The sequence below is a fragment of the Beta vulgaris genome, chromosome 1 (assembly GCF_026745355.1).
Source record: "Beta vulgaris subsp. vulgaris cultivar EL10 chromosome 1, EL10.2, whole genome shotgun sequence".
Classification (NCBI taxonomy): domain Eukaryota; kingdom Viridiplantae; phylum Streptophyta; class Magnoliopsida; order Caryophyllales; family Amaranthaceae; genus Beta; species Beta vulgaris.
In genome coordinates, this window is record NC_079202.1 from 54,043,245 (window position 1) to 54,113,927 (window position 70,683).

The 70,683-nt window shown below is 34.8% G+C and overlaps 7 protein-coding genes across 8 annotated transcripts; 3 read left to right on the forward strand and 4 right to left on the reverse strand.

The window, feature by feature from the left end:
- Positions 1-24,190: 24,190 nt before the first annotated feature.
- LOC104905291 (uncharacterized) lies at positions 24,191-31,122 on the reverse strand. 2 transcript variants are annotated; one of them, XM_010693780.4, is made up of 14 exons: positions 30,864-31,122; positions 30,623-30,682; positions 30,260-30,468; positions 29,535-29,607; positions 29,349-29,423; positions 29,145-29,255; positions 28,966-29,008; positions 27,699-27,795; positions 26,735-26,837; positions 26,555-26,650; positions 26,443-26,475; positions 25,477-25,573; positions 24,645-24,729; positions 24,191-24,550 (listed from the first exon to the last, which is right to left on the reverse strand). In XM_010693780.4, exons 2-14 carry the CDS (start codon positions 30,671-30,673, stop codon positions 24,424-24,426), a joined length of 1,200 nt encoding a protein of 399 aa, XP_010692082.1. In that variant the 5' UTR covers positions 30,674-30,682; positions 30,864-31,122; the 3' UTR covers positions 24,191-24,423. The 2 variants fall into 2 exon arrangements, with proteins under 2 accessions (XP_010692082.1, XP_010692081.1); XM_010693779.4 differs by having other exon boundaries at positions 30,587-30,682.
- Positions 31,123-36,996: 5,874 nt separating this feature from the next.
- LOC104905290 (homeobox-leucine zipper protein ATHB-4) lies at positions 36,997-39,483 on the forward strand. Its single transcript, XM_010693778.4, has 3 exons — positions 36,997-37,371; positions 37,648-37,727; positions 38,905-39,483. Exons 1-3 carry the CDS (start codon positions 36,997-36,999, stop codon positions 39,260-39,262), a joined length of 813 nt encoding a protein of 270 aa, XP_010692080.3. The 3' UTR covers positions 39,263-39,483.
- Positions 39,484-40,681: 1,198 nt separating this feature from the next.
- Positions 40,682-44,246, reverse strand: LOC104905289 (actin-related protein 2/3 complex subunit 5A). The gene is made up of 4 exons (XM_010693777.4): positions 43,948-44,246; positions 43,768-43,840; positions 43,538-43,638; positions 40,682-41,088 (listed from the first exon to the last, which is right to left on the reverse strand). Exons 1-4 carry the CDS (start codon positions 44,043-44,045, stop codon positions 40,953-40,955), a joined length of 408 nt encoding a protein of 135 aa, XP_010692079.1. The 5' UTR covers positions 44,046-44,246; the 3' UTR covers positions 40,682-40,952.
- A 1,435-nt stretch (positions 44,247-45,681) lies between these two features.
- LOC125495539 (uncharacterized) lies at positions 45,682-50,106 on the forward strand. The gene is made up of 2 exons (XM_048640291.2): positions 45,682-46,433; positions 47,250-50,106. Exons 1-2 carry the CDS (start codon positions 46,343-46,345, stop codon positions 49,853-49,855), a joined length of 2,697 nt encoding a protein of 898 aa, XP_048496248.1. The 5' UTR covers positions 45,682-46,342; the 3' UTR covers positions 49,856-50,106.
- A 268-nt stretch (positions 50,107-50,374) lies between these two features.
- LOC104905287 (uncharacterized) lies at positions 50,375-52,381 on the reverse strand. Its single transcript, XM_010693775.4, has 2 exons — positions 52,025-52,381; positions 50,375-50,754 (listed from the first exon to the last, which is right to left on the reverse strand). The coding sequence occupies exon 1, from the start codon at positions 52,226-52,228 to the stop codon at positions 52,028-52,030; it is 201 nt and encodes a 66-aa protein (XP_010692077.1). The 5' UTR covers positions 52,229-52,381; the 3' UTR covers positions 50,375-50,754; positions 52,025-52,027.
- A 2,620-nt stretch (positions 52,382-55,001) lies between these two features.
- Positions 55,002-60,016, forward strand: LOC104905286 (peptidyl-prolyl cis-trans isomerase FKBP20-2, chloroplastic). Its single transcript, XM_010693774.4, has 7 exons — positions 55,002-55,182; positions 56,626-56,725; positions 56,904-57,118; positions 57,211-57,320; positions 58,796-58,904; positions 58,975-59,051; positions 59,649-60,016. The coding sequence occupies exons 1-7, from the start codon at positions 55,134-55,136 to the stop codon at positions 59,766-59,768; spliced, it is 780 nt and encodes a 259-aa protein (XP_010692076.1). The 5' UTR covers positions 55,002-55,133; the 3' UTR covers positions 59,769-60,016.
- Positions 60,017-61,250: 1,234 nt separating this feature from the next.
- On the reverse strand, positions 61,251-68,648 carry LOC104905285 (cationic amino acid transporter 9, chloroplastic). Its single transcript, XM_010693772.4, has 8 exons — positions 68,169-68,648; positions 63,439-63,848; positions 63,136-63,312; positions 62,824-63,048; positions 62,395-62,571; positions 62,056-62,292; positions 61,706-61,795; positions 61,251-61,595 (listed from the first exon to the last, which is right to left on the reverse strand). The coding sequence occupies exons 1-8, from the start codon at positions 68,431-68,433 to the stop codon at positions 61,446-61,448; spliced, it is 1,731 nt and encodes a 576-aa protein (XP_010692074.1). The 5' UTR covers positions 68,434-68,648; the 3' UTR covers positions 61,251-61,445.
- Between the last annotated feature and the right edge of the window lie 2,035 nt (positions 68,649-70,683).

The following is a 70,683-nucleotide window of genomic DNA, read 5'->3' on the forward strand; positions in this document are numbered from 1 at the left end:
GCTCATTCTATGTTTTGCTCATTTTACTTTTTCTCATTGAACTTTTTTATGCTCATTTTACGTTTTTCTTCTTTTACATTTTTGTTCATTTTACGTTTTTGATAACTTAATGTTTTCTACTCATTTTATGCTTATGCTCATTTTAAGTGGTTCTCATATGAACTTAAGCCTATATATTATATATATATATATATATATATATATATATATATATATTATATATATATATATATATATATATAATATATATATATATATATATATATATATATATAAAAGTTTCATGAAATTTGATCCCTAAATCTTTAGACTAGAAGGCCGGTGAGATACTTCACCACCTTAACCTTTACATAAAACTATATAAATACAACTATAACATAAACATTATATATGTAGGAGTTATACATACCTAGATGAATGTAAGAGATATAATTTTGACCATCATATGATATTTGTATAGGGTATAATAAGACGGTAGTAAGATATTGAAAAACTAGAGTGGTGACATTAAGATAAGGAGGAAAACAGTAAAAAATACCTTAACCTCTACGTAAGAAGAGAATCAAGGAAGAACCCAAGTATGAAGAGGTCTCTCTAGAGTAGACTCTACAAGTCTTCCTCCATAGTCCATATCCTCTCACTCACCAGCTATATATATTCTTCAAAGCTTTAATTTGTGATTAATAATATTTTACCATACGCAATAATGGCTAAAGTTAGTAGAGAGATTGTGTCTCGTGTAATGGTTTCGTTAACACGTCGTGGAAATCAGGAAAAAGGAAGATCAATAAGATCCGTAAACAAGATTGTCAAGTTCATCCTGATTATTCTTATGGTACCAGCAGTGTAAAGAACAACAAGAACAACGACGACGACGACAACAACAACAACAACAACAACAAAGTTATTCATGCATCCACTCCAAGAACAACGCAAAGCAGCGGCGACAGTAGCGGCAATAATCATAATCAAGGTTTCGAGTACTCCCGTTATTGTTCTAGTCTTGCTCCGCTTCAATGAAAATATAAGTCTCGGATACTACAAAACGATTATTAAGTAGTAAAATGTACTAGTCTTGTTTTAATAGTTTTATGTATGTTAAGTTTTTGGTACCCTTCCTCAAAGTAACCATAATCTCCTTAGCTGGCCAGTGAGGCCTAGCCTTAAAGATTTAAAGCAGTTGCTTTGCTAGCCAAGATGACTTCATTTGCCTATTGCTCTTTATGTTCCTTGTGCAACTGTGTGCACTGTCAACAGATTTGACAACGAAACATGCCCTCCTAGTATCCCAAGATCCATACAACCTAAAGGGACATCCTTTCTTGCATCTAACTTCTATCCTCTACTGCCTCTTTTTATTACTACTTGAAAAACTCAAATTCCTACATTGTTGCACAGCAAACATAGCTACTGCTTCTCTAAAGCATTCCCTATTTGGAAATCTCTGCCCCACTGTCCAGGAAAAGTTATTGTAATCAATGTGTCCATGAATCAATAACCCCCTGCCTCTCCTCCTAGGCCCTCTGTCCTCTCCTTCAACATCACTGTTCTCAGGAGTGTGAATATCATCTTCACTGTCCTCATATTCACTCACAAACCCACTCTCACTATGTGGTTGTTTTTCATTTCCCCCTCTTATACTTCCTTCTGCAGTTTCCCTTTGCAACTGTTGTGCAATTTCAAACAGTTTGGTGTTGGTCCCTCTAACTTTACTTCTTGCAATCCTCAGTTCATCATCACTGGTTTCAGGATAATCACCATCAACAACTCTCTCAATTTCATCCTCAGGCCAGGCACCTCCTTATACTCCTCATTCAACAGATCATGTAACTCATCTTCACCTATTTCAGATTCATCTACACACTCAGATGAATCACTTTCATTTGAGCCTTCAGTGTTAGGTTCATACCTAGAGGAGTCATTATTGTCTTCTTCACCAACTAACTCCCTCCATGTAAGAGGACTTTCAAGCCTGTTGTCATACCATTCATAGTAATCATGTAGAAGAGTTTCTTGGTCATCTATGAAAGGTTCTTTGGTGGACTCATTAAAGAAGGGAGTTGGAGCTGAAAGTCTTTGTGAGGGAGCCTGTGATGACAGTGAGGGTTTGGGAGGACAGTCTACAGATGTAGCTGAAGGTCTTTGTGAGGGAGCCTGTGATGACGGTGAGGGTTTGGGAGGACAGTCTACAGATGTAGTTGAAGGTCTTTGTGATGGAACTTGTGATGACAGTGAGGGTTTGGGAGGACAGTCTACAGATGTAGCTGAAGGTCTTTGGGAGGACAGTCTACAGATGTAGCTGAAGGTCTTTGTGAGGGAGCCTGTGATGACAGTGAGGGTTTGAGAGGACAATCTACAATTGTAGCTGAAGGTCTTTGTAAGGGAGGCTTATTTGCAAAAGGGTTCTCAGAGAGTATCTGAACTTCTTGTAGCCTAAGACTAGACCTAGGTGGGGGAAGTACTTATGGCCCTTTTTCTTACCAAAGCATTTTAGTTTTTCTGGCCTTTGTTTTGGAAGGGAGGGTTTACTTGTGGGCAGTTCTGATTTTATTTGCTGAACATGTACAGATGGCTTAAAAGGCTGACTTGAAAAAGACCTAGTTTGTTCAGTCCCATTTAGTTCAGGTCCATTTGGTTCAGCCCCATGTTTTGACATACTGACTTCAGGCCCTTGACTAGGTTCAGTTTGGTCAGGCCCCTCATTGGGTTCAAGTTGGTTAGTGGCCCAGTCTAAAAGGTTCATTGTCCTCCACCATTTGAGGTTCATCAACCCCATGTAATACAAACAGGTCAACACACCTGTTTTTCAATGCTATTTATCCCATCTCTAACACCTCCTTATCTCTGTAAACTATTCTCAAACCATCATCTAGTGTCTTCCCAGGAATAAGGTAAAAAATTTATCAACTAACCTATAAGTACCACATTTTTTGGCCAACTTTTCCAAAAAAAACCAACAGAGCGCGCTCATCAGGATCAACAGGAAAGGTCCTCCCACCTCCACCAATGTATTCGATACCCTTATCAGTGTTTTTAAAAATCCCCCCATGCTAAAATCTTAAGGTCACAATATCCATCACTTGCAAACTATAGTCATGAATGAAACAACAAAAAAAATAATCAACATTTTGCTTTCACGGTTCAATTCATGGAGCATAAAACAAAAAAAAATTGCAAAGCCAAAAATTCAACCTTTACTAACTAAACAGAAAAATTCAACCTTTACCAAACACATTGTTTCTTGTTTCAAATAAATCGTTGTTCAAACTAAACACCATTGCCAAAAATTCAAGCTTTACAAACAAGCAAAGAAGTTCAAGATAATTCACTTACTAGGGTTTCTTCAAAATCGCGAAACTTGTTTGCTTTCCTTCTTCATTCAACTTCAAAATTGCACAGTAATGGCGACGGAGGAGGAAGATGAACAATTCAGGGAGGGAGGTGTTAATTTTAGGGGGGTAAATAATTTAAGGGTCTGTTAATGGCCAACTTGTAAAACTTACTTTCTCATTAAACATTGCGTGGGACCCTGTATAATAGGTTATGACCTATGTTGCCGGTTACAAGTCACACATACCTAATAAAAGTTAGGACCCCCTATAGTTGGGACCTCCACAGGTTAATCTAAAGTTGGTACCTTTTAAAAATTATCGGCCAAAGTTCAGACCTCTCCTGTCAATTTTTCCAATATATATTGTTTGAACTTTGTAAATACGAAGTATTATGTTGTCAAGATATATCACTAACTTTTTTTAAATTGAAGATTCTAATTGATTTCGTGAATTGATTGTGTCAATCTAGTCAAGTTACGTTAATGGTGATTGAATATTCTATTTTTGACTTATTTCATATGGCAAGTTGCATTGATTCTCATTTTTAAATCTAATATAAAAAAACGTTGTTTTAATTTATTAAAGGGTATTATAGTCATTTCAAAAGGGGATACCACACCTCCTCCTTTGACTTATATAATATAGTGTTGTAACTCTAAACCAATCGTGTGGTTGAGATTCATTCTCATTTCTCATGTAAGGAGTATTCTCATGTGATCTTGCCACTCTCTCTCTCTCTCTCTCTCTCTCTCTCTCTCTCTCTCTCTCTATATATATATATATATATATATATATATATATATATATATATATAGGTTTAAGTTCATATGAGAACCACCCTTATGGTGAAAACCGTGAGAACCACTCATTTTTCCTCATTTTACGAAAAATTATGATCATTTCATAACATTTTTGCTCATTTTTTGTTTCACTTATTTTATGGTTTTGCTCATTTAACAATTTTGTGATCATTTATTAACGTTTTTGCTCATTTTACGTTTTGCTCATTTTACGTTTTGCTCATTTTACTTTTTTTTTCGTTGAACTTTTTTATGCACATTTTACGTTTTTCTTCTTTTACATTTTTGTACATTTTGCGTTTTTGATAACTTAATGTTTCTACTCATTTTATGTTTTTGCTCATTTTAGGAAGTTTTTGCTCATTTTAAGTGGTTCTCACGGTTCTCACCATAAGAGGGTTCTCACTAGAACCCAACCCTATATATATATATATATATATATATATATATATAATAAGTTTCATGAAATTTAATCCCCAAAACCATAGATTAGAAGGTGAGATACTTCACCGCCTTAACCTTTACATAAAACTATATAAATACAACTATAACATAAACATTATATATGTAGGAGTTATACTGATACATACCTAGATGAATGTAAGAGATATAATTTTGACCATCATATGGTATTTAGTATAGGGTAGAATAAGACGGTAGTAAGATATTGAAAAACTAGATAGAGTGGTGACATTAAGATATTAAGGAGGAAAACATACAGTAAAGAATACCTTAACCTCTACGTAAGAAGCTAAGAGAATCAATTCAAGGAAGAATCCAAGTATTATATGAAGAGGTCTCGCTTTCTAGAGTAGACTCTACAATAAGTCTTCCTCCATATATATCCTCTCACTCACAGTCACCAGCTATATATATTCAAAGCTTTGTCATTAATTTTACCATACGCATAAATTACGCAATAATGGCTAAAGTTATTAGAGAGATTGTGTCTCGTGTGATGGTTTCGTTAACACGTCGTGGTTCTGATTTAAAGAAATCGGGAAAAAGGAAGAATAAGATTAAGAGTAAACAAGATTCTCAAGTTCATCCTGCTTCTTGTGGTACGAGTGTAGTAAAAAGAAAACAACAACAACAACAACATGAACAACAACAACAAAGTTATTGATCATGCATCCAGCACTCCAAGAACAACGCAAGTCCGCAGCGGCGACAGTAGCGGCAATAATGATAAGCAAGGTTTCGAGTACTCCCGCCGATATTGTTCCAGTCTTGCTCCGCTTCAACAAAAATATAAGTCTCGGATACTGCAAAACGATTATTAAGTAGTAAATTTTAGCTTAGTCTTAGCTTGTTTTAATTAATATTTTTATGTCAAATTAAAGTTACGTTGTATTAGATAGTTAATTTGGAGTTTAATTAGGTTGTAACAGTACTACAGTAGTAGGTTGGGTTTACTTCGAGCTTGCTGGTGTGGGTTTCCTTTTGGTTACCCGCAAAAAGTGTCATTAATTTGAGGCCACCATCTTGAGGGAGCACGGCGTTTTCCCCTCGTATCTTAGAGGGTTTTTTTTGCCTTCTTAAACCCTTCCCATCTTTTTAACTTATCAATCTTTGTAATAGTAATAATAATAATAATAAACAAGTTCTAAGTTTCTTGTTCATCATGCATGCAGTTTCGTTATTTTCTTCAAGTTCTAATGTTCTTGTTCATTAGTTTAATTTTGGGTTATTACTTCTTTTTGTTTGTGTTGTGCATGTACATGTTATGTTTTATGCACATGTTATGTTTTGATGATGAAAATTAATATAATATGTTTTAGTATGAAAGTATGTAACAGTTGCAACAGATGCATGAAGAAAGAAATTGATAAACGAAGACTTTGAAGAAAAGAAGAATCAAGAATGAAGTCCGAGTTTATAGTTTCTTAGAATAGTTACTTTGTAAATGTAATATGCTCAAACTTGGTGATATGCTATGTGTCGAAATATAGATTATATGATATTAGTATAATTATTATTTTCTTAGAGTTAAGGAAATAAATAATTATGTTAATGTTATATGTCTATATAAAAGGAAAATAGTTTTCAAAATAAAGGAAAAGATTTTCATAAAAAATGTTTTAGGAAAGGATTTTATAAAAAACGAGTTTCAGAAAAAGTATTTAATAAAACCGTGTTTTATAAAGTAATTTTGAAAAACAAGTTTTAAAGAATTTTAGAAAATGTTATAACGGATGTGAGAGAGAAACAAATTATGAATGCAAAAAACGATAAAAACAGACAACAGATTTACGTGGTTCACCAATTTGGCTACATCCACGGCAGAGAGAGGGAGAATATTTTATTATATGAGAAGAACAGATTACAGAGAGAAAAGAATGTATTTCGTGATGTAAAACCTAGGTAAAAATAACCTATTTATACAAAACGGTCAAAAACGCGTAAAACGCGTTATGTTAAAACAGCCCGTCCCGCGCCCGCGGGGTATCGCCCGCGCCCGCAGCCTGAGACGATGCATTCTGACGGACCTCCTGTCCGCCCGCGGGATCCACCCTGCGCCCGCGGGTTATCGAGCTGCTCCTCAACAGCGAATTCCCGCGCCCGCGGGATCGAGCCTGCGCCCGCGGGTTTCCGAGCTTGGCTTGAATTCAAGGCATCTTTTACAAATCTCCACCTTGACTTGAATTCTCTCACAATAACCAGAAAACCAGATGCGTTGCTCACAACGCCCAGAATCTCCCAACACCAGATTTGTCCCAACAGACAACCAGACCAGATTAGTCCCTAAGGACTCCAGAATTGCCCCAAGAGGGCAATTAACAATCACGAACATTGAGTAAGTCCAAACAATGTTGAAACTTACTCTGCGGAACCGGCTTGGTGAACATGTCAGCAGGATTATCAGCAGTTCCTACCTTTTTCACCTTAATCTAGTCTCACTCCTTAGGAAATGGTATCTCACATCAATATGTTTAGTCCTCTCATGATGGACTTGATCCTTAGCTAAACATATTGCACTCAGACTGTCACAGTACACAGTAGCCTGATCATGATGCAACCCAAGATCACTAACTAGTCCCTTTAGCCATATTCCCTCTTTAGCAGCTGCTGTCAATGCCATGTACTCTGCTTCAGTAGTAGACAAAGTAACTGTAGCCTGCAAAGTTGCCTTCCAACTAACGACAGAACCACCAAGAGTAAATACATAACCAGTCATTGACCTCCTACTGTCAACATCTCCAGCATAATCAGAATCCGAATAACCAGTGACTAAACACTGGGTATCATTCCCATAAATGAGACCAACATCAGAAGTACCTCTTAGGTACCTAAAAATCCTCTTGACTGCCTGCCAATGCTCCTTACCAGGATCACCCATGAACCTACTAACTACACTGACTGCATGTGCAAGATCCGGCCTAGTGCAAACCATAGCGTACATCAAACTCCCTACTGCACTAGCATAAGGAACCCGACTCATGTACTCCTTCTCCTCAGCAGTTTTGGGTGCAAAAGCCACAGACAAATGATTATTTGAAGCACTTGGAGTGTCTATAGGCTTTGCAGTTGTCATGCCAAACCTTGATAGAATCTTCTGAATATAACCTTTCTGAGCAAGAAAAGTTTCTTCTGACTTCTTTCCCTATAGATCTCCATCCCCAAAATCTTCTTTGCAGCACCCAAATCTTTCATCTCAAACTCAGCACTGAGAAGACCCTTCAACCTCTGAATATCAGACTTAGCCTTAGCAGCTATAAGCATATCATCTACATACAGAACCAGATATATGAAAGAACCATCACTCAACTTGTTATGGTACACACAGCAATCATACTCACTCTGTTGTAGCCCAACTCAATCATGTAGCTGTCAAACCGCTTATACCACTGCCTAGGAGACTGCTTTAGCCCATACAAGGACTTCTTCAATCTGCAAACATAGTCTTCTTTTCCCGGAACTTGGAACCCATCTGGTTGTGTCATATAAATCTCTTCTTCCAACTCCCCATGTAGGAAAGCTGTTTTCACATCTAGTTGCTCAAGTTCAAGATCCTGATGTGCAACCATTGCTAGTAGCACCCTGATGGAAGTATGTCTGACTACTGGTGAGAAAATCTCATTATAATCTACCCCTTCCCTTTGTGTGAACCCTCTTGCAACAACCCGAGCTTTATATTTAACCCCCTCAGTAGGTGAAGACCCTCTTTCTTCTTGAAGACCCATTTGCATGTCACAATCTTCCTTTCCTTAGGACGTTTAACTAACTCCCAAGTCTGATTTTTATCGAGAGACTCCATCTCATCTCCCATTGCAGCAAGCCATAAAGTAGACTCACTTCCAGAAACAGCTTCCTTATAGGTGGATGGCTCATGATTTTCAACCTCCACCTCCTCAGCAACCTGAAGTGCATAGGCCACCATATCTTCAAAACCATACCTCTTTGGAGGCCCCACACCAACTCTTCTAGCTCTATCAAGTGCTATGCTTGGTTGATGAATTTCAGATGGTGGCTCTTCTTCATGTTGATCTTCTCCACCTTGGTGCTGTGATTCACTCTCAGCCTGAGTGACTTGCAGCTCCACCTGTTTATCAACATCTCCACTGACAGACTCCACAGTAGACTTTACAGAAGGGTTAAGCATGGAATTTTCATCAAATATTACATTCCTACTAAGTATGACACGATTTTCAGAAGGTGACCATACTCTATAGCCCTTAACCCCAATCCCAAAACCAACAAATCTACCCTTCTTAGCTCTAGGTTCTAATTTTCCCTCATTTACATGATAATAGACAGTAGAACCAAAAATTCTCAACAAAGAGTAATCTGCAGGCTTACCAGACCACACCTCATAAGGTGTCTTGCAGTCAATACCTGTGTGGGGTCCCCGATTGATCAGATAGCAAGCTGTGCTTACAGCTTCTGCCCAAAACCTCCTAGCCATCCCAGCATTTGAGAGCATGCACCTTGCCCTCTCCAGAAGTGTCTGATTCATGCGTTCTGCAACTCCATTCTGTTGTGGCGTGTTTCTAACAGTATGATGGCGAGCAATCCCTTCATTTTTGCAGAACTCATCGAACTCAGACCAACAGAACTCCAGACCATTATCAGTTCGCAGCCTTTTGATCTTCCTTTCAACTTGATTTTCCACTAAAACCTTCCACTGTTTGAAATTCTTGAAAGCATCACTTTTATGCTTCATCATAATCACCCAAGTCATTCTTGAATAATCATCAATCATAGACACAAAATACCTGTGACCTCCAATAGATGCAACTCGGGAAGGTCCCCAACAATCAGAGTGAATATAATCAAGTGTACCTTTAGTTGTATGAACCGCCTTTGGAAACTTGCTGCGATGAAGCTTCCCAAACACACAGTGTTCACAAAACTCTAGGCTCTGCACCTTGTGCCCACATAGAAGATCCCTTTTGACAGAATTTGCATCCCTCTTTCACCCATGTGCCCAAGTCTCATATGCCACAACTTGGTCAATCCTCCTTGTGAATCTCAGATGATGCAACAGCAGCAGAATCTGTCATAGTAGACCCCTGAAGAATATATAAGGTACCAACTTTAATACCTTTCAGAACCACCTTTGAACCCTTGTAGACACTCATAGCTCCACCTTCACCTTGAAAACTGAACCCCTTACTATCTAGAAGACTCAGAGATATCAGATTCTTTGTCATTAATGGAACATGCCTAACTTCGTTCAAGGTACAGAGTGTACCATCATGAGTCCTCACCCTTATAGAGCCTATCCCAACTACTTTGCAGGCAGCACTGTTAGCCATAGAAACATTGCCTCCATCTATCTGCTTGTAAGTTGAAAACCACTCCCTGCATGGACTAATATGATACGATGCCCCAGAATCAAGAACCCACACATCCCTACAATGTGACTGGCTATTAACTACTAGGGCCAGATCTTCCTCAGAATCACCTCCAGTTTCTGCCAAAGCAGCAGAACCTTCACTTTTATCCTGCTGTTTCTTTTTCTTAGGACACTCATTCTTCCAATGCCCCTTCTCCTTACAGTAATTACAGATATCAGTAGTTTTAGGACCCTTAGAATTCGAATTTTTAAAGTTCGTTTTCTTTTTACCAGATTTCTTTTGTCCCTTCCCTCCAGTAACTACTAATCCAGATGCCTGATTTTCTGTACTAGACCCAGAAGCCTGGTGACGGACTTCTCTAGTATGCAAAGCAGATCTTACTTCTTCTAACGACAGTATCTTTACCAACAATAAATGAATCCACAAAATTCTCATATGACATAGGCAAAGATACCAACAGAATTAAAGCAGCATCCTCATCATCTACTTTAACATCAATATTTCGCAGATCTAGTAAGATGGTATTTAATTTATCTAAATGATCTCTTAAAGACGTACCTTCCTGCATACGCAGGCTGAACAGACGTTGCTTCAAAAGCAACTTGTTGGTTAGAGATTTCGTCATGTACAAGCTCTCTAACTGCAACCACAGACCAGCAGCAGTGTCCTGCTCCGCAACTTCAGTAATTATGTCGTCAGACAGACACAACATAATTGTTGAAGTGCTTTCTCCTCCAGAATTTCCATCTCAGCGGTAACCGAATCCGTTGCCTTCTTGGCCAACGGTGCCCACAACCCCTGTTGCTTCAGTAAAGCCCGCATCTTGATTTGCCACAGACTAAAACTATTCCTCCCAGTAAATTTATCAATTTTGACATTCATCCCAGACATCTTTCTCACACAGATCGACACCAAAGCTCTTGATACCAATTTGTTATAACGGATGAGAGAGAAACAAATTATGAATGCAAAAAACGATAAAAACAGACAACAGATTTACGTGGTTCACCAATTTGGCTACATCCACGGCAGAGAGAGGGAGAATATTTTATTATATGAGAAGAACAGATTACAGAGAGAAAAGAATGTATTTCGTGATGTAAAACCTAGGTAAAAATAACCTATTTATACAAACGGTCAAAAACGCGTAAAACGCGTTATGTTAAAACAGCCCGTCCCGCGCCGCGGGGTATCGCCCGCGCCCGCAGCCTGAGACGATGCATTCTGACGGACCTCCTGTCCGCCCGCGGGATCCACCCTGCGCCCGCGGGTTATCGAGCTGCTCCTCAACAGCGAGTTCCCGCGCCCGCGGGATCGAGCCTGCGCCCGCGGGTTTCCGAGCTTGGCTTGAATTCAAGGCATCTTTTACAGAAAAAGAAATTTTCGAAAAAGCGTGTTTTACTAAAACGTGTTTTGAAAAAGGTTTTAAAACTGAATTTGAATAAAACGTGTTTTGAGAAAATATAAAATCAGATTTTATTTTGGAAAATATCTTTTTGATAAAAGAAAACAAAATTTGAGTTGAAAAGAAAATCTATTATGGAAAACTTATCTTTTTAAGGTTAAAGATAAAGATAGAAAAAGATAAAGATTTGTTTTTCTAAAAGAGAATTAAATCCCTTAATTTAAGGAATCAAAAGAGATCTTTTGAGACCTAGTCGTCCTAACTATGTCCTATAAAAGGGATTCATAATTCACTTTTAGATCTCACGTTTTCAGAGAGAAAAATCGAGTCTATTAAAAGCTGAAAACTATTTCCTCCGGCACTGAGCATAGCACTGAGCGAGTCAGATTTAAGTTACTATTTCACAATTGTAATTGTCCTCTATTTGCTTGACTAAGAAGCACATCATTGAGGATCGTTATTTCTTTTCTTGTAATTTTAACATTATAGAGAGTGTCAACACTTAAAGTTAAGTGTTGGGAGTCATTACTAGGGTTAGTAGTAAGGGGAATCTTATTGTATCAAGAGTTTGATATTTTAGGATTCAAAGAAATAAAAGAGTTTTTGTTTCTCGTGGACGTAGATCTCGGAGGTGAGATTGAACCACGTTATATCTTGTGTTTGCGTGTCAAATCTAATATATTTTAAGTTTATTATTCGCAAAAACTCAAATCAATGATTTACGAGTGTTTGGCACAGTGCCAGGCACTGAGCCACAAAAGGATTTTTGCGAAAAACGATTAGATTTCACCACTCAATTCAACCCCCCCTTCTTGAGTGTTCCCTTGGGTTCCAACAGTTTGTTTTGTGCATGGAATTATATATCTCGCATTTGTCAAAGTGGGTGACTTGAACTCAGCTTGGAGCTAGTTTTTTTTTATGCAATGTTGGAGAGGAATGTGATCTCCTGGACAACTATGCTATCTTTGTAAATTCTAGTAACTATGTTCTATTAAGGAACTTGTATGCATGCCATGGAAAGAAAATGGACAGAAATGAAGGAAATAAAAGGGCTAATGAAAATGAGTGGAATTAAGAAGGAAGCTGGTTGCAGTGTTATTCAAGCGAATGGCATGGTCTTCGAGTTTATTCAGGGGGCATAATGTATCCTAATCAGGAGGATATGCTTTTAGTATTAGGTCAGCTTCATATGCACATGAAGAAAATAGATGAAGAGATCATGTGTGTTGGAACCCAAGGGAACACTCAAGAAGGGGGGTTGAATTGAGTGGTGAAATCTAATCGATTTTCGCAAAAATCCTTTTGTGGCTCAGTGCCTGGCACTGTGCCAAACACTCATAAATCGCTGATTTGAGTTTTTGCGAATAATAAACTAAAAGATATTAGATTTGACACGTAAACACACGATATAACGTGGTTCAATCTCACCTCTGAGATCTACGTCCACAAGAAACAAAACTCTTTATTTCTTTGAATCCTAAAATATCAAACTCTTGATACAATAAGATTCCCCTCACTACTAACCCTAGTAATGACTCCCAACACTTAACTCTAAGTGTTGACACTCTCTATAATGTTAAAGTTACAAAGAAAGAACGATCCTCAATAATGTGCATCTTAGTCAAGCAAATAGAGGACAATTACAATTGTGAAATAGTAACTTAAATCTGACTCGCTCAGTGCTATGCTCAGTGCCGGAGGAAATAGTTTTCAGCTTTTAATAGACTCGATTTTTCTCTCTGAAAACGTGAGATCTAAAAGTGAATTATGATTCCCTTTTATAGGACTTGGTTTGGACAAAAATCTTTTAAAAATATCTTTATCTTTTAATCCTTGATTTAAGGTATAAAACTTTATCTTTTTCTATCTATCTTTTAAACTTAAAAAGATAAGTTTTCCATATTAGACTTTCTTTTCAACTCAAAGTCTGTTTATATTCAAAAAGTATTTTCCAAATCCTTTTAGAAAATCTGAAAACATGTTTTAGTAAAACTCTGTTTTATAAAAATCTTTTATTTGAAAACACGTTTTTTTTATCAAAACCCGATTTTATTAAAATCTTTTCAAAAACTCGTGTTTATCAAATTCTTTTAGAAACTCGGTTTTATAAAATCTTTTTTCTAAAAACTCGTTTTCCTTAATCCTTTTTATTTCTGATTTCGAAAACCTATTTCCCTTTTATATAAATATATAATTTTAATATAATTATTTACTTTCTTAACTCAAAGAAAATAATAATTATACTAACTTTATATTTCTATATTTAGCACATAGCATATCACTAAGTTAGAGCATATTACATTTTAATCCAAAGTAACTATTCTAAGAAATTATAAACTAGAACTTCATTCTTGATTCTTCTTTCCTTCAAAGTCTTCGTTTATCAATTTCTTTCTTCATGCATCTGTTGCAACTGTTACATACTTTCATGTTACAACATATTATATTAATTTTCATCATCAAAACATTACATGTGCATAAACCATAACATGTACATGCACAACAATGTGAAAATTTTGTATTTCCTGAGAAACATGGCATACTTGATTTTTGATATACTCCTAAAATTCTTGGGATCAAAGATTAATAGTAATGATGGATGCTTGTTTGCTTGTAGTTCTGCATATTTCTCAGTTGGACTATAGTATCAAATGATAATGTCATAATTGGTATGACTAACAATAATTAACACATATTTAACATGAAAAATACCCGAGTGATACTTTAATATGAGGTCTGCCACAACTTCAAACTTTAATTATTAGCACAACACATAAACACTAATGGCTAATGCATATAGAATAGATGATGGAAAAGCAAAAGAGAAGATCATAATGATTGTATCATGAATAAATTAAATTAAATATAAAATTAACCTCTAATAATAATTAAAAATATTATTTAAGAGAAAAAATATATTCATTAATCATGACCATATCAAGACTTATCAAACTTCCCCTTTTTTATGATTTGCGACCTCAAATAGTCTAGAAACTCGAACCTTGATTTTTCAATTAGTTTTAGTAGAATTAAGTTCATTGAGAAAAGAATAAGATCTGACATATAGATATATGAAACATATAAAAACACAAATAATTATTTATACAATAAATCTTCTAAGAATAAAATAATTAATTAGTCAGTTGCATAATACCACTGTAATGTCGTTGACAAAACTTTCATTTGATTCTTCATGCATGTAATATCATAATGGTATGCTATAGGTTCAAAACTATATATTTGTATTTTTTTTATCTTTATATAGCTCAATTTTTAAAAGTATGATTTTTTATCACACTGGTTGTAACAGATGAGTTGCCACGATCTTTAAATTTATTATATATTAAGATTTTTCAAACCCTGTTTGCTTGTAACTCTTCAAACAACATCATGCAATAGTCCGTGTCTGAATACATAACCCAGGCTTAAAAAAATGTGTAACTTTCTGCCGTAAAAGGGTCAATTTACTTAAACAAAGCTGACTTGTTTAACGCTAAAAGTTGTCTTTTATATAAAAGTGACCCATTTTGAACTAAAAAGTGACCCATTTGGGCTTGAAAGTAACTTTTTTTTACCAAAAGTAAAATAGTTTGATATAATCTTACTGCACACTGAATGCACATAATAGTAATTGAATATAAAACCTACTAATCCTAATACTTTTATCATCCACCACTTCGTTATAAACCCTCGTTCCTGTATTTTTTTTCCCACTTCTTCTTCCTCTTCCTCTATCTCTTTTCTCATTCTCTATCTTTCCCTTGAAAATTGCCAAAGCAACCTGAGTAACGTAAAAGTTATAGGTTTTTATTATTATGTTCTAATGAACTTATTCTCATAAATTTTCTAAGTTGTAGTACGTACCTATGTTCGATTTTGAAATATTAAGTTAGTGTTAAACTACTAATTAAAAAAAAAGAAGACCTCCTCGTTGTGGAAAGTCTATGGATGTCATGGCAAAGGTGCATGATGTAATAATATATCCTGTTAGCAAGTGCGCTAATTTCCTGGAGAAAAATCAATTGAGTACTTATGGTTGCATCCACATTATGATCGATCTCGGTAATGCCAAAAACCCCACCCATGGTTCTGTAGAAGTGATGATTTAGAAGTTAAAAATAGAAAAGATAAATTCATATTACTTTAGAAAGATAATTCCAAAATATTTTTTTTTATCTATATAAGCATATCCACATACAACTTTCGTAAAGCCTAAAACGTTTAATTTGTGAATAGGAATTCAATTGTAAGGGTTTCAAATACTCTAGGTTTTAGTTTTTTTTTTTTTGTGAAATGGGGGTTTCAAATATTCAACTAATAGGATAATACATCTGCTATTGGCATGTTCTATATTTTTTGATCATATATGATGACATCTTTAAATATTAAAGGGAGATAAAGTTATCCATATGCCCACCCATCATCCGTGGCAAGTACAAAATAAAAAACCATCCCTTTTCCACAACCCACTTCTATATCAGTACCTTTTGATACGCAACCCACCACCTATCTTGTCCTCCAAAAGATTCACTTAATTACATGCCAAAACATCCACCCTGTTTATGTTAATTAATTTTAAGTAAAAGTAACTATATATGTGTACTCTATCACTTTTGAGCAGCGTATATAATGTAGAAGTGTTATTAAAAAAAGTATACGGGTCATATAAATTATTATAAAATTATAAAGTAGAACCTGACACATACAATTGCAGATTATCTATTTAGCAAGTAATTTTGATTATAATATAATATTATAAATATAGATAAAATGTTATTTAACACAAATTTTTTTACAATAATGATAATAATACATTGAATTCATTTCAAATATATTGTTTTATACTTCCTCCGTTTCTTTTAACTTGCAACGATTTTACTTTTACACTATTCATAAACTCTAATTAGTTTATCTTTGGTGATTTATAGTTAACGAAACATATTCATGTGTAATTTTGTTATGCTATGATTTGGTAAGCTCAAACATCTAATTGTATTCAAGAACTTTGGCGAGTAGATTTCGTGCATTCTCAAGTTGCCTTCTTCTTTAGAAATTGAATTTGAACTCATATAGCTTTAATTCTCCCCTGATTCAACTCCGCGCAATTTGCACGAAAAATTTTCTATTTCATAAATTTAAGATTTAAGAATTTTTTTTTCTATAATCATGGTCTAGCTTGTGATTTGATGTTTTTTAATTATATATTAAATATACATTAAAATTGGCTTATGACCCATGTGTTGAGCTGTGATTTAGTTAATGCCATGGTGGATCAATGAACCACAATTTTTTTACAAAACGTTGATTAAAAAGTACAGATAAAGTACTTCACAAAATCAAAATTTTACATTATCCACTTTGAAATATAGATTTTTGTTTATTTAATTAAAGGGAGATAAAATTCTTATTAATCTATTAACAGTTTGGATGACATTAATTAGATAAACTCCTTTTCTTTTAGTTTGAAATTGAAGTATGGATTATGATAACATTAGTTTGGTTTCAACTTTTCATATTTATTAACTTTAATGAACTTGTAATGAGCCTTCCGTTTTAGACTACACTCATGACAATAATCAAAATATACAAAAATTTAATTATATTGTGCCTTATAAATTCACCCTACTTAGATGACTAAAATAACAAATCTAAAATATTACTTCATGTCATTATTGATAGGGTGAGCAATATATAATCTCATGTATAAAGTTTGACGAAAATTAAAAATTATCTCCATGCTATATGTTTTCCATCATCTCTGTAAAAGCCTTTTTTCTGCCATTAAATAAGGCTAAAAGCCTGGGTAAAATGCGGCTTATTACCACCCATAATTTATGGTATATATATATATATATATATATATATATATATATATATATATATATATATATATATATATATATATATATTATATAAGGCCAGAAATCCAGCGAAAAGTATAAGGATATATAAAAATTGATTTTAATTTTGATTTTTAATTAAAGAATGCACATTTTTTAAGAATCCAAAATCAATTATCTGCCACACATAAAAGAGATGCATTAGTAGTAGCATAATACATGAAGTATATAGGATTAATTATCAAATTGAATCATGGATAAATCCATAAATAATGGCATATTTTTAAGGGTTGTGATTTGGGATGTAAAAATCAACTCTAATTATTGAATCTCGGCGGCTGCCATGATTGAAGGAAATGGTTAATAAAAACTTATCGAATTTAGGAGATTCTAATTGATTGATCATCTTATTGAATGGAAAAGTTTAAAAAGGAATGTATGGCACACTTTTGGATTGAAGGGAAGAATGACACATCAGCATGTTCAACCATCATACGACACATGGCATTCAAAATTTTGGAAGAATTGATTAAAGATGACAAATGGCGTTGGTAGCCTAAATTAATGACAATTAAGCTTATTTTTCTAATATATATATATATATATATATATATATATATATATATATATATATATATATATATATATAAGTGATTTAATATGAGAATGCATATTATATGAGAAATGCGAATGAATAATTTACGCGCTATAACTCTTATGAATTAGTGACGTAACTCTAACGAAAAAGTGAATGTAACTCCAAACAAAGAATATTAGAAAAAAAAAAATCAAAAAAGATATTTTTTTTTGGGCTCAAATTTCTTTTGGGATATAATTCTAATGAACAAATTTTGTAACTCTAATCCAATTGTGTGGTTGAAATTCATTCTCATTTCTCATGTAAGAAATATTATCATGTGATCTTTTCCATATTATATATATATATATATATATATTAATATATATATATATATATATATATAAAAGAGTTGTAGTAATCCGATATGGAAAGGGAAACCTAACTACACTAGTGGAAAAATGAAGAAGGGCTGCGCTGAAAAAGGCCTGTAGGGCTGCGCTTTTTGACAGCAGCCCTTTCAATAGCAGCCCTTTAGTTTTTAAGTAGGGCTGCGCTAGAAAAGCGCAGCCCTTAAGCTAGAAGGGCTGCGCTTTTTCCTAACTAGCGCAGCCCTCCCTACCAAAAAAAATAAAAATAAAAATTTTTTTTTTGACATTTTTTTTACTCATAATCTCACATTTTCTGAAATTAAACATAAGAGAAGAGAAACGAAACGAAAATGAAAATACTAAACCCAAAACAAACAAAAAAGAATGAAACGAAAATGAAAAAAAACGAACAAAAACTAATACAAGAACATTAATCAAAACAAAGAGAAGTATACAAGAACATTAATCAAAACAAAGAGAAGTATACAAGAACATTAATCAAAATAAACAAAGAGAAGTATACAAGAACATTAATCAAAATAAACAAAGAAGTATACAAGAACATTAATCAAAATAAACAAAGAGAAGTATACATGCAAGAACATTATAGATCTGAAAATACAAGAACTACCTACAAATATTAACCTAATAATGTTTAAATACATAAAACAAAACCCTGATACATAATTTAAGGGAAAAAAAATTTCGGAAAAACTTAAAATGCCTATTTGGAGGTTTAAACGAACTCGGATGGCTTAAAAAGCCTAAACATCACAGCATAGCAGTGAGTTTGACTCGTTGGCCCGTTCCGCTTCCGAAAAGGTATCACAATAGGCAATCGGACTCCGTCGGCATGATTCGTGCAAATCATTTCAGCGTTTTTAATTTGTCGCAAATGTTTATGGGAGTTTTTGAGAGAGAAGAGAAGATGAGAGAGAAGAGAGGATGAGAGAGAAGAAGGAAAGGAATAATGAGGGCGTGAGAGAGGAGAGAGAATGAGGGATAATATATCTGAATCCCCGCTCAATATTTCAAAGCCCGCGATTTCGAAATTTCAAATTTTTTCAGGAAGGGCTGCGCTTTTTTTAAAAAGCGCAGCCCTTTCTGTTTTTTCCCCTAGTGCTAGATATGGAATCGGAAACCTAACTAAACATGCATGGAGAATAATTTCTAACTAAAATTTATCTTTAATTTAACAAAGAGTCTTATGTTATCTCCAAGTGCTAGATATGGAATCGGAAACCTAACTAGTGACAGTTCTATTGCGTTTCATTTACTCATACTGATCCTATGGTATTTGTATAGGGTAGAATAAGACGGTGATAAGATATTGAAAAACTAGATAGAGTGGTGACATTAAGATAATAAGGAGGAAAACATACAGTAAAGAATACCTTAACCTCTACGTAAGAAGCTAAGAGAATCAATTCAAGGAAGAATCCAAAAATTTAAAAAGCCCAATATAAATGAAGAGGTCTCTCTAGAGTAGACTCTACAAAAAGTCTTCCTCCATATATATCCACTCACAGTTCACAGTCACCAGCTATATATATATATATTCTTCAAAGTAAGCTTTGTCATTAATTTTACCATACGCATAAATTACGCAATAATGGCTAAAGTTATTAGAGAGATTGTGTCTCGTGTGATGCTTTCGTTAACACGTCGTGCTTCTCATTTAAAGAAATCGGGAAAAAGGAAGAATAACGATCATCAGTAGTAAACAAGATTCTCAAGTTCATCCTGTTTCTTGTGGTACGAATGTAGTAAACAACAACAACAACAACAACAACAACATGAACAACAACAACAACAACAACAACAACAAAGTTATTGATCATGCATCCAGCACTCCAAGAACAACGCAAGTCCGCAGCTGCGACAGTAACGGCAATAATGATAAGCAAGGTTTCGACTACTCCCGCCGTTATTGTTCTAGTCTTGCTCCGCTTCAACAAAAATATAAGTCTCGGATACTGCAAAACGATTATTAAGTAGTAAATTTTAGCTTAGTCTTAGCTTGTTTTAATTAATACTTTTATGTCAAATTAAAGTTACGTTGTATTAGATAGTTAATTTTGGAGTTTAGGTTGTAAAAGTACTACAGTAGGTTGGGTTTACTTCGAGCTTGCTGGTGTGGGTTTCCTTTTGGTTAACCCGCAAAAAGTGTCTCATTAATTTGAGGCCACCATCTTGAGGGAGCACGGCGTTTTTCCCCTCGTATGTTAGAGGGTTTTTTTGCCTTCTTAAACCCTTCCCATCTTTTTAACTTATCAATCTTTGTAATAGTAATACTAATAATAATAAACAAGTTCTAAGTTTCTTGTTCATCATGCATGCAATTTCGTTATTTTCTTCAAGTTCTAATGTTCTTGTTCATTATTAGTTTTGGGTTAATACTTCTTTTTCTTTTTGTTTTGTGCGTCAAATTATATATCTTAGCTTGGTGTACTGTTTGATGGATCTTTGAGTTGTATATGTACTTGTGTTATGGTCTTGAGATGCTGTTTCAGTGATTCATCAATCATCATCTTAGCTAGCTAGCTAGCTAGCATGCCTATAAAAAGTTTTGGAATGGTGTTTTGCAAAATTAAATAAACAATATGTTATAATAATGAGAGAAAAAAATCTAAATTTCGTGATCAATTTTTCAAGTATATATATTTTGTTTTTTTGTTTTTTTTTTTTTGAAAGAGAGATATATATTTTGTTATTTGATAATTGATATAATGTTCAGACTTCAGTTACAGTTTATGTATGTGCTTTAAAGATTTGCCTATATGGTTTAGGGAAGCAAGAGCTTGGGAAAAAAAAAAGCGAAGATAGTTACTTATGTTAATCCCAATTGTGTTGAGAACACAAAAGGAAATGTGTGTTTTTTGAAAATATAAGAACATTAGAAGAAGAAAAAATGTCTTGAATATGAGAAACTGATAATCTTGAGAGCTGACATTGTCTATTGCATTAAATTAGATAGATTGACTAGATGGTCAAAACTTAAAAAGTTAAAATTCTTTATTGATAATACTGCTTCGTAGTTACATTCTATTTTGTTATATTAATGCTAAATAAGTAAATATACACAACTCGCCATCTGTTGGGGCAATGCTACATCGATCTACCTATGAGAAAAAAGGATCCAATTGCGTTAATTTTATCTATACAAATATATTAGAAGGTGTACATAAATAAAAAATTGTGCCACGTGGCGCTCTTCTTAGGGAGTTTTAGTTCATGTATTCCATGTACAATAATTTTTTTTTAGAAAATTACACAATTTAAGGTTTGATCCCGATACCTCAAGCACATATACTAAAGTCTTAACCACTAGACTAAGTTGTATTTAGTGTTACTATCATAAAGTATTATATTAACAAATGAACTTTTCTTACCCAAAGCATAGTCCGGATCTAATAACTAGTTTAAGGCTATGTTTAGTTCACCTGAAATTTCTGATCTGAACTTATCTGATCTGATCTGAACTTATCTGATCTGATCTGATCTGAACTTATTTTTCTGAACTGATCTGATTACAAGATCTTATCTTTAGATTTCTCTCAATATATAAGAAAAAATATAGTCATGTGGGTCTTGTTTGTTCATCTCAATGAATACTTTATTAATATTCAATTATTATAATTTTTACTAATATGTAATGAAAGATATTTAATAGTAAAAATGAGTTTAAAAACTGACAGATCTGATCTGATCTGATTTGATTAGATCTGAAATAAGCAAAAATAAGGTGAACAGAACATAGCCTAAATGCGAATGAAGTTCCATTAATTAGAATGCGTATATGTATCCAACTTATCTGGCACGTCATTAGGGTCCTAGTGTTATAGGATATTCTTAATTCTTACGGCCCGTTTGGTAGTTGTTAATAAATTGCGGTAATGGGAATGAATTTTAAGTGTAATTTTATTAGGGAAGCACCCTTAAAATCTCCATGGAGAGGCATTTTTTCTCCATGGACAAACAATCTCACCCCTAAACTTGTGTTTTTGTCTCCAAGGGGAAGCAATTTTCATTACCACTCATTACCATCCTACAAGGTGGTATTGGATGGGAATGAAAATTCAAGAAGGAAAGTGGACACTTTAGGATAAATTAGCATTATCATGGTAATGGACAATGATATTTTTCACAAATTTACACACAAATTCATTCCTATTACCACCATTTATGACCAACTACCAAACGGGCCGTTAAGGCCTTCATTAGCTCTAAAGTCCTAATCAAAGTTGGATTATGTATTGTTATCCTCGTGTATATATAAAACTAGTTTAACACCCGTGCATAACTGCACGGAATGTTAATTTTTTGCGTTCATATTTTGCAAGAAGGTTAAAGAACATGAATGCGACATAAATACAACCAACAAAGTGACATATAATTATTTTAAAAAAGAAGCAATTATCGTATAATATGCAACAAAGTAATAAGATAAAACAACTGTGAGTGACTATATTAACAAATTGAAAGTAAAACTAAACACATAAATTCAAAGTTTTGATAGTACTTATTACACATTCTGAAATACTTCCTTATACACTACATTTGTGGTGACATTTGAGTTATTACCACGCTCTTTGTCACATATTAAAATCTTCAAACCTTTTTTGCTTGTAACTCTTGATACAGCAACATAGAATTTTCCATGGCTGAATATTGATGGAGCGAGATATAATCTTACGTGAGCTAGAGACTGTCATTGGCTTTAATTTATCGTCATTTCAAAACATACAACCAAAGGAAACTACCTTTTTTGAATTTTATCAAAACTTTGTTGTGTCTGATGGTGTAAGATTATAACACAAGTATACAACTCAAAGATCCATCAAATACCAAGATATATAATTCCACGCACAAAACAAACAAAAAGAACTAATAACCCAAAACTAATGAGCAAGAACATTAGAACTTTAAGAAAATAACGAAACTGATGAACAAAAAACTTAGAACTTCTTTATTATTATCATTACTATTACTATTACGAAGATGAGCTTATTATTGTATTGATAAGTTAAAAAGATCAGAAGGCTTTAAGAAGGCAAAAAAAAACCTCTATATAAGTAACCAATTAAAATCACCTAAAAAAAGAGTAACCAACTAAAACTTGCCGTATTTAACTAATTCTATGGAAGAGCTTAACGACTTGATAAAGCTAGACAAGAAAATGGTTTGACTTCCTAACTAACTTTATTACAAATTAATCGACATAATTATAGAGATTTCCAATCATGTAGTAATAGTGGGACAAAACTAAAACTAATACATTCATGTGTCTCAATTTTTTTTTTTTTTTTTATTATTTTGGCAGTGACATAAGATATTGTTGCCTATTATCGTAAATTAATGTAAATCACAAGTCATCTAGAGCCACTCTTCCAAAACACGAACATCATTGAGAGGTGTCGGCTAGGGTCGGCTCAGGATCCAGAATCGACATCGATCGGGCACGTTACCGCAAATTGTTAGCTAGTAACAAAAAGTATATTATTTAAAATTGTTTCCACCGTTATCCTATGATCCACTTTTAGTGACCAACATTATATAAAAGCAAAAGAAATTGGAATTGGCTCAAGTGATGAGCTTTCCCATTTTTCCTAGCAGGATCTAGGATCCAATTCGTACCCCCAAGCATTTGCTTGGGATTTAAGGGGGAGAGAAAAATTAGGGGTATCTGGCTTATAATGGGCATCTTGGTAAGAGCCTGTACGTTTAGATTATACAAAAGCAAATGCAATATTCTCGGGACAGTTATGATCTTATGACAGTGAGTGGTCATTTACATTTTACAGGTGATAACCAAACTTACGGGGAATTAAGCGACAGTCATATTTGAGAATGATCGTGTAAAAACTTTTATGTTATCAGTTTCCCATGTTGTTTGTTTTTCTCATGTGTTTAGGAAGGCTAATTGATGCATCTTATCATAATGGCATATCTGAGAATATTAGATTACTAGAGTATGAGTAAATGATATAATTGCTACTGATTGTTGTTTTGCTGCTATTAACAGTTAATTGCCTTTGTTCTCCTCGAGGAGTGAAAGCGAAAATAGCAAAGAGAAAGCAAGTGACTTTTTTGCATATTAGCACAAACAAGAGATCAAAGGAAGTGCGATACAAGATAATGGAGCAGATCCTAGAAGCTTAAGACTTCAGTAACTCAATTAAGGGACTAGTAGCGTTTACAGGCAAATAATCCCATTGCTAAGAATAGCTATAGCACAACTATGATTGATTAGACAAAAAAGACTAATACAACATCCAGAAATGAACAGAGACGATCCTATGCAGCTGCTGTAGGTTTCTGAGTTTTCAATCCGAACAAATTCTCAAATAACTTAGGAGCCATTAGTGGGAGGTCCATTGGTTCAGGCGCCATGAAATTGACAATTTTTTCATGGACATGATACCTGTCATAAATTGAATCACACAATTTAAGCTTCAGAAGATTTTCTATGAGCCGAAAAAAGTAAAAGGAGGGATGCATGAGTCGTGACTACCCACCTGATTTTTCTGCTCTTGGAGGCTCGGCGGTCTACCACTTTCCTTTTCTTAGTTTGTAGCCTCTTCAAAGCATAAAATGCCGACTCTGCAAGGTTTATTGTAAGATTTGTTGTTAGATGCTATTGATATGTAAAAATTAAGATTAATTTGTCGATGCTATTTATACATAAGATTGATTTGTCGATGCTAGTTAGTTCACATTTACAGGAAGCATCATGTCGATGATCAACGACAGGTATTATTCACATCCAGGAAAAACTTATTGTAATGAGAAAAAAAGTGTTGTAACAACTAACAACATGGTATTACAATTTTACTAATTATGAAGAAGAAAAGTTGCTAAGAAAGCATATTTAGGGGAAGGGCACTTTAGGTAGTAAACTTTCAATAACTTTGTTAGTAGCTTAGAGAATAATAGGTGATTTGTTGGGGGAAAAACTCCATATAAACAGCAAATTAGAGAGAGAAAAGCCTTTTTTAATATTGATGAGAGTCTAGATGAGCTTTTAAGAGTTCACTGGGAAAGAATCAAGTCTCTCAAAAGCTTGTTACTATCTTTTAAATTCATCTCAATTCTGAACTAGCTATGTCAATTCATAGCAGAAGGCTAGACTAGAAATTTTTTATGCAACAATTTTCAACTTCAACAGAGAACTTTACTATCATCCTAATTTAGCCTGTCATAGATTCTGCAAGTGCACAATTGCCAGGTCAAGCATGCAATAGAATATCCCAAAAATTATTGTTTCTAGGTTATAATTTATAAATACCATGAATTACTTTAGAAGATGAACGTTTAGCTAAAGTGAAAAACAAGCTATTAGGAACTTACCTGAAGATGTTGGATCAACTGTCTCAAAGAATTCCTTCAGCAATTGTTGGTAAAATTCAGAGTCATCCAGAAGTTCAGGGTCACCCTCGACATTTCCCTAATAAAACGAGAGTAAATTATCACTTTGTGTGACAGTTGTGCACATTCACAAGTCACAACAAAAGAGAAGGAATATACCCAGTCATTCTATTATATAAAGCTTGCTAAGACATGCTAATCCTGAAGACAGTCATGGAACTTTTGGCGAACATTGATACTATATAAAAAGAACTGAGGGTCTGTGACATTGATAGTTTTAGAGGTAACTACGTCATATTGGCGAACATTGATACTATATAAAAAGAACTGAGGGTCTGTGACATTGATAGTTTTAGAGGTAACTACGTCATATATTATTGTAAAGCAACAATAAATGCGTTTAAGGAAGCAGCAAGATGTTTTAGCATCAATCAATTTGTGGCAGTGGAAATCTTCAACAAGACTAGCAAAATGAGACTATTGAAGAGGTAATTCAAAATACTCAAAACAGAGGACACAAAAAGAATGCAGCAGCAGTAGTGTATTTTTAACTTAAAGGTGTCCTCCAATTTAAAACAATGCATCAAGGAATTGCCAACGCATTGATTGCCTGGTTGATTTCATTCATCTGTTAAGTGTCTTTTATGTCCGCGCACTGTCAACGTTCAGACATTTGTTCCCGAGCAATCCATTCACCGGTTTTGTTTCTTAAGATGTCAAAACACAAAGTCACAAATTCTAGTTTACAAATATCAGGAAAAAAAAATCTTAATAAGATATCAACACAAGATCCAGCGGAAGCTAATCTTATTTTCCAATCCGGTATCAAAATACTAATCTCAACCCCCTCCTCCAGATCATTAATATGCATAGCTATATGTATAAAGGCAGCGGGCTAGGGAGCCATAAGACTGAAAAGATATTAGCAGCTGAAAGACTAGAGAGTACCTCCTCATTGACATTACCAGCCTGCTCAGCAATCTGCCATGTAAGAATTTACATCAAACTCACATAATACGTATGTTGAATATAAAATTAAAGCACCAAACTAAAAACTTACATTGCCGAATACACCAATACTTTCTCTTCTCATTTGCATACTCCTAATCATTTTTGTTGGATCCCTCATGTATGTTGCGACTTGGTCACTTATATTCTACAATTAAAGGAAGTATGAGATACAAACCAGGAATAATGCAACCACACATAGTATAGCTCCTAGTCTAATGATGCAGTTTACCTGGTTAAAGGCCAACAATTTTACTTTCTTCGCAGCAGCACCACTCTGGACATCAGCTTTTCTCTGCCACTTATCTACCGACTTATTTCTGAAAGGTACTACTCTGCAACAAGAAGAGTAAAGAGTAATGTGTGTCCACAGATCAGCAACTCGATACTAACAGAATTATGTGTAAATAAACTCAGTCAAAACTTAAAGCCATAACAGAAAAAGAAATACTAGAAACAGAAATCTGTAAAAACACCCACACAGAAATTAAGCAGCCAAACAAATCTTACAGAAATAATACATCAGATATAGTTTCTACATACTCAATCATATGCTTCCTCTATTCTTTAGGAGTTTTAGGTCGTAACATAAGCAGCAGGAACAGAGGCCTGGGGGTTTCATCCCAAGTGAAAAAGGAGAGAGAGGGAGATGGCAAAAGAGCGCAAGTGAATAAGATTAGCAAGCTTTGAAAGAAGATCTTTGGCCCACCAATAACCAATGCCAAAAGACAAAGCTCTGCCCCGTCAAGCAACACAGAAACTGAGAAGTATCACAGAACAAACACAATCTGGTCATCGCTTCAATTAAACAAGTTGGAAAAGCAAATTGATCAAGCTGCTTATCTCTTCCTCTCGTTGGTAAGTACCCAGAAACTCAAGTCTTAGTGTTCCTTGTCACATTCCGGATCTTACAATGTACATACTCAAAAAGAAGCCATCCCAAGTAATGTACATACTCAAAAAGAAGCCATCTAGACAGCATCTTCGTCGTCATGCATTACATTTTCACCTTTGACGGTCCATCAGAGCAAACATTCCTTTTCCAGAATGATGCTAGTGGATTTAAAGCCTCTTTCAATTTTCACTTATTGCAATGACAAATAAATTATGCTAACAATCAAAAGGGATCAAATAACACTGCAACGTAAGTATGAGATGTGGATAAAGAATCCAACAAGATAAGAGATGCATATTACCTTGACTGTGCTTGAAAGATTTGTAACCACTCTTTCTCCTTGTAAAAATCAATTTTCTCCTTCTCCTCAGAAGATTTAAGATATTGAGATTCTCCTTCTGAATACATTCAGTCAGAAGAAAGCTTGTAAAAATAAAGGAAAGAAAGGGTAATACATAAAGGTTAACAAACGAATTTTCAAAAAAAAAAATTCCTACATGTCAAACTAAGTACACATTATATATATTCCAGCATGAATAAGACATGCAGTGTAGTATTGGACTGTGAAGAACAGAGAATAAGAGCGCGAGGTCTTGGTAACTCTCGTCAAGTTGATAGCTCCACAACACTAAAAAGGGAAAAAGAGACAAGGCTATCAACCAAATATCAATTCAGACCATGCAGACAGAGTCCTGTCAACCAAAAACAGTGCAGTTTGATACCACGCACTTATTGTGTGTAATTATTCTATAGCAACAATCTATCTTCTTGTATTCAATCACATATGAACTAGCCAAAGCAGCTAATAGTGCAGACTAAAACTAAAAGAAGCCAGTGGGAGGAAAAGCATATCTACCACAACCAAAACTTCCTGATAAACTCATATTTAGTCCTCTCGTTAAGATGCATGGACAAAGACCACCATAAATCATTCTCATCACAAGATATGCTCTCAACTCCATAAACATAACTGTTAAGAACATGATGTTTGGAAGTTTATACGACAGAGTCCACTCAATGATACTAAATCTTGGATGCAGCAATATCTCGGTCAATAGCCTTTAGAAAATTTACCAATGTTACACACAAAAAATAATAGGTCCAAAACTCATTAGTACTGGGATGCATGTTGGATGGGCCTATCACCTATAACCATGTTCATATATCGTGAACAGAATTTCCTAAAATCTGGTTAACATATGGTATTCAGACAGAAATAATCTCAAGAAAGCAGCACCAATCAAAGCAAAACAGCCAGACATAAATTTAACAAGATTATTAGTATCTACGAAGGCTAACTGTCTGCAGACATAGAAGATTAACCATTCGTATCCCTGATAAGCAGGTAAGAGCACACTATTTTTTTTGTACGAGAACTCTTGCATAGCCAAAGTGAGAGAGAAACTTGTAAGGCAGAAAGCAACCTGAAACATGACAATTTACTGACTCCGGATTATAAGACGGGATAAACAAGCCTAGGTATTTCCTGTTAGGGCAGCGTAAATAAGTACTTAATATCCATATACATCTAGAGAAGAGACAAATAGAACTGAATATCTTACACGTACCTTCTGTGGCTTCGACGATTGATGGATTATTGTCATGTAGAGCCTACATCGAAGACACAAGTACTTCAAGTAATCAGATCGCCGAAAAAAAATTGACCAAATGCCGATCATTTAAAATTAATTTAGGATTGCTAGATTATATACCAAAGTCCAAAACAGAAAATGTTACAAATATATACCTCTTGTAGATGCACGAGGGATTCTATTGCCTTGTTAGACGAAGCAATAAGATCTGAATATGCAGCAGATACGTCTTCGTCTGCCTCGCAGAAAGATGACCGAATTGGTTCCTGTAACCAAAATAATATTTGTAAACGCAGAAATTCCAGTAGGACACTCACACAACTACAAAGAGATAAACTTACAGTAGAGTAAATAATTACCTGCGGTAGCTTATTCGATTTAAAAAATGGTTTCTGTAACAAAAACCTGAGTTCAAGGGCCTTATCCCAAAGAGCCTATAAGAACATAAAGAGAACAAAATGGATAAGTATAATCAAGCAACAGCAGAACACATAAAATAGCATAGGTTCAGGCCAATAGCTTTGATGTATATAAGAAATAGTTACCTTCTGGCTCTTAATAGCCTGCCCCTTTACAAGATCTTCATCCTTGTGTCGCTTCAAATTTTGTATCAAACTCCTAAACAAAAGCAACAAATTGAGAAGAGTTGAACTGAAAAGCCATCACAGGCCTCTTGAAACAATTAGACAAAGCATCTCTCTAGCCGGTTTAGAATGACTAAACCTGATATGCACAAATGAATTGCAGAGAAGCCGGCTCTTGGTACAGGCCCATTGTCTTTTTAATGACAAGGACTGGAGCATAATAGTCAAAAAGCAGTGTCTCCCCCCGCCCCCTTCTCCCCCGAAAAGTCATGAATTATGCAGCCATGCAATACCCTCAGTTGTTCATCATCACCAATCACACCAAAACAGCATTTGACACACAATGTAGACAGGTAGTTAAGCCTATATGAACTCTTTCACCATTAAAATAGCATCTCCATACAGAACTTCAAACAAAATTACAATAAGTGTCAGCTACCCAAGACAATCCTCCCCTTGAATTCCAGGAATTGGGCCGTAAGGACAGACAAAACCAGTTGGCACATAAAAACTTAAGTGATCACAAGCAACAGAAAAATACACATGCTCATTTATATACAAAACCATCTAAATGCATCTCAGTTCTCTAACTATCCACATACAATTATCACCATACTTCACAAGCAAATATCAATACAGTAAAAGGCTAACTACATATCAAAGTTTCTGAGACAAGAAAATCATACTGTTCCATAGTTTGAAGATCTCTATACTCTTTTTCAAGTTCCTGCATCTCATCATCCTTCTGTCTACCATTTGGTATACTGCCATCTTCATCAGCTTCTTCTTCTTCTTCTCCGTTTTCACTTCCGTCCTCGCTTTCGCTCTCACCCTCCTCATTTCCCAACTCATCTGAATAATCATCGTCAGAGGCCTCAAATTCCTCTCCACTAATCTAGATAAATTTAAAAAACAGTCATCATAATCTCACCCAACAACATAAAAATCAATAGAATACCAACAACATAGAGAAACAGCTAATATAATATATGATTTTGTCATCAATTTGGCACCTCATTCACAAATTCATCCTCTTCTTCGGAACCCACCTCGCTATCACTCTCAACAGCTCGTTTCGATCGCTTTCGAGAGGAACCCATTTAAGAACCCTACAATTGATTAAAAAAACCCTAAATTAACATTTTCCAGTGGGTTTAACTAAACCCTGAAACTCTGTTTTTTTCGCTTATCAATGAAAAATAATAAATAAATACTCAATTGTAGCTCAAATATGTGCAAAAAACAAATTCTGAATCATAAAACTTATATTAAGATTACTCGTAAACAAACCTTCAAATTTTTGGAAAATTCGAACTTCTGCTCTTGCGAAAAAAGTTAAATTTTCCAGCTATCTTATTCTCCTACTCTTCTTATCTATTCCTCAAATTAATTTGATGCTGGAAATCCGAAATGTGCGATAATTCGTCAACTTTTAAGGTCGGAAGCTGGAATGGTCGAACGGATGAATCGAGAGAGAGAAGAGTTATAAATCGTAATGGAGGGTTAGGGTTTAGACTTTAGATACTTCTTTTTGTTTTCCGTTTGTTTCTTTTAACCTTTTCCTTAATGTTTTAAGGAAAATTTGCCAAAAAAAACCTTTAAAAGGTTCAGTTTTGCGAAAAAAAACCTTATAAAGCATTCTTTGCGAGAAAAAATCAAAAAGTAAATTATATTTGCAAGATGAAACCTAAACTCATTTTCCGGTGTTGACCACAGATTTTCCGGCGTTGACCACTTCTATTTCCCTTCTTCCTCCCTAATCAACACCTAGCCACCACTACCAACACTTGCCACCAGCCCCTCACCCACCCGACCACCCTTGTTGCCCCCACTTCACCCCCACCCCCAGCCCCCACCACGTACAATCCCCACCCCCACCCCCACCAGCAGCCCACCACCCCCGTATGTGGCATCCCCACACCGTACCCTCCACCCCATCTTCGCCCCTACCATCTCTCCTCTCCCTTCTTCCCTCCCCCCTCTCCTCTCCCTTCGTCCATCCTTTCCCACCGCGAACCCCCCTCTGCAACCGCCTCTCTCTCTCCATTTTTGTTATCTACTACAATCTCTCCTATCTTTATGCTTTAGGGCGCCGGAAAAACCTTGGCTGGGTGGGAGGGGGAGTTGTGGGGGGATGGGGATTCTGGGTGGCGCAACAATGAACGAAGGGAGAGGAGAAGGGGAGCAGTGAGGAAGGGAAGAATAAGGGAGATGAGATAGGTAGGGGCGAAGGGGGGGGGGGCTTCCGCCTGAGGGGGTGGAGGGAGGGGTTGGGGGGCTGCTGATGGGTGGGCGGGTTGCAGGTGATGGGGTGCTAGGGTGGGGGTGAAGTGAGGGGTGGTGGGGGGATGGCAAATTGGAGTGGATAGTGTGCAATTACTAAATTGCCAAGGTCAACGCCGGAAATTAAGAGGTCAACACCGGAAAATGGTATAAGGTTTCATTTTGCAAAAAAAAATAAGTTTTAGGTTTGTTTTCGCAAAAAATGCTTTATAAGGTTTTTTTTCGCAAAAATGAACTCGTAAAAGGTTTTTTTTGGCAAATTTTCCATGTTTTAATCCATATAAATCACGAACACAGTATAAAAAGGAAGAGGATTCGAACCGTGTACAGTTAAAAAATTAAGAAATTGCATAATATAGGGTTGGATCCCAAGACCTCAAATAGATATACTAAAATTCTAATCATTAGGCTAAGTTGTATTTAGTGTTATTATTATAAAGTATTATATTAATAAATAAAATTTTTTCTTACCCAGGACATTATCCGAGCCTAATAACTAGTTTTTATATATATGGTTACAAAAAACAACTAATACTCTATGGCCAAGTATTAATATTTAGCATCAACAAAATAATATTGGAAACATAACTTATCCCTCGACTCTCACTACATCATTTGAATAAGTGTCTTACCTATACAACTAGACTTGTGACTCGTGTCATATACAAACCATTTTTATATAAGTAGTACATAGTTATTGAAAAAATTATTATAATGCTTCAAGTACTACATAATCGGACACTTATTCAGTACGAGCAAAACATTTAATTTTAGCTTAAATTACAGACATAATTTTTCAAGAAGCGCAATATGTTTTTCAAGAGTCCAAAATGGGTCTTCATAGTTAGATTTTGATAGTTGTTCATATAAAGCGCACAGATCTATATGAAAATTAAGAAATAATTATTATTTGGCCTTCAATAACCCGCATAGTCCCCTCCCTCCCCGCCTCCCCGCATAGTGCCCCACTGGCCCCTTTCCCCTCCCTTCGCGTCCCGCCACCCAATGTCTCCTCCCTTCCCCGGCGAAGCCTCCCACCCCTTCTTCTTCTTTCTTCCACTTTCTCCCTTCCACCCCTTGTGAAATTTCTTTCTTTTTTTTTGCTTTGTTTTATTTTTTTCACTATATTTCAAGGAACCAGCAAATACTATCGTATATTGTTCTATGTATAAGTTTGTAAATAATAACTACTAAATACATCAATTAATTTCAATATAATAAATATAATTTTGGAAGTTATCCATTAAACTGCCTAAAATACAAATACAAATAAAAAATAAGAAAAATACCATATTTGACATCATCCATTGTATGTATACAATTGCTGATGTGGAGTAATGTGTGCTCACATTAAACGATTACGGTAGCCATTTGTTTCTAGAAAGCCATCATAAAAATATCTGGAATAATGTGACAATGTTGATTAAAAGTATGAAATATGATCGCAATAAAGGATCTTCTCTACTACATCGCTAATATATGCATTTTTTTTTTCGGCATCGTTGAAGGAGACTTTTCATATACTACTTTTCGTTTTAATTTACTCACTTTACTTTGGGGGAGAACCAATGAAGAAGTGCAAAAGTTGAGAGAGAAACTGAAAAAGTAGAAAAAGAAACTTAAAGAGTGAGAGAGAAAGAAACTAAAAAGTAGGTTAAAATATTAAAAAGTTAGATGACATTGGTGGAAAAAGAGGAGAAAGTAGATGTGACATGTTACCAAGAATTCAAAAAAGCAATAGTGTGTAGATTTTAAAAAACGTGAAAGTATTGGGTCAGACCGTCTGACCCAATATTTTATGTCAGACAGGCTCTCTCTCCTCCATATTCACACACCCATCCGGTCGTCTGCGTATCCCATCATTTTCTCTGTGCCAAATGCCAATTTTTTTCAATCTCTATCATCTTGTCAACCTTAATTTCAGAGCCCTCACTGAGGACTGAGGAGAGAGAAAATGTCGCCGGAAAAACCCACCTCAGTTACACCACTACCCGCTGAGGTGTCAGTAGACGAAACATCAAAGACAAGAAATAAAGCAAGGTTAGCAATCATGGAACTCGCCAACATGATAAGTAAAGAAGCATAAGACTGAAAGAATCATGAAAGATGAAGACTCCTTCAAATCCATTGATTAGTAAAACACCAGAACTACATATATATTGACAACCTAATGCATAACCATATCACAGAAAATAGGAAACTAACTCCTACAAAACCGCCTAGGTTATTGACTCAATATACACCTACTATATTTACATTATACAGTGTCCCAATGGCTTTAAACGCCGTCCTCCGCCTTAAACCTTTGACTTCCCCTTGCTCCACCATCTTCAATGTCGTCGATTTCCAATCTCTTTTGGACGATTTTTTTCCAGTTAATGCTTATAATGTTTCAGTTGATGTCTCTTTTATTTCAGTTGATGTCTAAAACTTGTTTTTTACAGTTTCAGTTCATTGGTCTATTCTTTCAGTTGGTTGGTTTATCCTTTCATTTGATGTTGTTTTTCTTTCATTTAGACATTTCTACCTTTCATTTGGTATTTTTGATTTTTGTTTTCTTTGATTTTTTGATGTTTTTAGTTGACAAAAATTGAAACCAACTGAAAAAAAATTGGAACCAACTGAACAAAAAGAGAAACCAACTGAATTTTTTCTGAAACCAACTGGAAAAATTGAAACCAATTGAAAAAAATTGAAACCAACTGAAAAAAAAAATTGAAACCAACTGAAAGTCGTCTGACCAAAGATTATGGTCGGACGGTCTGACACAATACTTTCTCATAAAAAGCAGCTAAAAAAGTGTGTAGATTAAAAAGAAATGGAGGAAGTATAGTTAAAAAAAAATGGTACCACGTATTATTCAATTAAATGTCTTAATAAGTAGCACTTAAATTATACAAAAAGTGTTATAAATTATTACATTTTCAAACACCTCATATTAACTACACGTACCTCTTGTCAATTTTTTTTATTTTCAGGGGAAAAATTAGGTCGAGCTATTATCGCAAATCATATTCCGCCAAAGTAACAATACTTTGGAGGATTGCAGCCATACAAACAAGTTCAGCACTCCCTTGAGTCAAATTAAATTGCAACCAATATTTTTCTATTTTGGAGCTAAAATCACCGAAATGACTTCAGGAATTAGAATATACATTATGTATCATTTTACCAAAAACATGAGAACTGACTTGAATATTGACCTTACTTTGTTCAACTTATTTTCTATCCTTGTAAAAAAAAGTAAGATTAGTTGAGTAAAGTTTAGAAACAATCTAATAATCTACTAAAAGTAAGATTAGTTAGTAATAAGGAGCAATAAAGTTTAATAAGTTTTTCCCAATAAAAATAAGATTTTACATACTCACAAATAAAATCTATTAATCAGATAAAAACTAATAAAATCTTATAAATTCAAATACTAGTATTAAAATTAACTAACCCATGAAGCCAAAGACAACATAGAGCTAAATTATGCTAACAACAACCATGAAATGTCAACCGTATCCTCCTATGGATTTAGCTTATCTAGATCGCCAAAAACAGGGTTATTTATTGCTTTGAATAATGAGACTTAGCATTAATTATGTTTCCTGCCATCAAACCCTTCCTTCCCAACCTCAAAAAACTCAACATTATGTCTCACACCAACTACTAGTCCCACTAATTACCATTGTAACTTACAACTTTGAATATAATCAACTCATTTTGACTCCCCACATCCAACAGAAAAAAAATAAAAATAAAAAGCAACTCTTAATTAATCACTTAAATTAAAAGCAGTACTAATTAAGTATTTACCATAATAATAATAATAATAATAACAAATTTATGGTTTTCTTAAAACTGAATTTATGGATTTAGAAAAAACTGTCAAGAAAAATCAAATGATGTTATTAAGTAATTATATGTCATGGAGTTACAAACATGGATTACTCAGTCAAAGAGGGGGGACATGGTTAATTAATATGGCTAGGAAAAAAAAATACTTTGACCAAAATAATTTTTAAAAAAATAATACTCCCTCCGTCTCATAATATAGTGTTTACTTCATTTTTGGTGGGTCAAACTTTAAAATTTTTGACCGGATATTCTCATTTGTATATATAAAAAAAAATCATATGAGATCTTGTTAGATTCGTCTCAATGTGTAGTTTCATAATATCAATTTTTTATATTTTTTATTAATACGAAATTGAAGATATTAAAGGTCAAAGTTACGTCTTGGAGACCGTGTAAAAAAGAAACAAGCACATATTATGAGACGGAGGGAGTAGGTAGTAAAAATTATGCATGTAATTAGAGTAATACTCCTATAAATAGAGAAACATATACAAGTTTTACTCTATGATTTGAACACCCAAAAAAAGAGTACAAGACAAGAATTCCTGAAAATTGCACCCACTTTAACTCATGATTGAATGCTAGCTGCCCTTCTTGTTGATATAACTCACTTTATTTTGCTGCCTACTACTGTGTTTTAACAAGAGTACTCACAACAAATTTATAGAGTAGAGAGAGAAAGTGTATTGATCATATAATTTCTAGAGAGAGAAACAGATGGGTGAAGAAGACAACTTTCAGTTTTGGGGTTTGAGTTTAAGCTTGAAACCACCAATCACACATCTTCATCATAAGCCTATTTTATGTAAAAGAGAGCCTCAATTCTCAACAGGTAATTATTCTGTTTTTTTTTTTAAAAAAAAAAACTTTCTAATCATTTTTTATGTAGTTCTATCATATACATATATATATATAGAGAAGTGGTTAATTCATATGAAGATTTTTCCTCCGGAAGTTTGTAGTGTTATAATGATTGACAAGCGTGTTGCGTAATAAGATCTCTATTCCGATAAAAAAAAAAGAGTTCATATGAGAATATATACATACTTACAATATTCTTCCTGACTTCATAAAAAAAGTTGCATGATGGAATGAATATATATACTGTATACATGATGAATTTTGTATATATGTTGCAAAAAAATAATACTCGAGAAACATTAATGACATGTTATATTATGATTCCCCCAAAAAAGTTGCATGATGGAAGGATTTATATACGTACATCGGTACATGGTATATCGTTACATGGTGATATGATATATAAGCAACATAATATATATAGGTAATCAAAAAAATGTGTGTTGATATTTTTGCAGATGATGAACAGAGCCAAAAAATACAGAAATCTAATAAAACATTAGTGATGATGCCAAGGATTGACATGGGGGTTGAACTAAAACAACAAGTTCCATTGGTGATAGATTTGGAGGAAGTAGATATAGCAGGCAAAGTTGGGTCCCCAAACAGCACCTTATCTAGTGCTACTTGTAAAAGGTTGGGTGGTTTTAGTGGTGAGAGAGATATGATTAGCGACGACGAAGGCGACAATCGTGGTGGTTGTGGTGGTGGTGGTGGTGGTGAAAGAGGAGAAAGAAAGAAACTTAGACTAAGCAAGGAACAAATTATGGTGTTAGAACAAGCTTTCAGGGAACACACCACTCTTAATACAGTCAGTTTCTTTCTTGCCTTTTTTTTTTTCCTCTCATTCATTTAAACCCCTTTTTATCGTTTTTGAATATGATAATCTCTTCGTCCACAATTATTCTCCGAAATTGTTACGTTATACACTCGAGAGTATCTAAAACATGTGTTTAAAAGATTGCATAAGAATATTATTTTGAATACTCTCAACTGCGACCTGCATGAAATAATTTTATGATAATTTTCGGACTTATTTTGTAACAAGTTTTACCAAAATAACACTTTTTTTTTTTGGTACTTTTAGAAGCAAAAGGTGGCATTGGCAAACCAAGTGAATCTAAGGCCAAGGCAAGTGGAAGTCTGGTTTCAAAATAGAAGAGCAAGGTAATGTGAACATTTTGGACCAATCAATTTAATTGATGCATGAAAACACGTGAAAAAAATAAAATTGGGCATGCATGTGATTGGTTGGGAAAAAAAAAAATTGTCCTAGTAGAATTTAATTTATGTGGTAAGACGTGAAATTCTACCATAGCATTGCAAGAAACTAGAAATTTTATGACGTCCTAAATACGCGTTGAAATAAAATCGAAATTTAAGTCACAATTTAATTTGTGAAACGTTATAGTTTTTCTCCAATGAATGCTGAGTTTCTTACTGAAAATGTCATAACTCCATTAAAATGGATTCATATTTTTAATGTTGGCTCAGGAAATTGATTAGAAATGGTACACTTGTTTTCTTTTGAGGAGCATTTTATCTGTCCAACCAAATAGAATTATAACAAATTTTGACTTATACAGTACTTCTTCGTTTTATAGACCAACATATTGTCATATGTGTTTGGCCTAATGATTTTGAGATCATTCGATAAAATCATAAAATCCCACAGGAGCTTTTTAGGGTGAAGTTTTTCTTATCACTCCTTCTTCTTTCAAGAAGTCTGACTTGCAAACTTGATTGATTATACATGTACGAGCTGTTAGTCCAATAGGATCCTTCATCTTACCAACTTAAAAAAAAAATTTGGCATATACGAATAAACTTTATACTTAGGGATGGATCATTACTTTTTGAGGATACAAGTTTTTTTTTTTTTTAATATGTTACAATGTGAAACTTTATTGTCCCAAATTTAGTTCGAAAATGTTAAATGTAATCCGATATACTTTCTCCATCTCTAATTATTTGCAACATCGCGTTTTTAGGGAACAAAGTCTACAAATTTTAAGCGTAAAATCTTACTGACATTGTAGTAGGTGTACATAATGTCATGTGAGATTATATTAGATTTACCCTAACATGTAATTTTGAAATATCAGACTTTGTATCTTTGTTAGTAATACATGCATAATTAATGATTTTAGATGGCTGAGCATGTGTACTGAAAACATCGAAAAAAATGATTCATTAATGTCTAATTATTGTACTTTGGCTATGTTTAACATCTTCCATTAATAATTTGCTACATTGGAATTTTCCTATGCAATTACCCTAAATTTTTTTATGATTGCAACAACTAATTGTGGTGTATCTTCCCCTATGATTTTTGTATATTTAGGACAAAGTTGAAGCAAACAGAGGTAGACTGTGAGTACTTAAGGACGTTATGTGAGTCTTTAACAGAAGAAAACAAGCAGCTGCAAAAAGAGGTGCACGAGTTGAGGACTTTGAATGTCTCTAGTGAACAATCTTTCATACATTCAAAATTGCACCCTCCTACAACCCTCACAATGTGCCCTTCATGCAAAACTGCTTCACTCTCCTCTTCTTCGGCCACGACGAAATCTCCGACCAACGATACCGGGAGATATCCGGCAGGAGTCTTCACCCGTCGACCTATCCCGCATAACCTAAAAAAACTCTCATTAACGCTAAACAGTAATAGAATGTTCGAAGCGCATCTTCCCCGTTCATAGTACAATAGTATTAATAACTAAAAATAATCTTGGCTTAAGTTAGAAGCTCAAATATGGCAATTAAGTTGCTATAATATTTATTTCCTCAAAGTCTAAGTTGACTTAGGGATTTAAATTAGGGAAGGTTATGAAATTAATGGCATAAAAACATGAAAATCCGGATATTCAGTTAGTGGTGGTTAGTTAACCGCCAAATGATTGAAAGATAGTAACATTTTGCTTAGTTCGGCTGTAATGACATAATGTATAGACAATGATATGGGAGTATATTAGAAAATGTATGATTCATGCAGGAATTTTTTCAGTTTTATTTTTCTATACTTGTTAATTGATACATCACCTGAAAATTGGCAATTGTGCTGGGGCATGTTGCATTGACATGCTCACCAGTTCAACAATACTTCTAGTGGGAATTTTAAAGAAACTTCCTTTTCCATTTTTATTTTCTTTTGGTGCATATTGAGGTTAAAAGATGATGAGCTTCAGAATTTAACCTTACATTTTTATGGTACAACCTCTTAGAAACTTTAGTAGCTAAACTGATTGGTATCCACATAAAATCTACTAAGAGTCCGTTTGGTTCATTATTTTTAGGCTTCAAGAAATGGAATTAATTACCGATTTTTTTTTATTATATGGTTCAGTCCCTCGCCAATTCATTCCATTACTTGGTGATAATGAAGTCCCCCAATTTGTTACCTCCCCCTCCCCTTCCCCCTCAAGTAACAAAATCCATTAGTTGGAGGTAATGGTTACCATTTCATTTCTATTACATGGCTTGAACCAAACATCCAATAACTATAATCATTTTTATTAACATTTTCCTCCTTTATTTGTTTCCATTCCCTTTCCATTCCATATCTTGAACCAAACAACCCCTAAATATTGCAACCGACGCTCGATAGTGGTAGACACCAATCTCCAACATTCATGTGAACTGGAATACTAGATGCACCTCACCTGAACTTATCTCAAAACTTTGAGTAGCCGTATTTAAGATTATTAGCCCCTTCAATGAACTCAATAACTTTTCTCTATCCTAACTAATTTTTCCTGCTGCTCAAGGAGAAAACAGCAAAGGCAAAGTGTTCAAAAAGACAGACAAAATGGTGAAAGAAATATAAGATACTACATATATGAGCCACAAACTTGTCATTTAAGCTATCTAGCTTGATCTCTAGACTTTCTTAAAAAAATAGAATAGAAGAATGAAGAATCAGTAACAGAGTTAGCCATGCAATAGTAAAGCTTCTTATTCTGAAACCAAACTGTGATTTTGTGTATAAAATTCGGAGATTAGGGTCAATGAAGATAATACTCGATCAACCTGTCTGATCTTCTCTCCATGATCTTATCTCCAACACCACAATGCACATTTCCTCTTATTATTGAAGATGTAAACCACATTAATCATCATCATCATCATAATAATAACAAATCTACTGAATATTTTCTAAAAGAATGTATAATCTGATATAATGATTGGAACTTAAAAGATCCAAGTTCAACAGGGATGAGGCAGACACCTGCCTCATTAAAAGAGGAAAATAGAAAAAAAATATGACATTGACTTCTGTACAAAATCTAAAGTATTTGGCATATGTAACTTTCAAGCGGGAGACGCACAGGGTAGAAGCTATAAGAAGAGATCTAGCAGAATGTTTTCTAGCGAATTTTGTCATGGGTAGAATCACACTGTATTCTGTGTGTCAGCAAGACATCGAAGTATGCATCCTAGACCAGCTCTCTGAGTCAGCTTTTCATGTATTCGCAGGCACTGTTCACATGTCGGACGGTCTCCAGTAGACAAACCTCTGTACACGTACCTAGAATTCCAAGGCAGAATAGAACTTTGAGTTACTTCAAGCAATGGAGCCCATGACATTTGAAAATCCTTAGTTCCCTATGCTTTGTTTGCCAATAAATAGATGGAACATAAGGAAAGGGAAATAAGCTGATATCTATCAAAATCGCTTCTCATGTAGATAACGGGGGTTATGCACTTATCCTTAGTTCCTTATGCTTTGTTTGCTAATAATTAGATGGAATATAAAGAAAGGGAAAGAAGCTAATATCTATCAAATCGCTTCTCATATAGAAAGTTGTGATAACAAGGGTTATGCACTTAACCTTAGTTCCTTATGCTTTGTTTGCTAATAATTAGATGGAATATAAGGAAACGGAAAGAAGCTAATATCTATCAAATCGCTTCTCATATAGAAAGTTGTGATAACAAGGGTTATGCACTTAAGGGTCTTCCATCCAGTTACTGAAATGAAATCCCTCGACTTCCTTTCCTTCCATCTCCAATACCAAAAAAGGGGATGCGGATGTATCAAACACAAATTCTAAAAGGTGGCTAAAGGTAGATCTTGCAAGTTACCTCCTCTTCTTTAGTAATCTTTATTGCATTAGCAGGTAAGTCAATATTGAATCATCTTAGTCCCATCAGCACATTTTCAATCCATTATCTCTTACATTTTAGCCACACTAAAAGATTACTACACCTATACCTGGGATGGACTCAGCTACAATACTGATGTGATCTACTATCTTATAATGTACGCATGCTTTGATTACTTAGAGAAGTCTCTTCTTGCACTAGATATCAACTTACATGGAAAAACGACATAGAAAAGAAAGAAAAACCAGTTTAAACACCCTATCCTACGTGTTTGCATCGTCACTTAAAACAGCACTTTAAATCTTGTAACCAGCCACCAGTATGCAAAATCAAATAAAACATGAGAAAATTTAATTAGCGAATGCATAATCCTGTCGCATTCCAATGGAATTCATTGTGTTTTATTAGCACTTAGCAATCGTAAAAGGAGAGGACGGATGGAAAAGAGGAAGGGGAGGAAGAAGAGAAGGGAGGGGCGTGAAAGAGTGGACTTAAATTTTCTTCCAAATTTTTCCAATACCGGAAGGATTTGATTCATAAAAGGGGAAGAGAAATGAAACTCTCCAATTGGCTCTTCCTTGCTTCCCAAATTTCATATCAAAAATCCCAAGAAAGGAAGTCCCTCGCTCTCCCTTGCCTCCAAATATCCCCTCAACCCTCATCCAAACACACGGTTAGGGAATATCAATGTTCTTCTACAACTAGGATATACAACCATATGGATATTTTTGAACATAATCTTCCTTCATTGCTACAATCTCATCAACTAACCTTTGCACGCACCAAACTGTTAAACTAAGAAGTGAGCTATTACCCGAATCACGCTGAGGTTTTCTTAGGAGAATTTCTCTAGCACTGATTTCAGGCCAGACATAAAACTAATCAGCATAAATTACGGACACACGCTTCTCATTTCTGCTATAATTATAATCGACATAGTGGAAGAGATGAGATCCTAAACACCTCAATCGCTTCCACAACAAAGGGTTACACAATACTTATTCTCTCTGCCCACCTCAGCAGTATCCCATGATATGTATCAATCAACACTCATTTTGGCCATACAACAATATTTAGACGAGGGGCAACAAATTCATCCCAATAGTTTGTATATATACTAGTAATACTACCAATGTCAGAGGTAAGACAGTCATTTCACTCTTTATTCTTTTCATTCAGTGATGCTGAGTCACCTTAAAAGTACATTGATTGACACACTCACCATTCAATCATGGGTGGATCTATTTCACAAAATGACCAACGGGGTTACACTCCGATGTATTATCCTACAAAGAAACTAACTTATACGACTGTAGTCACCATTTATCAAAAATCATCGTTCAAACTTATCCTTATTTTTTGTCCTGAAGGAAGTGTCCGAATTCTGAGTTCAATACAAATTAGTAAGACTAGTCAAGAAACCTGTAAAATTATGTTACATTGTTTCCATCTTTCTAGTGCACATCCTAACATCCACTACAAAAGCTCTAGATCCATTACTGAGTTCCGATGCAATAGTGTCGGAGATGGTTCCACAAGATGGTTCCACATACTACCATTCCAAAAAAAAAAAAGGAAAAAAAGGCCAGCATGTCCCCAACTTTGGACAAAATACTTACATCCCTCGATATATATAGTTTCCCTAACTATAACCATCATCATCAATATGTAAAAGAACATCCCTTTTTCAGATTTTCGATACGACATTTCGATATTAAGCCAAGAACATTGTACCCTTGGAGCTACAAATTAAATAGCTATTCTAATTTCCACAACCCAATACTTTCACCTAATCAAAAAAATTCCAAATGATAACAAATTAAGAAAGGCAAAACATAAATAGTTGGGAAAAAAATTAAAGTTATTCTTACTTCATGAGAATGTCAAAATACTCAGAATCCAAGGAAGCCAGCATTCCATCAACATCTTTAATCGCCATTATTGCTCGATGCACAGCTATCCAATTTGCAGACTGCTCACAATTTCACCCACCAAAAAAAATGAAATTGAAAATTAAAATACAAAACCCTAGAAATGAATTCTACAATAATCACAGAAGAAAATTAAAATTACAAAAAAGAAAAAAAAAAGTGAGGTAAACCTTGCAACGTTCATCTTTGGTAATGGCAGCTGAACCTTCAAGCGCAGTTTTAAGAGCTTCAACTGGTTTATACCTATAATTTAGAACCCAGATTTAGAAATGCGATGAAATAAGATTAAAGATTGAAACTTTAAAGAAAATGTGTGTATTAAAGAGAGAGAAAAAGAAAAGGGTAATAACTGTTTGAGCAAGCTTTCGATCTTGCGAGATTTGTGCTCGATTCTGGTGATAATGGCCTCTGCATTTTCAGCTTCGATGTAATCTTCATGCCCAGCCATTATTTCTCTCTCTTACTTAGCTAGGACCTAGGAGTGTCTCAAAAGTCTGACCGACTTACACACTTGTTCTTCTTGTTGTTGTTGTTGTTGTTATTGTTGTTCTTCCTCTTTTGGGTTTTTCAAGCTTTGCTTTTTACCCTTTTTTGAGGGTTCATGTCTTCTAAGTGATCAAGTGTTTGGACTTTGGACCTACCCTATTCCTTTACATGGGAATTCCAATTACATGGAGTAACAATTTTTTGTTTTGATGAGGTAAGGGTAGAGAAAGCATTAGGAAATCCTCCTCTCGAGCTTAATGTCTGATGTATCGTATAAAGATTGAATATGAACTAAAATTTATAATTACATAAGTTTATAATAAAGGAAATATCAACTAGATTTTCCACAGTTGTAATTTAGTTTGTCGATATGTTGCCTGTTTTGAAACTATGTTTAGTTTTCCAATTATCAAAAGTTTGCGCATAACTTGCAAATCTATAGCTATTTTTTTTTATTATCCATATGAGCCACGAAAGCAGTACAAAGAAGGGGAGGGGGATTCGAACATGTGACCTATCGTTCACAGCACCTCAATCTTAACCACTAGGTTAAGACATCCTTGGTTCCTGACCAACTTTGACGACATGAAGTTAAAATTTTAGATTATGACAAAGTTTTAGTACAAAATATCAACTTTAAAATTTTAGGCAAAAGTACTTATAAGTTACGCAAAGAACGTAGAAGGTTATATTACTAGGTTAGGCAAGACTAGTTATTCTACTTTTATAGTTCGAGGTCAGATCACTTCACTTTATTTAAAAAGAATGGGTGTTCATTTCACTTGATTTGTCAAAAACTGAAATTATTTCTATTAAGAATCTATTTTTTCTATTTGAAACTGGTTTTTACTATTTAAAACCTATCTCACTAATTCTCTAATATTTTCATATGTAGTTTATTATTTATAATGAATAGAGGATGTTCGGTAATCGATGTTGGCTGGTTTAGTTGATTTGTTTGACTAGTTGGAAGCATTGACCGTAATGTATTGGCTTTTTAAGTTGGCTGTTTAAGCCAACAGTTTGCAAAAGTGTTTGGTAAAATTAGTTGTGAACATTGGTTATTTATTAAAGAGTTTGTCCGCCAACAAGCCAAGAGATAATCCAAAAAAATGTTTCATGCAGCTTTTTCATTTGGTTAAAAGCCAGCTTTTCAGCCAACCCTAAAATCAATAACCAAACACTTTATCTCTAGTTTGAGTAAGGGTGTGTTTGGCGCAAGCTTTTTAAGTAACTTTCGTCTTGACTTGACTAGGTCAAAACACTAATTAAGAAAAAATAGTAGTGTTTGGCAAAGTAATGGTGTAAGTAGCTTTTAGTATTACAAGTAGTGTTTGTGAAAAGCTACAATTTGTAGCTTTTGGGATTTGGGGTAGCTTTAGTGGTACATAAATTATATATTAAAGTTTTATTTGAGTTTTTAATTAATTATTTGTAAACAGTTGCTTTGACAACTTCTTTTACCGAACATCAATATCTTATACCGCTACTTGGACAGCTAACAGCTACACACCAACCACTAACAGCTACGAGCACATCTAACAACTAAAAGCTACTACTACAACTATTGTTGCCGAACACGCTCTAAATTGAAAAGTCAAAAGTCAATGAAAAAATCATTTACCAAATATGGCATATATGTGGTGTTTTTTCATAATATTGTACAATTATTTAAGCGTACAATGCATCATACCGATAATTAGCTTCTTAAGTGACTTCATAATAGTCTTCCATTCAATGAAAATATTTCAAATTTTTTTTTGAAGGGAAAATATTTCAATTTTTTTAAAATACTTCAAAAAAAATTGTAAATTTTTCATTTTACTGCAAGTTAAAAATCTTAACGAGATAAACGGTGGAGGGAAAATGGAGAATATACCGAAAGTGATATCCTTTATCACGAATACCAACACTGCAACACACACACTCTCTCAACAAAAAACACTGTCAACAAAAAACACAATATTGTAATCCCCAAAAGTGAAATCAACAATCATAAATCAACGGCAAAAGAAAAAAAAAAAACCTCCCTCACAAATCCCTTTCCTTTTCCACCACTTTTCAACACACAAAACAAACACTCCCTCTGTTTTCCTGTATATCCGGCCCCTGTTACTCACTCAATCAAACCCCCTTTTTTCCATTTTCCACCATTTTTCTTCTTCTTTCTCTCTCCTCACTCATCTTCAACACTAACATATGAAAAAACAAACAAAAAAACATTATTAGCTTCTAAATTTCATTACATAGTACATAACAATGGAAGAAGAAGATGCAAATTTATTTAGAAAACCCCATTTTTATCACCAAAATCATAATGCTAAATTTCAACCAAATCCCAGAAATAAAAGTAAGTCATGTTCATCTTTTATCCTTAAATTTATATTTATTACTCTGTTTCTCTCTTTACTTCCTTTGTTTCCATCTGACCCACCAGAGTTTCTTAGCAACACTGTTTTTGCCAAATCTTGGGAGCTTATTCATCTTCTTATTATTGGTATTGCACTCTCTTATGGTTTATTTTGTCGTGTAAAAACCCATCAAATTCCTCCAAAAACCCACATTTCTCAACCATTTGCACCTAATATTCTTCAACATTCTTCTATTTTTGACTATGAGGAAAGAAACCCATCTGATAAAAATGGGATTTTATCCCAAAGTTGTAATCTTTTTTACCATACGACGGAACCCAATGTCGTTTTGAGGAGAGAGAATGGTAAGAACTTTGATGAGATGTCATTGGGTTTGCCAGTTAGGAGTTTAAGGTCAAGAGTTGTGGATAGTGATTATGAAGAAGAAGAGGGTTGTTCTGGTGATTCTGATTCTGATATGAGTTTTAGAAAATGTGAGAAAGATGATATTTTGGAGGGAAATGTGGGATATTTTTCTCCAAATTTATGTGATTTTGAGGCCAAAAAAGGAAAGTTTCAGTCTTTTAGGTCACCATTTTCTGGGTTATGTTCTTGGTTGCCAGAATCACCTAATATGGGGAGAGAATCTTCATGGAATGAGAATCAATTTTACATGCCCTTTTCAAATTTTACTCAAGTTAATGATTTTAATATGGTGGGTATATCACCAAATGTTGAAAATCCTAGCAATTTTTTCATGCCTTCAGCTGTTGTTCCTCCTTCAGTGCCATTTTCTGGTGGTGATTTTGCATCAGGTTCTGGAACATGGAAGAATTTAAACTTTGGGAATGGAAATTTAGGTGTGGAGAATTCTGGGGTTTTCATTCCTTCACCTGCAGTTAATTCTGCAATGTCATTTCCTGATAGTGATTTTGGTTCAAGGTCTAGAATATACAATGATGAGACTGAAAGTTGGAGTGAATCACCAAACTTGCAAAATGGAAACAGTAATCATTTCATTCCCTCGGCTGCGAGTTCGGCTTCAATGCCAGCTTGTGTAGGTGATTTTGCTTCAGCAATTCAAGAATCAATGAGTGCAAAGTTCAATCATGCATGGTCTTATGTGAAGAAACAGGATGAGATGAGATCAGAAGAAAACAACAATGTGGCTTTAGGTGGGGAAAATGCCAACAATTTCATGCCTTCAGCTGCATTTTCGCCATCAATGCTTACTTCTGCAGATGGTTTTGCTTCATCAGCTCAAATTTTAAAGAGTGCAAAAATCAATCATGGCCGGTCTTCTCCAAAGAAAAAGGAAGCGATGAGATCAAAAAACAACAATGTGGCTTTGAGTGGGGAAAACACCAACAGTTTCATGCCTGCAGCTGCATTTTCGCCATCAATTCCCACTTCTGCAGATAGTTTTGCTTCATCAGCTCAAACTTCAAAGAGTGCAAAAATCAATCATGGCCGGTCTTCTCAGAAGAAAAAGGAAGAGATGAGATCAAAAAACAACGTGGCTTTGAGTGGGGAAAACACAAACAGTTTCGTGCCTTCAGCTGAATTTTCGCCATCAGTTCCCACTTCTCCAGATGGTTTTGATTCATCTGGTCAGAGTATAAAGAGTGCAAAAATCAATCATGGCCGGACTTCTCCAAAGAAAAAGGAAGAGATGAGATCAACAAACAACAAAGTGGCTTTGAGTGGGGAAAACACCAGCAATTGCATGCCTTCAGTGCCAGCTTCTGCGGATGATTTTGTTTCACCAATTCAAGAATCAAAGTGTGCAAAATTCACTCATGGGTCATCCTTCAAGAAAAAGGATGAAATGAGATCAGAAGAGAACAAATGTGTGGTTTTGGATGAGGATTATGCCAATAATTTCATGCCTTCAGCTGCATCTTTGCCATCAATGCCTCCTTCTGCCAACTATCTCTCATCATCAGTTCAGGAATCAAAGAGTGCAAAATTCAGTCATGGATCTTCTCTCAAGAAAAAGGATGAGATGAGATCAGAAAGCAGCAATGTGGCATTGGGTGGAGAAAATGCCAACATTGTCATGCCTTCAGCTGTATTTTCGCCTTCATTGCCCATTTCTGCAGAAGAATTTGCTCCTTCAGTTAAAGTATCAAAAAGTGCAAAATTCAATCATGGCAAGAATAAGGAGGAGATGAGATCAGAAAGCAACAATGTGGCTGTCGTTGGAAGTTTTCAGGAGGAGATTAATTCTTATACCCTCAACTTTGATGGCCCACTTTCAGGTGGTAAATCGAAGCTGGAGAATGGAAATTCGGGTGGTGAAATTCTCGATTTTTTCAAGAACACAGTTGAAGTTCTGTCTTCAGTAACAGCTCCTGTTAATGAGTTTGCTTCATTGGTTAAATCTTCAAAGGATGGAAAATGCTGTAATGGTGTTATTGTTAAGAAGGACGAGGAGAGATTGGAAAAGATGAACGAGCAAACCTCAATACCAGAGAGATGGGATAGTGACTGTTTTGTGATACCATCATCAGAAAACAATGATATGAGAGAGTTATTGCAAGACAATCCCTCTCCTTCACTGATTGATTCCTCAGAAGCACCGTCATCAGCAGGATCAAGTACTAGAATGTCTTGTCATGAGGAAGGATCACCGCGGAATAGAGTGGAAGAAATAGACATCTCTGAAATAAAAGATGTTCTTGGAGAGAATGACTCCTATAAGCCTTCAACACCTTCACCACCACCACAAGTTCAAACACGAAGAAATGATGATGTAGCATCGTCTGTTGAATCGAGCTCTAGGGCCCTTGAAATTCGATCTTTGCTTAACGATGATGATGCTCATGGATCACCTCCTACACCAGGGAGAAGGAAAGCTTTGTCGAGGGCATCCCATTCTAGGAGGTTTAGTTGTGGGTTCTTTGATAGAGATCTAAGGAAGAGCTTCAAGGAAGAGGCAAAGGAAGCAAACAAGAAAACCAAGGGAGATCATCATCAGTTTCCCAGAGGAGGGAAATGCGGTGCTTGGGATTGCTTGAAGTTGGATGTAAAACCAACTCTGAATAAGGCTGTTTTGAAGGGTAAATCTGTAAGAACAATTAAGCCAAAAGACACTCACCAAGAACAGAAGTGCGAGGAAAATAATGAAATGGTGCTTATAAAAATTGGAATCAGTGAAAAGAGAGCGAATTCTGATGGTAGAAAAGGTGAAAAGCTTCAAGAAATTAGTGGTACCTCCATTATTGTGGGATTGAACTCGAAACAGAATTCGAATGGTGCCACTGCTGTACTTGTTGATGAAGTTAAGGAGGAGGAGAATGATAGCGAGATTGATAGGAAGGCTGACGAGTTCATTGCCAAGTTTAAGCAGCAAATTAGACTTCAAAAAGTTGCTCCAAGGGGTGACTCGAGCAGACAACATAGAAATTCCGCAAATTAATCTTGAAGCTGATAAAATTGTCTGTGATTCATATGAATTGATTTGTGTTTACTTTCCAATTTATTAGTCTGCATAAATTATTTTTTCTTTCCATGTTTTTTCCCCAAGCTTGCATTATGGAGTATTGATCTGATCACTTGCGAAAATGCTGTATTGCTGTCATGATATGTTATGTAGCTTAGTTTTATAACAGCTACTTAATTACTAAAAATATGTTCAGATTATTTATGAAATATCCTTGCTTAGTTGTATTGATTCACTGTTGAGTTATCTTCTTGGGTGAGTTAGCCTAGTTGTAATGACGATGGGGAAGCTATCGAACCATTACATGCGCCCGAGAGTACCTAGTATGGTGTTTGGTGCTCCCACTGGCTATCCCAAGTGTCTGTCATATGCATCATATATACTATTTCATACTCTTGGCCCTTGGGTGCATCAGTGCATGGTGCAAGTATTGCTTGTCGATTAAATTGGACGAGATTGGACTATATTTAATGATTCGTAACTAATTGGACTAGATTCAATACGATCATAAAACCATATATAAATTTCTTTGAACCAAGTATAACATACAAGTGAAACAACTGTAAAATCTCTCAGTAACAAGATTCCACACACACGCAACAACAAAAGAAAACCCAATGAACAACAAATTTAGATTTTACAGTACTAATAATTATTTTGCAATATCCGCGAGCTAAACTTCCGGTGAAGCGGAGCAAGACTAGGATGATACTCGGACCGGATGTGCTGGTGGTTGCTGTCACTGCTGCTGCCATCTTGCATTGTTCTGGAAGCTGATGGATCAGTAACCGAAGCAGGAACAACATCAGGAACAACTTTGGTGTGGGAGGCTGCCGGAGAAGACGAAGTTTTATTCTTCTTCTTGGCGGATTTCTCTGAATCAGGGAGAACACATCTGAATGAGACAATTATACCATGCAGAAAATCTGAAATCTTAGCCATTGCTATCTGTGACTGAAACTAACTCAAAACTTTAGGAGTATGAGTTTGCAAAATAAACGCTTAAAACTATAACCAAAGTGCTGTAGTATGTATAGCTTTTGGCCAAGACCCTGTTATTATTTATAACATTATAAGGATGCCAAGTATTAATAACCTAATCCAAATTTAATTAGGAATACAGGTTTAGGAAACTTTTAATCTGTGGAATGGAAAATCCTACAACAATTAGAAGTTTAGAACTATGATTACGTGGGCATCAAATACTAATACTATGTAATACTTTTATTTCAAAAAGTAAGAAAATAAACATTAGGTTACCCTCTTCGCAAGAAAATACCTAATGTGTTGGATACAAGAAAGGAAATAAGAGAAGAGTTATTACTACTAGTACTTATAATGATAGATAGAGTTCAAAACAACAAATAAACGTACAAAAGATAAGATATTTATCTATGTATTAAAAGATAGATTTAACAACTTGATAGATTCTAATTTTACTTCGTAACTAACTTGATTAATCATAAACCAAAATTGTTTCAAAAATATATAATCTGAAGTATATATAATAAACCAAAATTGTAGATGTTGCCATTTATGGCTCTGCAATAGTTGGACGAAACTAAAAGTCTTCCTCCCTTGACGTGTTAACTATTAAGAATCCATCCTTGCCGATGTACAACTTTAACTTCCTTGCCGATGTACAACTTTAACTCGACTAGGAATTATTTATCTGAGCAAAAATTATACGGTTGCAACTAAATCTGCTTTTTAACATTTACCAAGACGCTTATATTAATATCTCTTATTAGGTCTAAGAGAAAAATTATAAATTTTGATATTTAAAATCTTTCCAAGACGTATCTAATAAGAGCGCACCTGATTTTTTTTTTTATATAATGATGCGAGATAATTTAACAAATAGTGTAACTACGGAGTACGGAGGTAGTATACAATAATAATAAAAAAAATTGCAATTAGGTGCAATAGGGTATTGATCGTAAAGTTTCAATTTTTTTCCCAAATTCATACTTCATCATCAATTGGGTATTTCTATAAGATCATCAAAGAAACTTAATCGCAATCGACAAAATTAGTGATACAAAAGCCCTCGAAAGTTCAAACAAAACAACAGTCCTAAATTTGAAATACAAAATTCAAGAAAAAGAAAGCTAAGAACCCTAATTTATACGAAAAGAGGTATACTTGTTAAACAGATTTATTGGAATATTGCTTGAGAAGACCAGAAAGAGAAGCGCAATGGGTAGAATCGTAATTGCACATCTGACAACATTTCTGAAGCTTAAGAATGACGTCAACACATCTTTGAGGATTGAAATTGTTCTTCGATAAACAAGCTTGAATGTCACACGCTTGTTTCTTGCATGGCTCTGTGCTTGGCTGCCCCATTTTCTCTCTCCTTCGATTAATTTTTCTTGTCAATTTGATCCAATTTTGTCTTCCCCTGTTTTCTTCTTTCTCGCCCTAAAAATTTACAGTATTAAGTTCTTTGTGTTTGTGTGTGTGCGTGGAGAAATTTGTCAAAGTAATTGATAACAAGTCATAAGATACTTGTAAATTCCGATAATAAAGAAAAGCTAGATATTGGTCCTGTTTGACAATTAGAGGTTAGCGATTAAGGATTTGTTCTCCTTAACTTATTTTCAGTTTAATTCAGACCAATTCAGTTCAATGTAGCTCTTGACAATACTTTTACTCTCACATATCACTATTCATTTCAGTTCAGATCAGTTCAGTTCAGCTGTTTTACGCCGAAGAGAACAGGCCCTAATAGTTTTCTAATTGTATTAACTGGTTTGACTAGTATTTGTATTAGCTTTTTGTGTGAATGTGTTTGGTAGATAGCTGTTAGTATGTTAGGTGATTTGTTCAGGTGAATTGACCAATAAGAATACTGGAATAATTTCTTGGTGGGGGTTTTTGGTAAATAATTGTAAATTTGACCAACTTTAAGATATACTTCCTCCGTTTTTTAATAAGTGCAACATAGAAAAAGTGGGGGAATACCAAGGAATGTAGAGAGAAAAAGTTGGGACCACAATAAAGTAGAGTAATTCAAGTGATGAAACAAAAAGGTTGTGGTCCCTCTTGCTTTTTGGTGGCATATTTGTAATAATATTGAACTTTTTTTACCATCTTGAGCTTAGTTGCACTTATTGTGACTATTCTAAATAAGGGAAATGTTGCACTTATTAAGAAACGGAGGTAATATTAATCATTGCACAAGTAAATTCAAAAATCTCTCTTCGAAGAAGCTCCTATTAAGGCTCCGTTTGGTAGGGCGTAAAACATTTTCAGTGTAAAATGATTTTCTTACAATGAAAAACACAATTCCAAAATTAATTTTCCGTTGTTTGGTTCGATGTAATAAAAATGATGAAATCAAAGTAAAATGAAAGGGAAAGTAAGGAGGTAGTGAGAAGAGTGTACAAGAGACTGAGAGAGATAAGGAAAATAGTTTTCCCTTCAATTTGAAAGGAAAATGGTTTTCCATCATTGGAAGAGTAAATTTACCCCAAGGGAAAATGGTTTTACACTCTTTTGTCAACCAAACAATGTAAAACTGAAAATAGAGGAAAACAGTTTTTCGGAAAAACGTTTTACGCCCTACCAAACGGAGCCTAATAGTTTTTTCAAATTAGCTTTTTGGGCTCATATTGAGATACTTATTGTATATAATTTTTTATTGGGAAGAAGGCTACATCTTTAATTACTTGTTTTATTTATTGATTTATTACATATTTTTAGATAGACGTTGTCTTTAATTGCTTGATATTTGTATTTTTGATTGATTTACAAGACTCACGTTTTTCTAAAAGGATTATTTACATTAAGTGTATGAGCACACCTATAACAATAACAAGAGACCATATTAGAGTAGATTTTTATATAAACAATAAATATATGTACTCATACTTAACTAACGTAAATATAATTAAATTATTAATTTTTCACTTAGAGTCCATGATACTTTTAATTAAGTACATTCGTTTTGAATAATTTTAATTTCATTATTTGGGAGTGGACTTGTTGAACTAAAAAAAAATATACTATTAACTTTGAAACTATTACAATTCGATATATTGATTAAATTAATTGTACATTGGAATACTTCTATTTAATTTTACATATAAGTGAAAAAGGACTTTGCATAAACAAGTAAAAGGGACAAATTACCAAATTTGTAACAAAAAAAGAGAGATTTTGACAGATTGGTATTAAAAAGTTACCAACAACATTTTGGTACAAAAAAAAAATGTAAATTTTTATATTGGTATATCAAAACAAATTCGCATCTTATAGACTTAGTTTTATGTCAAATCTAACATTTTACTCTTGGAATTAACTTTAATTCATGGTTAAACAATAACATACTATTTAAAACTTGATTAATACTTTGTTTTCCTTATCTTTCTCCATTTTAGATGACATAATAGCACAAACAATAATCATAATACTCCAGTATTAAGAAAAGAAATTAATAAAGGGTTAAAACTTAAAAGGAGTCACGGAGCGGGGGAAGGATGATTATCGTAACGTATTAAGAATACATTTGAATTTAACTTAAATTCGGTTGGACAAGTTAGATTCAACAATAACCTGTAATATAGATTTATACTTCTTCCGTTCTTTTTCTAGTGTAACAATGAAATATTTACACGGTTTACTCACCATTCTCACAATCTCTTGTGATTTTTCCATAAGGAAAAATATAATCACGTGGGATCTTGTTAGATTCGTCTCGATTTATACTTTCAAAATATCTAATTTGTATATACTTCTTACTAAAAAGTAATTAAAGATATTAATAACTTAAATTGTGCATTGACAAGCATGAAAATTCTATTATTATAATAATAAAAAAACGAAAATAGTATCACGTCAAGAGATTTTTTTTTTATGTCTAATAATAATGCGGAGTAATAATAAGGAAATACCTCAACTAGAGTGTTTTTTTTTTTAAAGGATAGGAGTTAGCTCAAGTGGATATGGCGCTCCCCTTGGCCTCTGAGGTCAGGGGTTTGATCCTTACTCCCAGGTCCAGCATTATGTTGGGGTATTTCTTTAGCATGCCTTACCAATCAATGTGTTGGTATTTCCTACAGGCTAGTAACCTTGTAGGAGTTAGCTCTTGGGTTATAAACGAATAAACCGGTCCAGGGGGTCTAAATAAAGAAAAGCTGAGGGCCTATTTGAGATAATGCTGATGTTGTTGTGAATGAAGATAACTCGAGCAAACTGCTGTTTCACTAATATTTTTCCCCACAATTTTTACATTTTCTGGTCTTAAACTATGATTATTCTCCCATCAACCTCCCTTCAATCTAAACCATTTTTTCAATGTAAGTCTCCCTTCCCTCCTCTCTCTCTCTCTGCAATTTCTGAAAATTTGATGTTGTGCAAGTTCTTATCTTTGAGTTATAAATGATGGTATTTTTAATCATGCCAAACAAAAAATTTAAACTTTTGGAATTTATTCATGTATTCATTTCAAAGCTTTTTGCTAGAATCACCTGTTTATAGATTGCATCATTGATTCTGCAACCCAGTTGTTAAAAGCTGATGTTCTATGATTGTACTGTATAATTTTGCTACAATTAATTATACCCACTTCCCCTTTTTTTGGCTTTTTTGTTAGAAACTTTGGAGTGATCAAAAAAAGGGAAAGATCAATTTGGGGGGAAAGAGAAAAATTAGAGAAGTGTTGAATTACTGTTCAATTAATAGTCATGTATTATTGTACATATGGGATGCATGTAATAATTAGTTAATTACAGAACATACCCCTATTTAGATTGGTGGAAATATAGACAACTTCTCCCTCCGTCCCAATTTATTTGCTACATTTTGCCATTTAGGTGTGTCCCAATTTATTTGCTACATTTGCAACTATTTCCATATATAGTACATAGGTCCCAACGTCCCACACTTTATTTACAAATTTGCCATCACTCCCTCCTTGGTTTTTGTAAATATTTCCATATATAGTACATAGGTCCCACAATTTACCTATTTGCTTTTTTGTTAATTCTTGTTATGGCAATGGTCCCCACTCCTCCTTGGTCTTTGTGATAAAGCAAATGTAGCAAATAATTTGGGACGGAGGGAGTATTTTGAAGTGTAGTTTTAGGCTCCGTTTGGTAGGGCGTAAAACATTTTCAGTGTAAAATGATTTTCACGGAAAACAATTTACAATGGAAAACACAATTCCAAAATTAGTTTTCCGTTGTTTGGTTTCATGTAAGGAAAATGATGAAATGAAAGAAAAATGAAAGGAGAATGAAAGAAAAATGAAAGGAAAATGAAAGGGAAAGTAAGGAGGTAGTGAGAAAAGTGTACAAGAAAGATAAGGAAAACAATTTTCCCTTCATTTTGAAAGGAAAATGGTTTTCCATCATTGAGAGAGTAATTTTACCCCAAGGGAAAATGGTTTTACACTCTTTTGCCAACCAAACAATGTAAAACTGAAAATGGAGGAAAACAGTTTTCCGGGAAAACGTTTTACGCCCTACCAAACGGAGCCTTAGTGAAATTATGGCTAATGGTTGATTATGAGTTCTAGGGTTAATGTGACAACTAATTTTAGAAGGAGGGAGCAATGTATAATCCAATTGGGAGTCAGTCTAATAGCGTGTTCAGGGTAAAAGATGGACCATATATGAAAAATTCTGAAGTTTTAGTGGCTTCAACAATGTAGATTGTAGAAAGAATCGTTGATTAGTGTGTCGTAATCATTGGAAAGGCTCACCTTGAGTTTCTCATCAGTTTGCCAATTCGACTTGCAGATAATGTGGCATCATATTGTCCTACACTCAAGTACTCATTTTTCCTAAGAAAGCGAATATCATACTACCATCCGAGATGTAGTTTAGAAGAACAAAATAGGTAAGAGGTCAAATGAAGGTTTGGCTTACATTTTTTACTGTCAATTGCACATGTTTCAAGACCTCACTTAGATGAGATTCCGTCTTTGTTGTTTCAGTCCAGCTAAGAGTCTAAAAGAACAAAGAAAGTTTTGTAGCTCTATTTTGCTGCTTCATTAGTTGCTTTATTGGATTTGCAGTGAACAAAATGCACTTGAAGTGCTCTCAGAAGAAAAAACACTGAGGAGAATGGTGCTCTTCATGTTAGTTACATCTAGTTCTTTTCCAACTTTATCTTCCTATGGAAAGACAAAGAGTAAGAACCCATATGATGAGAGACGCTTGTTGGAGCAGAACAAGCGGAGACAACAAGAAAACAATGCTCCTGAAGACTTTCCAAGTTTTATCAGAGAAGGTTTGCTTTGCACCAACATCCTCCTCTGAAGATGCATATGATTCAAAAGCAGCCATGTCTTGTTCCGTTATTGTCTAGTGTTCATTCTTCAGGTTTCGAGGTTAAGGTGGTGGCATCTGACAATTATATAAAGCGTGATTCTGGACTTGTATACCGAGATTTTGAAGTCGGTAAAGGTGATTGCCCAAAGGCTGGCCAGCAGGTTTTTCTTTCTCGTGTCTTGAGGGTTGAAATTATCTGTACCTGTTGTCTTCTTAATTTGTTAACTCTCTTTCTATAACTTCCTTCATACACAGGACTTGATTTTTATTGTAGAACTCAGTGCATGTTTAATTAGAGTCATGAAATGGAACTAAATGAAGAGCGCTAATTGTAAAAATATTATTACATTCATTTAATGTTTGATTCCACTATGGTAAGGGAACACTTAAAGAGTTAAAGTGTAAGATTGAGCAGGGTACATAATATGTTACCATAGGGTTGAGGAGGGTAATAACTAGGTGGAATAGTTACCATATGAAATCATAACCGAAAACCATCATCTCATCTCTCATACCAAACAACATGTAACGAAAATGGTTTCTTGTTTCTGTTTTGAACAGTTAAATTTCAAACCTGCTCTGAAACAGAAAAATCCCAGTGATTGAAATTCTATCCTTTGGTCAGTTTGCCTTCAGCTTTTGTGTGGTGTTATTGTATGTGATTACTTTTGCTACATGACCGAAGAATCATACTCCTGCAAGATTATGTCGGAGTCCAACTTCCTTTCACACAAAAGCTTGTCTTATTATCGTGCCTATGCTAAGCGGGCTGAATGTGAAATGAAGGAATTTTCCCTCCCTTGTACTTTTACGATCCGTTTGGTAGTTGGTTATAAATGGTGGTAATGAGAATGAATTTGTTTGTAAATTTGTGAAGAAAATCATTGTTCATTCCCATGGTAATACTAATTTATCTTAAAGTGTCTATTTTTCTTCTTGAATTTTCATTCTCATCCAATACCACCCTGTAGGTGGTAATGAGTGGTAACGAAAATTGCTTCCCCTTGGAGAAAAAAACACAAGCTTAGGGGTGAGATTACTTCCCCGTGGAGAAAAAACACAGACTTGGGGTTGAAATTGCCTCTCCGTGGAGATCTTAAGGGTGTATCCCTTGTAACCTTACACTTAAAATTCATTTCCATTATCGCAATTTATTAACGACTACCAAACGGGCCGTTAAGGTTTTTCACAAGGTAGCCCCACTGCTCCGAATGTTTACAAGTATCTCTGAACTACAGTTTAAATCATAAGATCCCCTTACATGCTAACTTTTGTTGGCATTCTCCTTTCTTTTTAACATAAATGTAGCTTGAAGGGGTGTTGGGCATATAACATAGTGGCCAACTATTTTAGGCCAACATACTTACAAATAAAACTAACTCTAGATGTCAACTTTTGCTTAAAAAAGGGGAGTCTATTAGGATTAAAACACTATACAGAGAATATAAGGTATTATGCAAATTATAACATTGCTTAGAGGTACCTTGTGAATACTTGAAACACTAGGGTACTCTGTAAATTACGTCAAAGTATAGAGTATTCGATGAAGCTGATTCACTGGAATCAATTCATCAATGAAAGACACCACAAATCTTGGTGCATTGAGCCTGAATCCCTTATATTATGCCTTTTTCAGGTCATTTTCCATTATGTCGGCTATAATGAGACTGGTCGCCGTATTGATAGCACATACTTGCAGGGAACTCCTGCCAAAATCAGGATGGGCACTAAGGGACTGGTGCCAGGTGAGGCAAGTGAAAAATTTTGGACACAAAGGCAACATGAATTTGTTTCTAACATTATGTTTTGAGACAGGATTTGAGGAAGGAATTAGTGACATGAGACCCGGGGGAAAAAGAAGAATAATTATTCCTCCAGAACTTGGACCACCGGTTAGTCATTGTTGCTTGAACTTGCACCTTCTTCTTTCATATATTGTGCGGGTGAAAATTTAAAACTAGATTGCAATGCAGCATAATTTCTTTCTTCTTGAACATGTATGAGCTATCCACACTTGCAGCTCACATCTTTTGTTGTATGATTCGAGACACTTATCAGCATGAAAACTGATGCTAATGCAGAGATGGGGGTGATAAAATTGGTCTTCTTTACTTCCTCTGTCTTCTATTAGTTGCAACATTTGTGTTTTATGGATCAAACTAATATTATCATGGGAAATAATGTTGGTTTTTTCACTAACATACATTTTCAAAATATTGACTAGTAACATTATTAGTAAGTAACTAAAGATATTAATAGTCAAGATTGTGCTTTGAGACCGTGAAAAGCAAACATTGAAACTATTTAAAAACTGAGGAAGTATAGCAGGATTAAACTATCACTGGGAACAGGAAATGCATTAATGAAGATGTAGTACAATAACTCATTGAATATGAACAATCCTGAAGCCTGGTCATTGCATACAACTGTTTAGGTGCCTATATTTTCATGCTCAACCTTATTGCAACATATCACATGCTATATTGCAGGTTGGACCTTCAACGTTCTTCAGCGCTAAGCAGTTTGAGGTTTTTGACGTGGAATTGTTAAGCATCAAAGATTGTCAGAGGAGAACCATAGGATTTTATTCCGATGTCGTCTGCGACTGAGTAGGGATGGTTCAGAGTTGCTTGTTGACATTGGATATGAGTTGTCTCTAAAACTTTCATTCAAGCCTTGGATACAATAGTGTATTCTCCATGTTGAAATTTTTCACTTTGCTCCCAGCTTTTCTGGGGGAACTTAGAAAGATCTTCAATTGCAAAATATTAAAAGAAATTAGGGTTAGATATTGTCAGAAATATAACATACTATGTTCTTTCCAGGGTTTATTGTTGAGCATTACTATTTCTCATAAGCAACCCATCTATTGTCCCAATTTTTGACTGATTAATTCTATAGAAATTCGAAATCTTTGGTCAACTAAAATGATATAATTTACTCCACATACATGGTTTCTGTTTTGAGTTTTTGGCATGGAAATTGGAATTGTGTGAACGTTAAAGAATGTAAGTGAGAGGAGAAGCATTGCCTTCACCGTTGTGTACTCTGTAACTGAGTATGCATTCTAAACCCTTGTAGTTCATGTATTTGATTGATTTTTTTTTTTTAAAAAAAAAGGTTAGGAGAATTCCTTGCAAGAAGGGGGAAATTGGAAATCCTTTTTGCAAGGGGTGAGAATCTAACTCCTGTCGTAAGGGTGGAAAGAGGGCCTTATAATCATTACGCCAACCTTGATCCTTGATCCTTGATCCTCATGTATGGGGTTGAATAGGATACCATCTTTGTTATACACCTTATCTTTGTTTGAAATGAGCACTAATAACATTCAAAATGCTAATTTAGTTGCAAAGTCACTTGTTTCTAAGATACTTACACTTAAGTACAAAATTAAAGTTCGCTCATATGTAAGAAAAAAAAACCTAGGTTCGTGTGATACACTTGGGATATGCGAAGTTGGGTCATACGCACGATTATAGAAATTGGCCGAATGACATATATAGAAGGATAAGCTTTGTGCTTGTCAAACCCGTAAGTTGCTCGAGGAATTATGGAAAATTTATCATATCGGTTATCAGCAAACAGCTATTATTTCAATCTTTTATAATTAAAGGGACTACATAGTCACTAGAAAGCTTTTCATAATTAGTGAAAACCAATTAATGGACCTTATTATAGTAGTCTTCTAAAATCATCTATACAAATATATTAAAAGGCGTGCGTGACAATATATACACGCTACATGGTAGCTCTGTTACTCCACTAGAATTGTCCAATGCATACATAAGTCATGTCAAATAACAAAATTAAAATTAGCTTGCAACAAGATTTGAACATGTGACCTCTTGCTCTTATACATGACACAATTACTATCGCAACCAACTTTTAATCATCATTTAAGTGTCCACATTATTATATTTGTACCTTTTAAATGTTGATTTTTTTAAATATATATTAGTAGGAATGGAAAAAAAAATGCATATCGAGTCAGAAACACAATACCAACCTGGGGCAACGCCTAGCCCCAAATACTAGTTTAATTATATAAGTTGCTTAAATTCACTATGATTCGTAATATGGAATCGTAAAGCTGAGAAAAAATATATATTCGTGGTAAATCATTAATTGATTAATTACAATAGCATGTACACACATCAGATTTGCAAGTAAACTAACAATCAGCAGGTAGTTCACCAGTTTGGATACACCGGCATTGAATGGAAGAAGAAATTAAGAATACAATACACTCAATTGTACATTTGTGCTCATTTACGCCTTTGCAACGATTAACGTGAATGTGGACTCTCAGGAGATGTCCTATGGTAGACAATTGTTTCACCTGAACTCGGTTTGGCATGAAATTGGCCATAGAAAGCATATATGCCTACAGTAATGAGACTTATACCAATAAATCTCACCCATGCTTCATAGTGCAGCTGCAAAACAGGATATCTAATGATTAGCAGGTCCGAAAATTTTAGCGTAATCTGCTTTTTTTTAAAAAAAAAAAAACAGTTGGAAAATGTAATTATGGGATGCAATGAACCTGAGCAAACAAGAATATGTTGAAGAAAATGCATAGAGCAGGCAAGAAGGGGATTGCTGGACAGGAAAACCCTGGTGCATCTGTATATACCTGGAAAAATGAAAACACATGGATATAATAACATGGAAACGAGCCGTTATGTTCATCAAAGTCTAGTTGGATCATTCATTTTAGCTTCCAAAAAAGTACTCTTTTATTTAATCTTATTTTATCTTTTTGGAGATTGTAAGGAGAATTGCACTACTATATCCGAACCTCATACACAACCTCAAACTTTTACTACTAGACCAAGCTTTTTGAAGAAAAGGGGGAAGGTTAGAGGGAAGAAATATGTAGTGGAGAAAGCTCACTTGGCGGAGATAGAGGACCACTAAAGCAACAAGAGCTATGGTCAACGGTATGATCAAGAAGAAGTACGAAGCACCAAATCGGTACATTACTCCAGCTCCGAATCCACAGCAAGCCAACACAACCAGCCAAATTACACCTTCTGCCCATTTGGAGCACCATCTGGGTGATGCTTGACTAACAGATTTTTCTTCGAACCGGAGTGATAAAACACAGGCTGCCACAACGGAATAGCCTGTCTGAAGCAGAAGAAGAATTTAGAATCTGAAGTCCAGAAGTGAAAAGAAAAAAGTAATCACAAATCACAACAATCACGGTGAACTTGTTAGATGGTGGCATACCAATGTCCCAACTGAAAGAATGTGAGAAAGCACGTGCACATTGAGTAGCCCTGCCATGACCGAAGCAACAAGACCCACCCAGAACTGAGAATTTATAGGTGTGCGCCGCTTCGGATGTACTTTAGCAAATAGTTGAGGTAATAAGCCGTCCCTTCCAAGGCCAAGGTATAGACGAGACTGTTCATGCGAGAACACTAATAGAGTTAGCAACCTAGCATACTTGTATGATCAGTATCCATTTTTAAAAGGATTAAAAGGTTTCAACAATCATTTCCAATATAATAAACAAAAAGGAGGCAAGGTGGGAACCAGCAATATCCATTCATGTAGAACAGCCAGTTCACAGAAAATGTTAGAAAAAAAAATAATAAAATAAAATATATATAGAGGGACCGATAATGCATTAAGCCACCACTGCATCTTATTCACCTGAACATAGAGACCGACCAGAAGGGTAGTTGTAAGCCCAGCAACAGCACCAACACTGATCAGAACAGAGACAAATTTCAGGCCTTTGGCTGTGAATGCCGTAGCCAATGGAGCATCTTCACCAAGAAGATTGTAAGGAACCATTCCCGTGATCACCAAGCAAACACCAATATATAATGCTACGCAGATGAGAAGGCTTCCTATTATGCCCAATGGCAAATCCCTCTGAAGCATCAAACAAAATAGCAGGTTATTCAAGGATACATATATATATTTTGAGCTCAGAGCCAACAGTATCAAACTTGTACTTACCTGTGGGTTCTTTGACTCTTCGGCAGAATTAGCAACAGCATCAAATCCAACGTAAGCAAAAAATACTACAGTTGCTCCAGTAAAAACTGCCCCATAACCATTAGGAGCAAAAGGAGACCAGTTTGATACATCAACCTTAAAAGCCCCAGCGATAATTACAATAATCACAATGACTACCTGCAGGAAACAAAAAGCATACGATCATGCCAACTGCATTTAGCTTTTGCACTCAACATATCTTAAATTTGTCATAACAAAAAACCTAACCAATAATGGCCAGCAATGTCATCAATAAGATGGTACCTTTGTGATAGTCATGAAGGAGTTCACAATTGAAGATTCTCCGACACCCCAACATAAAACTATTGTAAGGATGAACAAGAGGATAGGAGCTAACACATTGATAGAAAAAACTCCTAAGAAATCATCAGTACCATGTCCTATCCAGCTAGGAATATTTCCCTTGATAGAGGGAAATAGTTCTAGTAAAGCAACGGCATAGCTGGCTAAGCTTCTTGCAATACTAGCTGCCCCGATGTGGTAGTCAAGCATCAATTGTGCAAACACCAAGAAAGCAGTGAGCTCATTAAAAGCGGAATACGTATACAGATATGCTCCTCCAACAACAGCAGGAAAACGGGAAGATAGCTCAGCATAACAGAGTGCATTGAGTATGCATGATACTCCAGCAATTATGAAACAGAGTGTCACGGCTGCAATAAAGAATGAACGATAAGTTTCTGGTTCTAAAAGACATGCGAACCAACTTTTTTCAAATAGTATCACTCGCATAACCCCATGATATGAAAGCTGGGTGAGAACATATTTTCATGTTGTTTAGCAGTTTAGGATATTGTTATAAGTCAAACTCTTTATGCCCTTGCCAATAAGCAGCAAAGTATTTGAATGACTTGAAACTCAAAAAATTGAAGTAATATGCTAAAACAAAGAAGCAATATCAGTCCGACTTGCATCTTCCTTCAAGAGAGAAGAGAAACCGATGATTGACATACCAAGTCTGTAAAACAAGCATCACATAGTTTATACAAGCAATAGATTTGTCGAGAAAATAATTAAGAGAGAGAGAGAGAGCAGAAAAGCAATTTTTGCAACTATGGCAATCTTTCGACCAACTAGCTATAATATCAGCTGTTTAGGAGCTGTTGTTATTCATACAATGGTGAAAGGGAAAATTTCCATGCAATTCGAAGCCCTTACTGCAGTTTTGTTTAACAAAGTCAGTTAATTGGACAAGCTATTTAAACTTGTTATCAAGATATCTGACATGGTTGTCCTCTGAGCAAATATCATTGATTAGTGAAAAAAGTAAGGGAAGGACTTAAGCCCGTTGCTCATATCAAATATATTAGATAAAATTAGAGTCCATAGATCCTACGTTCGATAAGGACAAGTTAGGCATGGAAACATTAATGAATACCCGACACATTTGAGGAAGTGTGTAAAAACCAAATTAAACGCAAAAAGTGGCTAGTTCGGTCGGGTTGGATTCAAGTAATGCTCCTCCTCCAAAAGATAATCTAAGAGGAAATTGTCCTCCTTATTATCCTTCCCCCTCCAAAGGGTGACAAAGCAAGTTGGTGTAAGTGGGGCTACTTAGAGGCAAAAAGTCCTTCCAACCAAGATTCATTCCTAACAACCAATAACCTCGATATGGGATCAAACTGATGTACATGATCTTATAGGTGTTCTCCTCTTGAAAGGATGGTGTATACTGCTTTTTATCCACTATCCTTTTTTGAGAATTGAGTGGTGTAAAGGCGAGGAGTAATAGAGGGTCCATGAGAAGATGATCCTTTACTACTCTTATTTGCCTTGTTGAAAAAAGAATTCTTATTGTGCGTATTAGTCATTAAGATCATAGTGTTCCTCCTTGGAAAAGGGAATTGATTCTTGCTTACCATCCAATTGCATGGGAGTGACTCGCTAAATTTGAGACGTTCACAACTCTCACTTAAAGCGTCCTTTTTTTCCTAATAATGACTTCTAAGGAGAGCCTCCATCAAGATAGGTTTTTAGAAATAACGGAATGCACCTTCATTGCTCTCATAGAGAAAGGATGATAGAAGTATGAAACACTATTTTCTTCCCTTAAACAAGCTAGTCTAAGTCAATAAAGAACGCAATTGTTAGGGAAGAATATGGGTTTCCTTAATTGAAAAAAATGCATTTGCAATTCCTTGGAGGTATATGTTGTGGCCACATAAAATGTCATTGGAAGAGTTATTTTCCCTGCGTCCATGAGATTAAGCAAAAGGAGATTCTTGCATTTCCTATAACAAAAATACTAGCAAAATTCTCCGAATTCTCAACCATTTCAGTCCCTTTCTTAGTACTCAGGATATATCCTTGCCTGTTCCTTATTTTTTAGTTCTTCAAAGCTCATCGGACTCACTTCTCAAGATTGTCTTTTTTTTCTTCTTATCAAATCATGAACTACTTCCCTACTATTGGGTCCAATAACACTGCTTTAACTAAATCCAGATGGGCCTCCTGAACATACTCCAACTGCAGACACTAATATTCTTGTATACAGAGCCTTGGCATTCCTTCCCTCAAAATTTATGACCAAAAATAGAACATCTAACAAGATTCCAAAATGTCCTACTTCCTCTTCTGGAGTTGATACAGAACAAATACATTATGTGTACCTTATGTCTAACCAATGTATAATCATGTGTTCCCTCCTTATACAATGGATTGCCTTGAGCACTTGACCTTAAATGAGCAACTTCATCACGACCCCTAAATTTAAAAACAAAATTAATCAACCCTTCGTAATTCTTATCCTCCTCACCAAGATATCAATAAGATCAGCTAAAGGATAACAACAGTCTATCATATAAGGCTACTCCAAGACCCGCTAATCACACACAAAAAAAGACCCTCCACCGATTTCTACAGGAGAAGAATAGTCCACAGATAGCCATGAGAAGATGGAAGCATCAGGATCAAATACCTAAAATAGGCTGAAAAGAGACAAAATTAAGCCTCACACACAACTTTCCTGAAACCTGGGCTGGGAGTTCAATTCTGTCCAACAACCAATAAGTCATACCACTCACACAAGTAGTTTCTAACACAACTTGGCAACTATAGCAAGGATGAACTTTATGAAAAAAGTTTCAGATAATTCTATTGCAATTCCACTGATCATGATGTTTGTAATGATAAAAATGAAAATTCACCATTAAAGTAAGATTTAACATCATAATTCATACATGTGAATGAAATTACTTTTGTTGCTCTACAGCATATGGATGATTTCATAGATAATAGACAGCATTTCATATAACGGCTATATCATCCTTAGATATAAGGCATATAAGTTTTTTTTTTTTTTGGGTGTTAAAAAGCAACTATCGCAATAATATAGACGAAATTCAATACCACACCTGTAAGGGTGTGTTTGGTTTATATCATTTTGGTATGAGGTATGGGTTTAGAATGAGCCAAACCCATACATAGTGTTTGTTTAATAATTTTAGGGGGCGTTTGGTTCGTAGGTTGGTATGGGTTTGGAATCAGGAATCAGATTAGAGTGGTATGGGGTTGGAACTTGATTCCTAATACCATGTGTTTAGTTCAGTTCTGGAATCAAAATTATCCCCATACCTAGTGTTTGGTTAATTTTCTCTGGAATCAGGAATGAAATTAATATTATTTTATTTTGTCTTATGTCTTATTTTAAATAATTCAACCGTGATACTATAAAGCAATTTTAATGATTTTTTCTGTATTTCATCACATAAATACATAATTATAAGTAGTTGTAAGTATTAACTTTAATGAATTAACGAGGATAAGAATAAATCTGAAATTCTACAAGACTAATAGTCATATATTACTAAATCATCTACTTAGAATTGCCACATAATATATATGCACTTATTATTCTGTCAAAAAAAAAACATAACACTATTATCACCAACAAATAATATAGAGCACTTATTATTCTGTCAAAAAAAAACATAGCACTATTATCACCAACAAATAATATAAATCACTTACTATTCTGTAAAAAGAAAAATAACACCAATATTAAGAACCTAACACACAAGAACTTCAATATATTGTGGAGTAATACACGCAAACTTTCTTTAGATAGAAGCTCATGATTAATCTAGCAGGAGAATCAATGAGCATACAAAAAATACAGAACAAGATGCTAAAGGGCTAAAGGAAAATTTATTGACAAAAACATGCACAAAGCACAATATTACAAAATTAACAAACGTGAGAGCAATTATCTTGTTGTATCAAAATTAATGAAGAAGGAAGTATCGATATGTTTAGGGTGGGTTAAAACAAATATCTTGGTGTAATTGACACACAAGCAAATTAAGAACTAAAAGACAAAAAAAAAAATTGCAGTAGAAGAAAGTAGAGAAAAACATGGAGTACCTGGCTTCGGCAGGCAGTAGTATCACAAGGAAGAAGATGAGCGTTTTTTATTTTTGTGCAACAAGATGTTTTATCTTAAATAATTTGATACCTAGGGTTGGAATGAGCCAAAACCCCACCTCCCCATGGGTTTCTCAACCCCATACCTCATGGGTTTAAGGTATTGGTTTTAAAATCAAAATTTTACTAACCAAACACTAGGTATGGGTTTAGCCCATTCCAACCCCATACCTCATACCTATATTTTGTGAACCAAACGCCCCCTTATAAGGGGAGGTGGGTTTGGCTCATATCAATACCTCTAGGTGTTAAATACAAGAAAAAATTTCATTCCCAAATAAAACCAAACACATGGTATCAGGTATCAAGTTCCAAACCTATACCACCTTGATTTCATTCCTGATTCCAAACCCATACCACTATGTGAACCAAACGCACCCTAAGATTTTTTTAGTTAGTATCCATAAATTAAACAGCAAGACATAAATCATCAGCCAAAACAGATAATAAAATGAGATTGACCCACTTAATTAAACACCAGAAGAAACAAAATTAAACCATAATCTACACCAAATCAAACTGAAATTAAACAACCAAAAAGTAGTTTATACCTGGGCCAGCATCACGAGCAACAGTACCAGTAACAACAAAAATTCCGGCACCAATAGAAGCGCCAATACCAATGAGAACAAGCTCAAAAAGGCCCAACCGTCGAACAAGTCCGTCGCCGGAATTTGTACGGACGTCGGAAAAATTGGGTTCAATGGGTTTAGTCCGGCGAGCCGATTCCCAGAAATGCGAAAACCAAGATGGAGAAGAAGATGAAGATGATGGTGAAATTCCAGTATTGATGTTCTTCCCCTTACTAAAAGTCATTGTTATTGTTGATCAAATTTTCTGGGTTTTGTACTTTAATGGTGGAAAAAGTGAAGTAGTGGGAGTGTGATGATTTATAGTGATAACTGTGTTGGTGGTTTCTGTGTTAGCATATGTGTTTTGAGGTATTGATTAATTTGGGGAATTGATTAGTTGGATTTCTTTGGGATTGGATGATGGAAGATGATGGTTGTTGAATCTAGACACTAATTCATTGAAAATTCTAAAGGGGTCATTTCTGAAGAGTTTGTCTAGGCAACCAACCATTTGAGTCTCTTAGGAAACTCAAATAGGGGCATTTTGGTCATTTTAAGCTTTGGAAATTTCACACGCGTGTTGTTTAGTACCAATGCTAGGTTAGATTGATACCATTGTCCGAAAATTTTGATACCAAAGTAAGGTTGCTTGGTACCATTCCTGATAACAATGTGATACCAATATCAGGTTATAATGGTACCAATGTGTAACTTTTTGAGTGTTTGAGTCTTTTTTGGACTCAAACAGTTGGTTACCAAGGCTTTCTCCATTTCTGAAAATCGTCTGTTAAACGAGGAAAGAATTTTTGCAACTTGATTTTGGTTGGTTCAACTTTCAGTTTTTTTTATTACGTGGAAATCACGTTGGTAAGTTACCCAAAATTTTTGTGTGAGTGTGTATTTTGATTTCATTTCACTCAATTTTAGACTTTAGTCAAAAATTTTGAGTTTTCTTATTTACCACCCGTATGGCTGTATTTATTAAATGGTGCTCGTATATTTATATATATCTTCTAGTTTTGATTTTTTTTTACCTCAAAAATACTTCTTCCGTCTTTAAATAGAGTGTTCATTTCCTTTGGGCACAAGTATTAAAAATAAATCATGTGTAAGACACTAGTTGTATTAAATCATAATTTAATACTTCATCCGTTTTCTTTTAGATGTTATACTTTTCAAATCACGGACTCCTTGGTAATTTTTGGAGAGGGGAGAGATAGAGATAATGAAAAACAAAAGGGTCCCATGTGAACATGTGATAGGAGAGAGATAGAGAGAAGTTATTACCCAAAATAAAAGTGTAACATCTAATATAAAACTTCCTAAAATAGAAAGTGTAATATCTAAAAAAACGGAGGGAGTATAGAAATTGGTACACTTTTTATGAATTGTTTATTAAGGAGAGAGAATGTGGGCTATAAGGAAAAGGGGTGATATAATAAAAGTTGAAAGCAAAATTATATTTTAATTGGTGGACCCATACCAGGTAAGAAATAAAGGAAATAGGAAATATATTTGGGACAAATATAAATGGAAAATTGACATTGTATATAGGAAAGGAGAGAGTATGAAACTTTCAGGATTTTTTTAGCAGGAACAAAACCAATTTCAATCTCCACCATGGTGGGTGAAACCGAAAAAATGGTCAGTTCAAACGAAATTTCGATTTGGTTCCATGCCAATAGTGAAAAAAAGAAATTTGGGAAGAAAATGGTATGTTGTGAGAAGGAAGAAGAAGAAAGGAGGAGAAGCGATAGTGTTGGGCTCCAGCGAAGGGCAAGGAAGGAGAATAAGGAAGGAGGAGGAGGAGGAAGAAGAAGAAAGGAGGGGATGGCGGGAGGTGTTGCAGGGGTGGGGGTGGTTGGGGATTCTAGTAGATTCTAGTTTGAATCGGAAATAATTTTTAGAATCGAATCGTAAAATCGAATCCTAGACTTGTAAGATTCTACAAACACGTATAATCTAGATATTGCACTAATTTTTCATTGAATGTGCTAAAATTATAAGTAAAAAAACCAAAAAAAATGGAAAAAATAGTTGTTTACCCAATATATTGGCAATAACTGACAATATATATCTATTATTTACTTTGTTAGCATGATTTCAATTTGCGAAGTTTTCGCTAGTCAAAAGAAATGTATAGAATCGTGAATCGAATCGTTTACCATATTTTGAATCGTAAAATCGTAAGATTTTAAGATTTGAATCGCGATTTTGATAACTTTGCTATCATGGATGTACATCGGTGGAGGTGGTTGGGTTGTGGGAGTGGTTGGGTTGTGCACCGATAGGGTTGGTTGGGTTGTGGGAGTGGTTGAGGTTGTACAGGGGTGGGGGACTGTGCACGGGGATGGGGTGGTATGGGGTGGGGGTATGGCAGGGCTAGGGGTTGTACAAGGGTGGGGGACGTGCACGGGGATAGGGTGGTGTGGGGGTGGGGGTATTGTAGGGATAGGGGTTGTACAAAGGTGGGGGACGTGCACGGGGATGGGAT

Bases quoted from the DNA above. Each gene is read 5' to 3' on its own strand.
- LOC104905291 (XM_010693779.4), bottom strand. From the start codon at position 30,673: ATGGGTTCCTCTCGAAAGCGATCGAAACGAGCTGTTGAGAGTGATAGC. The intron at 26,838-27,698 runs GTAATATGCATC...TTCTTGTTGCAG, and splicing joins ATCTTTCAAGCACAGTCAAG to AGTAGTACCTTTCAGAAATA. The intron at 26,476-26,554 runs GTAAGTTTTTAG...CTTACATGGCAG, and splicing joins GTATTGGTGTATTCGGCAAT to ATTGCTGAGCAGGCTGGTAA.
- LOC104905290 (XM_010693778.4), top strand. From the start codon at position 36,997: ATGTGTGTTGATATTTTTGCAGATGATGAACAGAGCCAAAAAATACAG. The intron at 37,372-37,647 runs GTCAGTTTCTTT...TGGTACTTTTAG, and splicing joins AACACACCACTCTTAATACA to AAGCAAAAGGTGGCATTGGC. The intron at 37,728-38,904 runs GTAATGTGAACA...TTGTATATTTAG, and splicing joins TTTCAAAATAGAAGAGCAAG to GACAAAGTTGAAGCAAACAG.
- LOC104905289 (XM_010693777.4), bottom strand. From the start codon at position 44,045: ATGGCTGGGCATGAAGATTACATCGAAGCTGAAAATGCAGAGGCCATT. The intron at 43,841-43,947 runs GTTATTACCCTT...TCTAAATTATAG, and splicing joins ATCGAAAGCTTGCTCAAACA to GTATAAACCAGTTGAAGCTC. The intron at 43,639-43,767 runs GTTTACCTCACT...AATTGTGAGCAG, and splicing joins CCAAAGATGAACGTTGCAAG to TCTGCAAATTGGATAGCTGT.
- LOC125495539 (XM_048640291.2), top strand. From the start codon at position 46,343: ATGGAAGAAGAAGATGCAAATTTATTTAGAAAACCCCATTTTTATCAC. The intron at 46,434-47,249 runs GTAAGTCATGTT...ATTTTGCATCAG, and splicing joins ACCAAATCCCAGAAATAAAA to GTTCTGGAACATGGAAGAAT.
- LOC104905287 (XM_010693775.4), bottom strand. From the start codon at position 52,228: ATGGGGCAGCCAAGCACAGAGCCATGCAAGAAACAAGCGTGTGACATT.
- LOC104905286 (XM_010693774.4), top strand. From the start codon at position 55,134: ATGATTATTCTCCCATCAACCTCCCTTCAATCTAAACCATTTTTTCAA. The intron at 57,119-57,210 runs GTTTGCTTTGCA...TTCATTCTTCAG, and splicing joins TCCAAGTTTTATCAGAGAAG to GTTTCGAGGTTAAGGTGGTG. The intron at 58,905-58,974 runs GTGAGGCAAGTG...GTTTTGAGACAG, and splicing joins CACTAAGGGACTGGTGCCAG to GATTTGAGGAAGGAATTAGT.
- LOC104905285 (XM_010693772.4), bottom strand. From the start codon at position 68,433: ATGACTTTTAGTAAGGGGAAGAACATCAATACTGGAATTTCACCATCA. The intron at 63,849-68,168 runs GTATAAACTACT...TCTTTATTGCAG, and splicing joins TGCTCGTGATGCTGGCCCAG to CCGTGACACTCTGTTTCATA. The intron at 61,796-62,055 runs GTGAGCTTTCTC...TCATTTTTCCAG, and splicing joins TGGTCCTCTATCTCCGCCAA to GTATATACAGATGCACCAGG.